Raw genomic sequence first — 72,089 nt, forward strand, 5'->3', positions numbered from 1 at the left:
TGTTGCCCAAATGCATCTTATTACCCAGGCTTGACTTTTCCTAATACACTGGTATAAAAATTAATGCAAGTCGGCAGCGTACTAATTAGTCTCATTTTCTAATATCAAAAGCAGAGCTTGAGCCTTCTAGGGCAATGATAGCGTTTTTGTGCGGAGACATTTAAAAAAAAGCTAGCGATATTTGTTTTTTTTTGTTTTATTGAGAAAATATTGTAAGCAAAGAAATATGTAACTAGGTGCTTGCTTTTAGCACTTGTAAGTGTACAGAACATTTCTCAGATGATAGAAAAATGTATTTTTACAGCTTAAATGAAATTGAGTGCACCAGAGGTTATATCATGCAGAGCAATTGGTGATGTAGGTCAGCACAGGCCAGTGATGCAAAATATCTGACTTTAAATTAAATTACAGAAACCTAGGTATAATCTGCCCCTTCTGGATAGATTCTCGCACAGTATTCCCTCCAGAGGCCAAAGCAGGACGACCAGAAATTAATTGAAATTTCTCGCCAGATCTGACATACAGAAGTGCAAAGTGGCCATCATCTGGGGCCAGATCCTGAAACGTATCAGCGATGGCTGTCATCTAATTATCTATTCCAGTCATTAACGATGATCGTGTTCCCTGCAGCCTTATTCTGACATCTCTCGCAACCTCATTCGGAATTCAACACCGTTCCTTTATTGGGTTGGCAGAGGTGAGACTCTGCGATACTTGGACTCTCAGGTTTGGGTTTCAGCTTCAGAGGGTCTGAAGTTCAGGTCCAGCCCTGAGCTGTATCTGAATGTTGAAAGTGTTCGAGTACAGGTCAAAAAGGGCAGAGTTTCTTTCACAGGCTGTTTGATGTAAGTGCAAATTCTTTGAAATCTTAAACATGACAAAACTATAAACACTGGCGAGTGTAAACTGATGAGAACAATTATGTTCTTATATTTGTTGCTTGACTTCATTTTTTTATATTTGTCCAAGAAAACAAGTCTCTGGTTTACTTTTTTTAGAAAGTCAAAATGATGAGAAGCAACTTTGGATGCTTTACGGCAAAGTAAAAATTTTAATGTCGAATTTTTCTTTTTACATTATTTGGGCTTTTCACTTTCCCATTTTTACACATGGAAAATTCATCTGGTTGTGTTTGTGATGTGACCGTGTGGTTCCTAACACTCAATTAGCTGGGGAGTTGCCTTTCGGATCCAGTTTGCAGGCAGACAAAGGGACTTCGTCTTTTTATTAACTTGTTCTATCTCCAAAATGAGTGGTGGAAGTAAGGAGGCAGAAGAGAAAAAAAAGTGCTGATGAAACGGTTTTAAACTTAAAACACAGACAATATCAAACAAAGGTAAACATAATATTAGAAGAATTTAAATGGAAGAAAGAGAATGATGAAGAGAGCGTCAGGGTAAAAATGGAAGAGAGGATGAGTAGATTTTTTTTTAAACACTTTTTCTTTAACATTATTTTTCTGGTGCACTGCCAGTCGTGGCTCAGTGGGTAGCACTCTTGCCTCTGATGGTAGAAGATTGTGGGTTCAAGTCCCACTCCAGAGACTTGAGCACAAAAATCTCGGCTGACACTCCAGTGGAGTGCTGCACTGTCCCTGTCCCACAGCAAAGCCTGGTCTCTAATTGTCTTGGATTTCCCTGCCATTGGGCCAGGACTTTGCTCCACTGGGACTGTGGTTGGTGTGCAATGACCACACACAGGCATCTTCTACCAAGTCATCCTTGACCCTGAGGGACAGAGAGAGAGAGGTTTTCTTTGCAGGTTAGGTTATCATTATAGTAGTAAAAACATTCCTGACATTTGAATAGCTTTATCACTTTGACATTAGAACGTGTTTCAGTGTCACATTGCAAAAGTTGATGGGTTAGCAATTGGACCTTGTTGGCGTAAAATGGGTGCAAAGAGGTCCAGTTTTTGGGACAAACATCGGGCATCATTTTAGCACCTGCTACCCGGTGCGTTCCTGGCGGGGGGGGTGGCTCTGAAAATCGGAGAATCCCGGAGCGGGTCGGGAACCCGGCTCCAACCCGCCCACTTCCGGGTTCACCACTGACGCGCCGGCGTGCGCGCGCAGCCCCCGCTGGTGGGAATCCCGCAGGCAATTAAAGCCAGCGGGCTTCCACTTGAAGGTGTTTATTTTGCTTGTTCAGATCATTAACTGACCTGATTAAGGGATTATGTGAGGAGGGGTGGGATTTTATAGCAAACTGGGACTGTTTCCCATACTGGGGGGGAACACTCCCAGTTGAAATGGACGTGTTGCAGCCATCAGCCTGTGGCAGCTGCAAAGGCCCATTTGACAGGTTGGGGGGGAGACCTCACCCATTGCAGGAGGCCACTCTGTCACTTGGGACAAAGTTTGGCCTCCACCACCCTCCTCCTCACCATCAAAGTCACCAACTTGCACACTTACCCCGGGGTCCAGAGACATGTACCTACCTTGCGGACCCCCTCAGATGTACATCTTGCGGATGGGGGCCGCCGTAGCTGCAGTCATGACCTCCTCGGAGGGCGAACAGCATCACCAGCATCACCAGCCTCACCAGCCTCGCCATCCACGCCGTCCACCTCTGACACGTGGAGCTCCACAACACAGTGCTGTGACACATCCACCTGTACAGCAGGAGGGAGGGCAACCGCAGAGAGAGATGAGTCGCAGAGGGCACTACCCTCGCCACAGGGTCCACAGACCGAGACTCATCTTCCTGGACCTCTCTGAGCAGCAGTGCACACGGAGGCTCAGAGTCACTCGACATGTAGTCGTGGACATCTGCAGCCTCCTTCATGCCGAGCTGCTCCCGGCTGGCCCGAGCACCATCTTCTTACCTGTCGCTGTCAAAGTCACCACTGCCCTCAACAACTTCTCCTCCGCATCCTTCCAGGGTGCAACCGGGGACATCGCCGACGTCTCTCAGCCGTCTGCACAAAAGAGCCCTGCAAATACACCTACACCCACTCTGCAGTGACACAATGGGTGGCATCAGGTGTGGGTCTTCATGGTGATCCTCAGGAAAGGGCATTATTGCACAAACCAGACAAGATTCGCAAAGACGTGGCAGTAGTGGTGCCAATATAATATGTAATGTGAGTTGGTCAGAAATTCAATATAAGTAACAACCATGACAAACCCTCAAACACCCTTGTGCATCCCCTTCATGCTCACGACACGTTTGCCTTACGCTGCCAACTGCAGATATGTGATGCATGCCCTGTGGCTGCAGCACAGGTAGTGGCAGGTTGAGTGAGGCTGACCGTGAAAGAGATGCACGAGAGGGTGAGTATGAGATAGAGCCATGAGATTGTATGAGGATTGGGTTGAGTGGTAGTGGTGGGATGAGTACTGGCAAGATGAGTAAGTGCAGGTAAGATGAGGATGAGCTTTGAGTGGGTATGAGGGGTGATGTGACAGAGTAGTGTTGGCAGTGCAGAAGGAGATGTGGGGTGGGGGCGGTGATGTGGCAGACGGAGTGTAGGAGAATGAGTAAGTGTACTCACTTTGGCTGACCTACTGAGGTTATTGAAGCGCCTCCTGCACTGTATGCAGGTGGGCGATATGTTGGTGGTGCAGGTGACCTCCTCTGCCACCTCGAGCCAGGCCTTCCTGGTGGCAGAGGCAGGCCGCTTCCTCCCGCCCACCGGGGAGAAGATCTCTGTCCTCCCCCTCCTCCTCACCCCGTGTATTGATACCCGGAGTGAGGCATCATTAAACTGGGAGCAGCCTTCCCCCTGGGCTGCTCCATGCTGTATTTTTTCCTATTTGTTGCCGCATCAGTCAGTGGAGGACTGCCCCTTTAAATAGAGCTCCTCCAGCTGACAGAGCTTACTGCGCATGCGCAGCCCGCCCGACGCGCAGATCAGCAGTGGGGAACCCGGAAGAACAGGTAAGTAGATCCAATTAGGCTGCGATCGCGCGGGGGGCAGACTGATTTCACCGGGCGCGTTACCCACGCGCCCGATAGCCTCCCCCGCCGCAAACCCGCAGCCCTGGTAACATCGGGCCCATCCTGTCCCTCAAAGACATCCGACCCGATATTGGCCACCTAAAACTGGTGCTCACTCTCTTACGTAAATGAGGGGTGTAACGCCTGTTTTTAGGCCACATTTCAGAAATTGGATTGCGATGAGCAGAGCAGACGCCAGGCCTGCTCCAATCAGGATTCTTCAGCGGCCGCTGCTGCTGAAGCAACAGCCAGCAACATAAGGTCATTTATTTTGGTAAACATTTTCAAAAAGCGGATTCAAAAGGTGGATCCAGGAGCAGCAGGAGTGTGGCCCCACCACCCACCACCCCCCTCCCCTCCTGACTCCACTGTACTTGCGATCGACCTCTCCCCTGTCGCTGCTCCATCCACCCTCCTCCGGACTTAACTTAGGGCCGTTGCCGGTGAGATAAACGGCCCGACATTCATCTGCTCAAAATAGCTCAGCTGCCAGTTTCCAGCAGCTCGTCCAAGTAATGTAAATGAGGCCCAAAGACCAATTTTGGGCCAGCCTCGGGCCACCTGGTTCGGGGGCGCCGCTGGTCATGCACTCGAAAATCAGGCCATAACTGATTTTTATCTCAATCACTTAAAGTCCGAGCAGCCCGGGGAGATAGTCATTTCTCAGTGTATCTGCTAAAGAGTATAGTTAATTAAAACTGCCACTTTGACTCTCATCGCGTGGATCAGACAAATACATCCAGGATCCCAAATGCCCTCCATTTCCACAAGACTATCATGAATCAGATACATCCATCGTTCAACATGAATTACAGGAATGAAAACTGTTCAATTCAATTAACCTTCCAGGATTTAGTGCCTATTATAGCTCACCAAAAACTTTAAAAGCAAATTATATATTTTATCTTGGATTCCTAAGAGTTGTACTTGTGTGACTGTGGGTATCTTCATTGATTAAGTACATTGTGTTCCATAACAGGAGATGGTAATATCCAATGAACAGGATGCTCTGGCATCACATATGTTTGAGTTTCTTAGTTCCCGCCTTGGTTCAGTGGTAGCCCTCTTATGATTATGATTTCCAGCCCTGCAGAAGGATTTGAGTATCTAATGTAGGCTGGCACTTCAGTTTAGTATTGAGCGATTGCTGCATTGCTGGAGGTGGCGTCCTTCGGAGGAGCTGTTACGTCGAGGCCCTGTCTGCCCTCTCAGGTAAATGTAAAAGATGCAATGGTACTTAGTGCAGGGTAGATGTCCTGGTCAACATTTATCACCTAACCAACGCCTCCAGATTAACTGGTCATTCATAGAATCATGGAATCATAGAAAGGTTACAGCACGGAAGGAGGCCATTCGGCCCATCGGGTCCGCGCCAGCTTTACGCAAGCGCAATCCAGCTAATGCCACTCCCTCCCCCGCCCATCCTGGTAGCCCAGCAAATGTTTTACTTTCAAGTACTTATCCAGTTCCCTTTTGAAGGCCATGATTGAATCTGCCTCCACCACCCCCTCGGGCAGTGCATTCCAGATCCTAACCACTCTCTGCATAAAAAAGATTTTCCTCATGTCACCTTTGGTTCTTTTGCCAATCACCTTAAATCTATGTCCTCTGGTCCTTGACCCTTCCACCAATGGGAACAGTTTCTCTCTATCTACTCTGTCTAGACCCTTCATGATTTTGAATACCTCTATCAAATCTCCTCGCAACCGTCTCTGCTCCAAGGAGAACAACCCCAGCTTCTCCAGTCTATCCACATAACTAAAGTCCCTCATCCCTGGAATCATTCTAGTAAATTCACCTCACTTGATTTTTAAAGACATTTTTATTAATATAGTTGAAGAAAAAAAGCATGATTTCTGTTGTCTGCTGCTGTAATGTTATTAACTTATATAAAAAGTCTGGTTCAGTTTGAAAACCTTCACAAGTGATGTATTTTCTTATTAACAGGCAGCTCTACATTCCAGTTTTACATAGATGCGTTTAAGGGGAAGCTAGCCAAGGACATGAGGGAACAAGGAATAGTAGGGTATGCTGATAGGGTGAGATGAAGAGGGGTGAGAGGGGGCTCGTGTGGACACCAGCATAGACCAGTTGGGCCGAATGGCCTGTTTCTGTGCTGTGCATTCTATGTAGACTGTAGTTGAATATATTAAGTCCAAAATAAAACATGATTCCACTGTTCTGATACTGGTGTGGCTGCATCAGATTTAAACTTTCAGGCAAGGTGAACAGCAATGTTGGGAACATTGTTGTCCAACTACAGCCTTTTTTTAAAAAACAATGAAAAACTAGAGTTACATTTTAAAATGTTAATGACTTGAGCCCTGTTTACAGGACCTTCCCAAACCTTCCCATCTTGAAACTCCTTTTGTCCAAACAGTCAGCATTGTCATCGAGTCTCGCTGCATTGGATCTGTTAGTCATTTTTTAAAATATCCGACAGCCTCTGCAAAATCGAATGCATTTCTTTACTCGGAAAGAATGTGGAACTCGCTAGCACATGGAGCAGTTGGAGCGAATGGCACAGATACATTTAATGGTGTAATGCCAGCATGGGCTCGATGGGCCAAATGACCTCCTTCCAAGCTGTAACCATTCTATGATTCCATGTTATTAACTTGTATAAAAAGTCTGGATCAGTTTGAAAACCTTCAAAAGTGATGTATTTTCTTATTAACAGGCAGATCTACATTCCAGTTTTATATTGATGCATTTAAAGGGGAAGCTCGATAGGTACATGACAGAGCAAGGAATAGGAGGGTATGCTGATAGGGTTAGATGAAGAGGGGTGGGAGGAGGCTCATGTGGAGCATAAACACCGGCATGGACCAGTAGGGCCGAATGGCCTGTTTCTGTGCTGTAAAATTCTATGTAATTGCTGTTTGTGGGATCTTGCTGTGTACAAATTGGCTACCTCATTTGACGAAAGAAAGAAAGAAAGAAAGAAAGATTTGCATTTATACAGTGCTTTTCACAACTTTAGGACGTTCCAAAGCGCTTTACAGCAGATGAAGTACTTTTTCTGAAGTGTAGTCAACGTTGTAATGTAGGAAATAATAACTACTCTTCAAAAGAATTCACAGGGAAGCACCTTGGAACATCCAGAGGATGTGAAAGGCGCTATATAAATGAAAGTTCTTTCCTCTTTACATATAATACTGAATGTGCTACCATAGCTCCTCCATTCTTTCTTTACTGGAGTGGGGAGATAGAGGAGAATGAGGGAGGGGAGTGGGAGGAGAGGGAGGGGAGAGGAGGAAGACGGTAAAAGGAGTAGGGAATTGGAGGATGTTTGGATGATTAGCGATGGGAGGAGGGAGTATCCCAGGGCCTATTTTGGTAGTCGGTTGAGGGGCAGGGCAATGGGTCATTAACAATTTTCCTGCTCAGTCGGGGGTCAGTTCCTCTGCTCAGTAGGGATGTAGCAAGGACAAAACTGCTAGTCATTAGAGAGAGCAGTGGGCCAACATAATTCGGACTGGGGGAGCAGCATGGTAAAAATACTGCAGTGTTGGGGGAGAGATACTGCAGAAATGCTGATTATTCTGGGGAGGGGGTGATATTTTCTCAGCGTACTGAGGGAGGCTGGGGCTGAAACCTTCCTTAATGGGTGGGGGGGCAAACACGTGCTCGGTGGGGGGGGCTTAATTGGTGGACAGGGAGAGTGTTGAGATGTTGGATCATTGGAAATGAGGGGTCACTAGCCAAAGAGAGGGCATTGCCAGAATTGTTGCTTCATGGGAAGAGGGGGCAAAATGATACTTAATAGAGGACTAAAATCCTGATCAGCGGTGTGGGGAACAGGGCGCTGTGGGAAGGAGATGTCGGCAGTGACCAAAGAGGAAAGTACGAGATGGGCAACAGCTTGTAAAAGTAGGCAAGCATCGCAGGAGGGAAGTGGGGTAATGAGCAGTCAAAAAGAGGGACAGGTGCAGCCGAATGGACAGTCGAACGCTCGAAAGGAGAGCCAAGCAGGTTAACAGATGGCCAAAAGGAGGGCCGAGCAATCATAGTATCATAGTAGGTACAGCACAGGAGGAGGCCATTCGGCCCATCGTGCCTGTGCCAGCTCTTTGAAAGAGCTATCCAGTTAGTCTCTTTCCCCATAGGCCTGTAAATTTTTCCACTTCAAGTATTTATCCAGTTCGCTTTTGTAAGTTACTATTGAATCTGCTTCCACCACCCTTTCAGGCAGTGCATTCCAGATCATTCCAACTCTCTGTGTAAAAAAATGTTTCCTCATGTCGCCTCTGGCTCTTTTGCCGATCAACTTAAATCTGTGTCCTCTGGTTACCGACCCTTCTGCCACTGGAAACGGTCTCTCCTTATTTATTCTTATCAAAACTGTTCATGATTTTGAACACCTCTATCAAATCTCCCCTTAACCTTCTCTGTTGTAAGGAGAACAACCCCAGCTTCTCCAGTCTCTCCACATAACTGAAGTCCTTCGTCCCTGGTACCATTCTAGGAAATCTTCTCTGCACCCTCTCTAAGGCCTTGAAATCCTTCCTAATGTGTGGTGTCCAGAATTGAATGCAATAGTCCAGCTGAGGCCTAACCAGTGTTTTATAAAGGTTTAGCATAACTCCCTTGCTTTTATACTCCTCGCCTCTATTAATAAAGCCCAGGATCCCATATGCTTTTTAACAGCCTTCTCAACTTATCCTGCCACCATCAAAGATTTATGTACATGCACCCCCAAGTCTCTCTGCTCCTGGGACAAGGTGGCTGAAAGGAGGGCCGAGCAAGATAACGGAGGTACTGAAAGGAGGGTCAAGCGAGGGAATGGGAAGCGGAAAACAGGGTGGCAGAGGCGAGTGGATGGCGGGTGCTTGGGCCAGCAGCTTAGTGGGCTGGCAAACAGGAGGGGGCATGGCAGCTCCTCAGAGTCATCAGCAACAGGAGCTAACAGTAGATGGTTATTGGGCTGCTGGATGCACAGTGTGAGCCATGGTATCGAGTACCAATTGGGGTGTTCACCAAGAAAAGGCAGGTGACAGGCCACTTGACTAATAATCCAGAGAGCATGAGTTCAGATCCCACGAGAGCAGTTTGAGAATTTGAATTCAGTTTTGAAAAGAAATCTGGAAATAAAAAGCTGGTATCAATAAAAGTGACCCTGAAGCTGTCGGATTGTCGTAAAAATGCGACTGGTTCACTAATGTCCTTGAGGGAAGGAAACCTACCGTCTTTACCTGGTCTGGCCTATATGTGACTCCAGTCACAGGAGTTCCTCAGGGCAGTGTCCTAGGCCCAACCATCTTCAGCTGCTTCATCAATGTCCTTCCCTCCATCAGAAGGTCAGAAATGGGGATGTTCACTGATGGATGCACAGTGTTCAGTTCCATTCGCAACCCCTCAGGTAATGAAGCAGTCCGTGCCCGCATGCAGCAAGACCTGGACAACATCCAGGTTTGGGCTGATAAGTGGCAAGTAACATGCATGCCAGACAAGTGCCAGGCAATGATTATCTCCGACAAGAGAGAGTCTAACCACCTCCCTTTAACATTCAACAGCGTTACCATCGCCGAATTCCCCACCATCAACATCCTGGGGGTCACCATTGACCAGAAACTTAACTGGACCAGCCATATAAATACTATGGCTACAAGAGCAGGTCAGAGGCTGGGTATTCTGCGGTGAGTGACTCACCTCCTGACTCCCCAAAGCCTTTCCACCATCTACAAGGCACAAGTCAGGAGTGTGATGGAATACTCTCCACTTGCCTGGATGAGTGCAGCTCCAACAACACTCAAGAAGCTCGACACCATCCAGGACAAAGCTGCCCGGTTGATTGGCACCCCATCCACCACCCTAAACATTCACTCCCTTCACCACTGGCGCACTGTGGCTGCAGTGCGTACCATCCACAGGATGCACTGCAGCAACTCGTCAAGGCTTCTTCGACAGCACCTCCCAAACCCGCGACCTCTACCACCTAGAAGGACGAGAGCAGCAGGCACATGGGAACACCACCACCTGCACGTTCCCCTCCAAGTCACACAACATCCCGACTTGGAAATATATCGCCGTTCCTTCATCGTCGTTGGGTCAAAATCCTGGAACTCCCTACCTAACAGCACTGTGTGAGAACCTTCACCACAGGGACTGCAGCGGTTCAAGAAGGCGGCTCACCACCACCTTCTCAAGGGCAATTAGGGATGGGCAATAAATTCTGGCCTCGCCAGCGACGCCCACATCCCATGAACGAATAAAAAAAAATCCAGTCCGACACCAATGTGACTGACTCTAAACTGAACCTCTGAAGTGGCCTAGCAAGCCACTTCGGAACATAGGAACTTAGGAACAGGAGTAGGCCACTTGGCCCCTCCAGCCTGTTCTGCCATTCAATGAGATCATGTCTGATCTGTGACCTAACTCCATATACCCGCCTTAGCCCCATATCCCTTAATACTTTTGGTTAATGAAAATTGATCAATCTCAGATTTAAGATTAACAATTGAGCTAGCATCAACTGCTGTTTGTGGAAGAGAGTTCCAAACTTCTACCACCCTTTGCGTGGAGAAGTGTTTCCTAATTTCACTCCTGAAAGTCCTGGCTCTAATTTTTAGGCTTTATCCCCTCGTCCTAGACTCCCCAACCAGCGGAAATAGTTTCTCTCTATCTACCCCATCAGTTCCCCTTAATAGCTTGAAAACTTCGATCAAATCACCCGTTAATCTTCTAAATTCCAGCGAATACAACCTTAGTTTTTATAATTGCTCCTCGAAATTTAACCCTTGGAGTCCAGGTATCATTCTAGTAAATCTACACTGCACTCCCTCCAAGGCCAATATATCCTTCCTAAGGTGCAGTGCCCAGAACTGAACACCGTACACCAGGTGTGGTCTAACCAGGGTTTTGTATAGCTGTAGCATGGCAAATCATGTTTAACTAAGCTGATAGAGTTTTTTGATGAGGTAAAAGGAAGGGTAGATGAGGGCAATGCAGTTGATGGGGTGTATATGGACTTTCAAAAGGCGTTTGATAAAGTGCCGCCTGGTAGGCTTATCATCAAGATTGTGGCCCATGGAATAATGGGGGCAATAGCAACATGGATACAGAATTGGCTAAGGGACAGGAAACAGAGAGTGGTGAATGGTTGTTTTTCAGACTGGAGGGAGGTGTACAGTGGTGTTCCCCAGGGGTCGGTGCTGGGACCACTGCTTTTCTTGATATATATTAATGACTTGGACTTGGGTGTACAGGGCACAATTTCAAAATTTGCAGATGACACGAAACTTGGAAGGGTAGTAAACAGTGAGGAGGATAGTGATAGAATTCAAGAGGATATAGACAGGCTGGTGGCATGGGCAGACACATGGCAGATGAAATTTAACGCAGAAAAATGCGAAGTGATACATTTCGATAGGAAGACGAGGAGAGGCAATTTAAACTAGAGGGCACAACTCTAAAAGGGGGACAGGAACAGAGAGATCTGGGGGTATTTGTACACAAATCGTTGAAATTGGCAGGGCAGGTTGAGAAAGTGATTAAAAAAACATACAGGATCCTGGGCTTTATGAATAAGGCATAGATTACAAAAGTAAGGAAGTCATGATGAACATTTATAAAACACTGGATCGGCCACAACTGGAGTATTGTGTCCAGTTCTGGGCACCGCACTTTAGGAAAGATGTGAAGGCCTTAGAGAGGGTGCAGAAGAGATTTACTTGAATGATTTCAGGAATGAGGGACTTTAGTTACATGGATAGACTGGAGAAGCTGAGGTTGTTCTCCTTGGTTCAGAGATGGTTGTGAGGAGATTTGATCGAGGTATTCAAAATCATGAAGGGTCTAAACAGAGTAGATAGAGAGAAACTGTTCCCATTGGCAGAAGGGTCAAGAACCAATGGGCATAGATTTAAGGTGATTGGTAAAAGAACCAAAGATGACATGAGGAAAAGCTTTTTTTACACAGTGAATGATTAGGATCTGGAATACACTGCCTGAGGGGGTGGTGGAAGCAGATTCAATCATGGCTTTCAAAAGGGAACTGGATAAATATTTGAAAGTAACAAATTTACAGGGCTATAGGGGTAGGGCGGGGAGTGGGACTAGATGGATTGCTTTTGCACAGAGCCAGCGCAGATTCGATGGGCAAAATGGCCTCCTTCGGTGCTATAACCTTTCTATGATTCTATTCTATGATTCTATCTTTGTGTCATCAGCAAACTTGGATATGTGGCTCTCTATCCCATCATCTAAGTCATTAATAAATACAGTGAATAGTTGAGGCCCCAACACAGATCCCTGTGGGACACCACTGGTCACATCCTGCCAATTTGAGTACCTGCCCATTATCCCTACTCTCAGTCTCCTGCTGCTCAGCCAATTTCCTAACAGGTCAATAATTTGCCCTCGATTCCATGAGCTTCAACTTTAGCTAACAGTCTCTTATGGGGATCTTTATCGAATGCCTTCTGGAAGTCTGTAAAAGCAACATCCATAGATATTCCCTTGTCCACTACTTTAGTCACTCTGCAAAAAATTCAATCAGGTTCGTCAGGCATGACCTACCTTTCACAAATCCATGCTGGCTCTCTCTCATCAGCTAAAAATTTTCATGGTGTTCAGGAACACTATCTTTAATTATAGACTCTAGTAATTTCCTGACAACAGATGTTAGACTAACTGGTTTATAATTCCCTTGTTTCCTTCTCTCACCTTTCTTAAATAGCGGCATGACGTGCGATTTTCCAATCTAGAGGAAGGGTTCCTGAATCGAGAGAACTTTGGAAGATTATAGTTAGGGCATCTGCAATGTTCTCACCTACTTCCTTTAAAACCCTGGGCTGGAAATCATCTGGTCCTGGGGATTTGTCGCTCTTATTTTCTTCATTACCATTAATTTGCTTACGTTAATTATGGTGAGTTCCCATCCCTGGTTCAAAATTAGTTTCCCTGGGGTATCCTCTTTCTCTACTGTAAATACTGACGCAAAGTAATTATTTAACATGTCCGCCATTTCCTTATTTTCATTTACAATCTCACCATTATCAGTTTTTAAGGAGCCCACATTGCTCTTGACCACCCTCTTTTTCCTAATATAATTGTAAAACAACTTTGTGTTGATTTTGATATCCCTTGCAAGTTTCTTTTCATGCTCCCTTTTTGTAGCTCTTACTATCTGTTTTGTCACCCTTTGCTGTTCTTTGGATCTTTCCCAGTCACCAGGATCTGTGCTATTTTTTGCATTTTTAGTATTCTTTTAGTTTTATGTTGTCCCTTACCTCATTTGTCGTCCATGCCTGTTTTTTTTTGGTAAGTAGAGCTCTTGCCCCTCGGGGGTATAAACTGGCTCTGAGTCACGTTAACTTATTTTTGAACACCTCCCACTGATCTTCTGTCGTTTCATCCATTAACAGATTTGTCCAGTTTACTGTGGACAGTCTCTCTCTCATCCAGTTGAAGACGGCCTTACCTAAATTTAGAATCTTTGTAGCTGTTACGGGTTTCTCCCTTTCAAACACAACATTGAACTTGATCATATTATGATCACTATTAGATAAACGTTCACACATCATTGGGTTGTTAACTAAATTTGGCTCATTACTCATTATTAAATCTAATATGGCCTGCCACCTTGTTGGTTCTAGGACATATTGTTGCAGAAAGCTGTGCTGAACACACTCAAGAAACTCGCTACCTTTCTGATATGAGCTTGTCAATTTATCCCAATCTATATGAAAGTTAAAATCCCCCATTAAAACCACTCTGCCTTTGCTACATGCTTGTCTAATCTCTGCATTTATATATTCTGCTACTCAGTCATATCAAACAGCTACAAAGAATTACAGTGGCTCAAGAAAAAAAAAGCCCCACGCTACCTTCTCAGGTTAACTGAAGATGGGCAATAAATGTTGGCCTTGCCAGCGACGCCCACATCACAAATGAATTAAATAAAAGGATCAGGTGGAAGTAAGTCCAGGAAAACTGATGTAAGGGGATTAAATATTTCCAAAATGTTTAACATTTGCTTTTAAACTTTAATACTTACCTCCTTTAAATACCTAGAATTTACTAGAATGATTCCAGGGATGAGGGACTTTAGTTACGTGGATAGACTGGAGAAGCTGGGGTTGTTCTCCTTGGAACAGAGATGGTTGTGAGGAGATTTGATAGAGATATTCAAAATCATGAAGGGTCTAGACAGAGTAGATAAAGAGAAACTGTTCCCATTGATGGAAGGGTCAAGAACCAACGGGTATACATTTAAGGTGACTGGCAAAAGAACCAAATGTGACATGAGGAAAAACTTTTTTACACAGCGAGTGGTTAGGATCTGGAATGCACTGCCCGAGGGGGTGGTGGAGGCAGATTCAATCATGGCCTTCAAAAGGGAACTGGATAAGTAGTTGAAAGTAAAAAAATTTGCAGAGCTACAGGGATAGGGCGGGAGAATGGGACTAGCTGCATTGCTCTTGCATAGAGCCAGTGCAGACTCGATGGGCCGAATGGCCTCCTTCTGTGCTGCAAACTTTCTATGATTCTATGGGCTCGATATTACCAGGGCTGCGGGCTCGCGGCGGGGGGGCGATTGGGCGTGTGGGTAACGCGCTCGGTAAAATCAGTCTGCCCCGCGCGCAATCGCAATCTAATTGCATCCACTTACCTGGTCTTCCGGGTTCCCCGCTGCTGAGCTGCGCATCGGGCGGACTGCGGATGCGCAGTAAGGTCTGTCAGCTGGAGGAGCTCTATTTAAAGGGGCAGTCCTCCACTGACTGATGCTGCAACAAATAGGAAAAAATACAGCATGGAGCAGCCCTGGGGGAAGGCTGCTCCCAGTTTAATGATGCCTCACTCCAGGTATCATTAGATGGGGTGAGGAGGAGGGGGAGGACAGAGATCTTCCCCCGGCGGGCGGGAGGAAGCGGCCTGCCTCTGCCACCAGGAAGGCCTGGCTCGAGGTGGCAGAGGAGGTCACCTGCACCACCAACATATCGCCCACCTGCATACAATGCAGGAGGTGCTGCAATGACCTAAGTAGGTCAGCCAAAGTGAGAACACTTACTCATTCCCCTGCACTCCGTCTGCCACATCACCGCCCCCACCCCACATCTCCTTCTGCACTGCCAACGCTACTCTGTCACATCACCCCTCACACCCACTCAAACCTCATCCTCATCTTACCTGCACTTACTCACCTCGCCAATACTCATCCCACCACTACCACTCAACCCAATCCTCATACAATCTCATGGCTCTATCTCATACTCACCCTCTCATGCATCTCTTTCACAGTCAGCCTCACTCAACCTGCCATTACCCGTGCTGCAGCCACAGGGCATGCATCACATATGTGCAGTAGGAAGCGTAAGGCAAACGTGTTGTGAGCATGAAGGGGATGCACAAGGGTGTTTGAGGGTTTGTCATGGTTTTTACTTGTATTTAATTTCTGATCAACTCACATCACATATTATATTGGCACCACTACTGCCACGTCTTTGCGAATCTTGTCTGGTTTGTGCAATAATGCCCTTTCCTGAGGATCACAATGAAGACCCACAACTGATGACACCCATTGTGTCACTGCAGAGTGGGTGTAGGTGTATTTGCAGGGCTCTTTTGTGCAGACGACTGAGAGACGTCGGCGATGTCCCCGGTGGCACCCTGGAAGGATGCGGAGGAGAAGTTGTTGAGGGCAGTGGTGACTTTGACAGCGACAGGTAAGAAGATGGTGCTCGGGCCAGCCGGGAGCAGCTCGGCATGAAGGAGGCTGCAGATGTCCACGGCTACATGTCGAGTGACTCTGAGCCTCCGTGTGCACTGCTGCTCAGAGAGGTCCAGGAAGCTGAGTCTCGGTCTGTGGACCCTGTGGCGAGGGTAGTGCCCTCTGCGACGCATCTCTCTCTGCGGTTGCCCTCCCTCCTGCTGTGCAGGTGGATGTGACACAGCACTGTGTTGTGGAGCTCCACGTGTCAGAGGTGGACGGCTTGGCCGGTGAGGCTGGTGATGCTGTTCGCCCTCTGAGGAGGTCATGACTGCAGCTACTGCGGCCCCCATACGGAAGATGTACATCTGAGGGGGTCCGCAAGGTAGTTACATGTCTCTGGACCCCGGGGTAAGTGTGCAAGTTGGTGAATTTTATTGTTAGGAGGAGGGTGGTGGAGGCCAAACTTTGTCCAAAGTGACAGAGTGGCCTCCTGCAATGAGTGAGGGTCTCCCCCCCCCCAACCTGTCAAATGGACCTTTGCAGCTGCCACAGGCTGACAGCTGCAACACGTCCATTTCAACTGGGAGTGTTTCCCCCAGTACTGGAAACAGTCCCAGTTGTTTGTAAATTCCCACCCCTCCTGAAATATTCCCTTAATCAGGTCTGTTAATGTCCTGAAATAGCAAGATAAATACTGTTAAGTGGCACCCCGCCGGCTTTAATTGCCTGCGGGAGTCCCACATGCGGGGGCTGCGCGCGCCGTCAGCGCGTCTGTGGGGAACCCGGAAATGGGCGGGTTGGAGCCGGGCTCCCGACCCGCTCCAGGATTCCCCGATTTTCGGAGCCCCCCCGCCAGGAACGCACCCGATAACGGGTGCTAATATCGGGCCCTATGATTCTGTACCTATACCAACATGACTACTTGCTAAGACAATGGAGGTTGAAAAAGTTAGGCTGCTCAACAGCATCACTCCATGTCCAGAGCCTGCAAGTGCACGTAGACTCAACCTGCAATTATTGGTATTAACTCTCAGTTCACTTTTCAGCAGCAGTTGGTTTAGCATCTAGCATTATGTGACATTTAACACTGAAAAAGTCCTATTGGTCTGCAGGTACTGCAGTTAAATAGTGACACTTGTATAATTTTCCCGTCGGGATAGTACGACAAAGGACTTTTCAATGCATCTGGTCACCACATTACAGGAAAGATGTGATTGCACTAGAGAGGGTACAGAGGAGATTTACGAGGATGTTGCTAGGGCTGGAGAATTTTCGCGATGAGAAAAGATTGGATAGGCTGGGGTTGTTTTCTTTGGAACGGAGGAGGCTGAGGGGAGATTTAATTCAGGTCTATAAAATTATGAGGGGCCTAGAGAGGATCTCTTTCCCTTAGCAGAGGGGTCAGTGACCAGGGGGCATAGATTTAAAGTAATTGGTAGAAGGATTAGAGGGGAGCTGAGGGGAAATTTTTTCACCCAGAGGGTGATGGGAGTCTGGAACTCACTGCCTGAAAGGGTGGTAGAGGCAGAGACCCTCAACTCATTTAAAAAGTACTTGGATGAGCACTTGAAATGCCATAACCTACAGGGCTACGGACCAAGTGCTGGAAAGTGGGATTAAGCTGGATAGCACTTTTTTGGCCGGCACGGACATGATGGGCCAAATGGCCTCCTTCTGTGCCGTAACTTTCTCTGATTCTATGAAATGTTGGCTTAAGAAATAACATGGCATCTGTTACCATATTGCAAATAGGTAATAATAATGGTATTTGTCGGCAATTTAGAGAGATTTTTAGTTCTAATCAGATTATAGTATCCAAAGGTAAACTGAGATAAAACAAACATTTGTGGCCAAAGTGGTTCTTATACAATCATAGAATCATTGAATGATACAGCACAGAAGGAGGCCATTTTGCCCATCGTGACGTGCTGGTTATCCAATTAGCCCCACTCCCCGCTCTTTCCCCATATCTCTGTAAATTTTTCCCTTCAAGTATTTATCCAATTCCTTTTTGAAAGTTACTGTTGAAACTGCTTCCACCACCCTTTCAGGCAGTGCATTCCAGATTACAACAACTCGCTGCGTAAAAAATGTTTCATGTCGCATCTGGTTGTTTTGCCAATCACCTTAAATCTGTGTCCTCTGGTTACCGACCCTTCAGCCACTGGAAACAGTTTCTCCTGATTTACTCAATCAAAACCATTCGTGATTTTGAACACCTCGAACAAATCTCCTCTTAACCTTCTCTGCTCTGAGGAAAACAACCCCAGCTTCTCCAGTGTCTCCACATAACTGAAGTCCCTCATCCCTGGTACCATTCTGGTAAATCTCTTCTGCACCCTCTCTAAGGCCTTGACATCCTTCCTGAAGTGTGGTGCCCAGAATTGGACACAATACTCCAGCTGAGGCCGGATGAGTGTTTTATAAAGGTTTAGCATAACTTCCTTGTTTTTGTTCTCTACGCCTCTATTTATAAAACCAAGGATCCCATATGCTTTTTTTCTCAACCTGTCCTGCCACCTTCAAAGATTTGTGCACATAAACCCCCAGGTCTCTCTATTCCTGCACCCCCTTTAAAATTGTACCATTTAGTTTATATTACCTCTCCTAACTCTTCCTACCAAAATGTATCACTTTTTTAAATCTTTTTTATTCGTTCACGGGATGTGGGCGTCACTGGCGAGGCTGGCATTTATTGCCCATCCCTAATTGCCCTTGAGAAGGTGGTGGTGAGCCGCCTTCTTGAACCGCTGCAGTCCGTGTGGTGACGGTTCTCCCACAGTGCTGTTAGGAAGGGAGTTCCAGGATTTTGACCCAGCGACAATGAAGGAACGGCGATATATTTCCAAGTCGGGATGGTGTGTGACTTGGAGGGGAACGTGCAGGTGGTGTTGTTCCCATGCGCCTGCTGCCCTTGTCCTTCTAGGTGGTAGAGGTCGCGGGTTTGGGAGGTGCTGTTGAAGAAGCCTTGGCGAGTTGCTGCAGTGCATCCTGTGGATGGTGCACACTGCAGCCACAGTGCGCCGGTGGTGAAGGGAGTGAATGTTTAGGGTGGTGGATGGGGTGCCAATCAAGCGGGCTGCTTTATCTTGGATGGTGTCGAGCTTCTTGAGTGTTGTTGGAGCTGCACTCATCCAGGCAAGTGGAGAGTATTCCATCACACTCCTGACTTGTGCCTTGTAGATGGTGGAAAGGCTTTGGGGAGTCAGGAGGTGAGTCACTCGCCACAGAATACCCAGCCTCTGACCTGCTCTTGTAGCCACAGTATTTATATGGCTGGTCCAGTTAAGTTTCTGGTCAATGGTGACCCCCAGGATGTTGATGGTGGGGGATTCGGCGATGGTAATGCCGTTGAATGTCAAGGGGAGGTGGTTAGACTCTCTCTTGTTGGAGATGGTCATTGCCTGGCACTTATCTGGCGCGAATGTTACTTGCCACTTATGAGCCCAAGCCTGGATGTTGTCCAGGTCTTGCTGCATGCGGGCTCGGACTGCTTCATTATCTGAGGGGTTGCGAATGGAACTGAACACTGTGCAGTCATCAGCGAACATCCCCATTTCTGACCTTATGATGGAGGGAAGGTCATTGATGAAGCAGCTGAAGATGGTTGGGCCTAGAACACTGTCCTGAGGAACTCCTGCAGCAATGCCCTGGGGCTGAGATGCTTGGCCTCCAACAACCACTACCATCTTCCTTTGCGCTAGGTATGACTCCAGCCACTGGAGAGTTTTCCCCCTGATTCCCATTGACTTCAATTTTACTAGGGCTCCTTGGTGCCACACTCGGTCAAATGCTGCCTTGATGTCAAGGGCAGTCACTCTCACCTCACCTTCACAGTTCTCTGCTTTAAATTTCATCTGCCATTATAATCCATCCGCCCTGCTTCCTTAATCAGTATGTTGCATAACCAAAAAAAGGAGAATTCAGTGTTTCTGTAGCAACCTGGAGGTAGGTGAATAATTAGTAAATAGTGATTCTAACCTATCACAGTTTACATTGAAAATAGATAAAGAAAAAGTTGGTGATGAGGATGTTAGAACTGCAAATATTCTGATTTCATTAAAGATGAAAGGAGACCGAGCTCAGGATAATTGGTTGGCAAAAATATACAGATCAAAGAGTGAGCCATCGTATTGCAAGGTCCCACAAACAGCAATAAGATAAATGAGCAGATCATGGGAGGAATGTTAACCCTCGAGAACAGGTGAGTTGGGATCAGGTGGGAAGTAAAAATTGCAGAAATTTAAAGTGCGACATCCCACTCACCCACTTCCGGATTTAACGGAGGCGGGTCGGCGGGGGGCGTGCCGGGGGGCCGGATCGAGGGACGGGTGACCAACCAGCTCTCAGGAGGCTGGTCAGTCAGTGAAATCTTGTAAAGAGACTGCATGCCTCCATTTTACCTCCATTTTTATTTCTAACCCATGGATGTCACAAATCTTGGAAGGGTAGTCAACAGTGAGGAGGATAGTGATAGACTTCAAGAGGATATAGACAGGCTGGTGGCATGGGCAGACATGGGGCAGGTGAAATTTAACGCAGAAAAATACGAAGTGATGCATTTCAGTATGAAGAACGAGGAGAGGCAATATAAACTAGAGCGCACAACTCTAAAAGGGGTGGAGGAACAGCAAGATGTAGGAGTATATGTGCACAAATCGTTGAAGGTGGCAGGGCAGGTTGAGAAAGTGGTTGAAAAAGCATACAGGGTCCTGGGCTTTATAAATAGAAGCATAGAGTACAAAAGTATGGAAGTCATGATGAACCTTTATAAAACACTGGTTCGACCACAACTGGAGTATTGTGTCCAATTCTGGGCACTGCACTTTAGGAAAGATGTGAAGGCCTTAGAGAGGGTGCAGAAGAGATTTACTGGAATGATTCCAGGGATGAGGGACTTTAGTTATGTGGATAGACTGGAGAAGCTGGGGTTGTTCTCCTTGGAACAGAGACGGTTGCAAGGAGATTTGACAGAGGTATTCAAAATCATGAAGGGTCTAGGAAGAGTAGATAGAGAGAAACTCTTCCCATTGGCGGAAGGGTCAAGGACCAGAGGAGATAGATTTAAGGTGATTGGCAAAAGAACCAAAGGTGACATGAGGAAAAACTTTTACACAGCGAGTGGTTAGGATCTGGAATGCACTGCCCGAGGGAGTGGTGGAGGCAGATTCAATCATGGCCTTCAAAAGGGAACTGGATAAATACTTGAAAGTAAAAAATTTGGAGGGCTACACAGGAAAAGGGTAGGAGAGTGGGACGAACAGGATTGCTCTTGCATAGAGATGGAGCAGACTCGATGGGCCGAATGGCCTCCTTCCATGCTGTAACCTTTCTATGATTCTATGATTCTATGGAGGCCGGCTTTCCTGCACCACAGGAACCCAGGCAGGGAAAAGGAGGCGAGACGGGCCGGATCCATTTACATCACTGCTTGTGGGCCAGGAGGACCAGGAGTGCTTTCCCCCGGCACCCCCAACTTAACCTCGTTACAAACCCTGCGATCGGACCCCACGAGGTCCGACTCCCCCCAACCCCCCCCGCGATCTCCGTCTGTTCACCCCCCCAACGAACTCCAACTGCTCACCCCCACCACGATGTCCCACTTCCCCCAACCTCGGCGATCGTCCCCCCCGATCCAAACCCCAATCTCTCCCTGACACCCCTCCGCCCACGAATCCAAACCCCGAAAAGGTCCTGCTCTCTCCCTGGCTGCTTTCCCGCCCGACAGGCAGACAGCCTTTCAATCTGACTGGCTGTCGGGTGAGAAACCTGTCGAAAAATTTTAAAAGACGTACTATCGTCAAAACCGTCACAACGTGCGAGAAACCTTTACTTTCAAGTTTCCCGGCCGAAAATTGTCTCCCCACCTCGCCCCCTGCTCTCTTCCCGGCTGTGAGTTACTTTCGGAGCCAATCTGTTATTGTGGGTTTTTTTTATTCGTTCATGGGATGTGGGCTTCGCTGGTGAGGCCAGCATTTATTGCCCATCCCTAATTGCCCTTGAGAAGGTGGTGGTGAGCCGCCTTCTTGAACTGCTGCAGTCCGTGTGGTGAAGGTTCTCCCACAGTGCTGTTTGGTAGAGAGTTCCAGGATTTTGACCCAGCGACGATGAAGGAATGGCGATATATTTCCAAGTCGGGATGTTGTGTGACTTGAAGGGGGACGTGCAGGTGGTGGTGTTCCCATGTGCCTGCTGCCCTTGTCCTTCTAGGTGGTAGAGGTCGTGGGTTTGGGAGGTGCTATCGAAGAAGCCTTGGCGAGTTGCTGCAGTGCATCCTGTGGATGGTACACACTGCAGCCACGGTGCGCCGGTGGTGAAGGGAGTGATTGTTTAGGGTGGTGGATGGGGTGCCAATCAAGTGGGCTGCTTTGTCCAGGATGGTGTCGAGCTTCTTGAGTGTTGTTGGAGCTGCACTCATCCAGGCAAGTGGAGAGTATTCCATCACACTCCTGACTTGTGCCTTGTAGATGGTGGAAAGGCTTTGGGGAGTCAGGAGGTGAGTCACTCGCCGCAGAATACCCAGCGTCTGACCTGCTCTTGTAGCCACAGTATTTATGTGGCTGGTCCAGTTAAGTTTCTGGTCAATGGTGACCCCCAGGATGTTGATGGTGGGGGATTCGGCGATGGTAATGACGTTGAACGTCAAGGGGAGGTGGTTAGACACTCTCTTGTTGGAGATGTCATTGCCTGGCACTTGCCTGGCGCGAATATTACTTGCCGCTTATCAGCCCAAGCCTGGATGTTGTATTAGTTAAGGAAGGTCCCCTACTCTTCTTTGAATAGTACTAGGAGATGTTTTATATTCACCTGAGCTGGCAGACGGGGCCTTCGATTTGCAACTAGTCCGAAAGACAGCACCACGCACCGTGCAGCAGTTACTCATTGCTGCACTGAGGTAGCTGTCTAGATTATGTGTTCACATCTCCTGAGTGGGGATTGAATCCGCAACCTTCTGATCCAGGGGTAAGAATGCAATGAATGGGATTTAACGAGTCTGGGTTGAGTCAATTGACTCTTACTGTCTCAGTTTGAAGTCATCTGTCAGCAGCAGTATACCACAAACTGGTCCATGTAGCATTAATATGCATCTTGAACGCCTGGTTCATTAAACCCCTCTTTGGCTAGAGGTGAAGAGAACGTAAAATCTGTGTGAACAACACTTTGACTTACAACACACCACTAAAATGGAACTCATTTCCAAACCTTTGCTGTGGAAAAGTGGTAGAAAAAAAAATCCCGAAACATAACAGACCAGATAAAGGAACTGCAAATGAATGTGCTAAGCATTTCTACACTAATACTGGGTCAGAGCAGGGTCGAGGCTGTAGATGTGTTACATATCTAACACTGGAAAAAAAATGTTTTACAAGCAGCAATATTAGATATCATTAAGTACTATCAGTTTGCATCTATCTTTGTGCCTTATTTGAATTGTAGTGTTATCAGGGGCCAAGTGTAATAAGCAATGACAATGTTTGCATGGGGATTTCTAAACTAATCTTTGACATCCTTTACTTGTATTGTTCCAATATTATGAATTTTTAGAGATTTCTGACACCAGCTGTTATGAATGTGTTAAAGCGGGCTGAAGCACAGAGTGGGCATTGTGGACACAGTGGATCATGAACCAAGTAGGAACTTGAGAATTTGGTGAGAGTGGGACTCTGGTAAAGTAGTGGGTGAATTGAAGTTAAATTTAGTTTAAAATTTAACTTAGAACTTTAAAACTTTAAAAGAAACTGCAAGTTAGGTAACGGTTAACAGAAACAGCAAGTCAGTGGCAATTAACGGTTAACAGTCAATCCGCTGTCAGTGATTGCCTGAATCGAGGGTAATTACAGTGAGCTGGAAGCTGATTGAACAGTTGTAACTGCTGTTCTCAAAGGGTGAATAAAGTAGAAGGTTATCTGCTGAAGCACAGAGTGGATCGCAAAGAGGGTGGATCGTGAACTGAGTGGGAACTTGAGAATTTAGTGAGAGTGGGAATTAGGTGTAGAGTGGGAAGGAGGTGCTAAATTTTATTTTAAAAAATGAAAAAAAAAACAACTAAAAAGTAATTATCTATGAATAAACTGCAAGATATGAATCGGCTGCGAGGTATGAAACAGTTAACCCCAGGTTCCAGTCAAAGACACTCCAGCCCAGGATCAGTTTTGGAGACTCATTTACACCAAACAATGATCCCCTGGCGAAGACACATTAACATCGAGACAATGTATAAACAAACTGAGCCTCTGAGCCGTGCTCCGTCTCGGACAAGAACGGAAGGCCTTTCGCACCTAAACAATGCTGTGAGCCAAGGGCCCATCACAGTGAGGAATACCACATTGTCCTGATGCTGTGCAGGGAGCGGGAAGGAGATAAGGAGTTGTCTCTCGACCTCACAGCTCTGCACAACTAAAGAGTTTTGAATCACCAAGATGCCCGGATGAAGAGGCGTGAATGTCAAGCAATCCAACAGATTGATGGCTGAAACCACGGATGAGGCCCAGGTCAGGGTTTGCATGACAGGAACACCATAAAAAGGTACAACAGCAGCACGTGGAGGCTGCAGTCAGGTGAAGACGGATGGAGACCAGTCACCTCCAGATCCAGGCCTACAATCGACATCGGTAATGACCAGCTACATGGCTGATTTTAAGTTCCAGGCAAACCACTAAGAGCTTTGCACTGCGCAGGCTGCAGTCAAGGGAAGAAGGACGGAAACCGGTCATTTCCAGGTCCAGGCCTACGATCAGCATCGGTAACGACGAGCCGCATGGGTGATTGTAAGTTTCAGTCAAATCATTGAAGGGTTTGTACTGGGGTTTTGTTGGTCTAATAAGTTAACGAGTTTGGATTGAGCCAAAGCCTGCTTGTTGCGTGCAATTTTGTTCTTGTAATTCTGAGGGCCAAGAGCCAGTGTAAGGTGGAAGGGAACGGAACACCTTACAGATCTTGGTGACCACGAAGGGACCTCAAGGTCGAGAACAAAATGATGAATAAGGTCAGAGGCAAGAAATCCTCAACGGAGGATAGGATATCCTGATATATGTGTAAAAAAGTAAACATTTCTGAGCCATGGGCACAAGAAATGATGCACTCTGAGAATCTACAGGAAAAAGCAGCAGAGTGGACAATGGGTGGTAGCCATAGAAAGTCGAGGGAAAAGGCGATTTGGCTGCGGTGTCTGCAAAAGCAAACTGAAATTCTCATGGAGAGTGTAAGACGGTTCGAAGAAGGGAAAAGGGAACTGGAGAGTAAGGCAAGTGACAGAGAAGCAGTGGTAGATCGGTTGACGAGAGATTTAGGGGAAGGAAAGAGAGAAAAAGAAAATGAAGGAAGAAACGGCCCGTAATATGATGGAGTACTTGTAATGTCAGGTTACGGAGTGTAAGAGGCAGTGCCAGACTCATTGTGAGGAGAGTGCAAAGAACCTAAAAAGAGCCGACGAGGTAGAGGAGCAGTTGGAGGATATTAAGGTGGCCTATAGGGTAGCCCCTAGACAGGGATATGAAGGGGTGGATCACGGGCCCTGTAAGGAAAACATTCGGAAACTGACGCTAGCACTATCTAGGGCCAGAGGTATGGTTTGTCTCATGGCGCCTGGAGATGTTGGGGAAGACTGGGATGAGAGGGAAAAAGAACCGGATGATGGGCCCCAGGAAAGCAAGTGTCAGTCGGCTCGGGAAGCACCGGGACCACCGAGACCAATGTGCCCCCTGCGACAGTAAAAGTACGGTCCACCACTAGCAGATGATGGCCCAGCGCGGTTGCAGAGTGATTATGTACTTCCACATACACCCCTCCAGTTACAAGAAATGCTAACTAGTGTAGCCAAGTTAAAACATGATGTGGAGATGCCGGTGATGGACTGGGGTTAACAATTGTAAACAATTTTACAACACCAAGTTATAGTCCAACGATTTTATTTTTAATCCCACAAGCTTTCGGGGGCTTTCCCCTTCCTCAGGCGGTGTGGAAGTGACAATTTCGAATCCTTCGCATTTTAAGATCACATAATAAAGCCTGGTGATTACTGCCCGTTGCCAAGGCAATCACAGTGAGCAGACAGAAAGGTGTCATCTAAAAGGCCACTGAATATACAACCCCCCAAAAAAAAAGGAAAAAAAAGAAAAAAAAAGGAAAAAAAAGAAAACAAAAAGAGAGAGAGACAGAACGAAGACAGTCAATGACCCGTTATATTAAAAACAGATAACATTTGTTCGCTGGTGGGGTTACGTGTAGCGTGACATGAACCCAAGATCCCGGTTGAGGCCGTCCTCATGGGTGCGGAACTTGGCTATTAATTTCTGCTCGACGATTTTGCGTTGTCGTGTGTCTCGAAGGCCGCCTTGGAGTATGTTTACCCGAAGGTCGGTGGCTGAATGTCCATGACTGCTGAAGTGTTCCCCGACAGGGAGAGAACCCTCCTGTTTGGCGATTGTTGCGCGGTGTCCGTTCATCCGTTGTCGCAGCGTCTGCATGGTCTCGCCAATGTACCATGCTCTGGGGCATCCTTTCCTGCAACGTATGAGGTAGACAACGTTGGCCGAGTCACAGGAGTATGAACCGTGCACCTGGTGGGTGGTGTCCTCTCGTGTGATGGTGGTATCTGTGTCGATGATCTGGCATGTCTTGCAGAGGTTACCGTGGCAGGGTTGTGTGGTGTCGTGGACGCTGTTCTCCTGAAGGCTGGGTAATTTGCTGCGAACGATGGTCTGTTTGAGGTTGGGTGGCTGTTTAAAGGCGAGTAGTGGAGGTGTGGGGATGGCCATAGCGAGGTGTTCGTCATCATTGATGACATGTTGAAGGCTGCGGAGAACATGACGTAGTTTCTCCGCTCCAGGGAAGTACTGGACGACGAAGGGTACTCTGTTGGTTGCGTCCCGTGTTAGTCTTCTGAGGAGGTCTACGCGATTTTTCACTGTGGCCCGTCGGAACTGTCGATCGATGAGTCGAGCATCATATCCCGTTCTTACTAGGGCGTCTTTCAGCGTCTGTAGGTGTCCATCGCGTTCCTCCTCGTCTGAGCAGACCCTGTGTATTCGCAGGGCCTGTCCATAGGGGATGGCCTCTTTGACGTGGTTAGGGTGGAAGCTGGAAAAGTGGAGCATCGTGAGGTTGTCCGTGGGCTTGCGGTAGAGTGAGGTGCTGAGGTGCCCGTCTTTGATGGAGATTCGTGTGTCCAAGAAAGAAACTGATTCTGAGGAGTAGTCCATGGTGAGCTTGATGGTGGGATGGAACTTGTTGATGTTATCGTGTAGTCTCTTTAGTGATTCCTCACCGTGGGTCCATAACAGGAGGGTTCTCTCCCTGTCGGGGAACACTTCAGCAGTCATGGACATTCATCCACCGACCTTCGGGTAAGCGTACTCCAAGGCGGCCTTCGAGACACACGACAACGCAAAATCGTCGAGCAGAAATTAATAGCCAAGTTCCGCACCCATGAGGACGGCCTCAACCGGGATCTTGGGTTCATGTCACACTACACGTAACCCCACCAGCGAACAAATGTTATCTGTTTTTAATATAACGGGTCATTGACTGTCTTCGTTCTGTCTCTCTTTTTTTTTTCTTTTTTTTTTCTTTTTTTTCCTTTTTTTTTCTTTTTTTTCCTTTTTTTTGGGGGGTTGTATATTCAGTGGCCTTTTAGATGACACCTTTCTGTCTGCTCACTGTGATTGCCTTGGCAACGGGCAGTAATCACCAGGCTTTATTATGTGATCTTAAAATGCGAAGGATTCGAAATTGTCACTTCCACACCGCCTGCGGAAGGGGAAAGCCCCCGAAAGCTTGTGGGATTAAAAATAAAATCGTTGGACTATAACTTGGTGTTGTAAAATTGTTTACAATTGTTAACCCCAGTCCATCACCGGCATCTCCACATCATGACTACCATCAACACCACACACTGCCGGCTCACAGTGGAAAGGATATCCAAGAAGATCGCGCATTTAGACACAGACATCAAGTTTTGACAGAGCTGCAAGAAAGCAGACAAGATCCCGAAAGGACTCCAGATCACAAACCCACTCAGGTCCACATACAACTCGGATTACGCTGAGAGACTCTGCCGCCGTACCTCTCGCACACTCCGCAACCATCTCATACACCAACTCTACAGCAGACGCCACAACCTCGAAACTAAGATAGAGTCCATACTCTCAACCTGTACTCAGGACACAGCAGACCAGCTACGTTATACCGCCAAACAGACGAGGCAACGGAACTACGCTGCCTACATGAAAACCAAGAGCAGGAAGCTTGAGAAACTCGGCATCACCACCAGCATCGACCAAGCTTCCCCCGGTACCACGGTTGCAACCACAGGGAAGTCTATCGTCAATTTGTCCGACCACACCCTTCAACCAGACGAAATCGAAGTTCTCAGCCGAGGGTTCAATTTCTGCCCCACTACCAAAATGGACCCCACTAGTCTCGCGGCAGACACAGAGGAATTCATCAGGAGAATGAGGCTCCGGGAATTCTACCACAAACCACAAAATTTCAGCAGCGAACCCAATGAGACAATCAACGATCCGGAACAGCAGACAGAGGGATCCACGGTACAGCAACCGAAGAGGAAAGAGTCAAACTGGACTCCTCCAGAGGGTCGCTGCCCTCAGCTTGACATGTATGCTCAAGCTGTCAGGAAATGCGTCTATGCCAGATTCATCAGCCGCACTTGGAAGACAGTCCAGAATGTCACCCGAGCACAACGCAACGCCATCAAAGCTCTCAAGACCAACCGCAACATCGTCATCAAACCAGCGGACAAAGGAGGAGCCATCGTCATACAGAACAGAACGGACTATTGCAAAGAAGCATACCGACAACTGGACAACCAGGAACACTACAGACGGTTACCCGCAGACCCGACCAAAGAACACACCCACCAGCTCAACAAACTGATCAAGACCTTCGATCCAGACCTTCAAAACATCCTACGCACTCTCATCCCACGTACTCCCCGCGTGGGAGACTTCTACTGCCTCCCAAAGATACACAAAGCCAACACACCCGGATGTCCTATCGTATCAGGCAATGGAACCCTGTGTGAGAACCTCTCTGGATACATCGAGGGCATCCTGAAACCCATCGTACAGGGAACCCCCAGCTTCTGTCGCGACACTACAGACTTTCTACAAAAACTCAGTACCCACGGACCAGTTGAACCAGGAACACTTCTCACCACGATGGACGTATCGGCACTATACACCAGTATCCCCCACGATGACGGCATCGCTGCGAAAGCATCAATACTCAACACCAACAACAGCCAATCTCCAGACGCCATCCTACAACTCATCCGCTTCATCCTGGATCACAATGTCTTCACCTTCGATAACCAGTTCTTTACCCAAACACACGGAACAGCCATGGGGACCAAATTCGCACCCCAATACGCCAACATTTTCATGCACAAGTTCGAGCAGGACTTCTTCACTGCACAGGACCTCCAACCAACACTATACACCAGATACATCGACGACATTTTCTTTCTATGGACCCACGGTGAGGAATCACTAAAGAGACTACACGATAACATCAACAAGTTTCATCCCACCATCAAGCTCACCATGGACTACTCCTCAGAATCAGTTTCTTTCTTGGACACACGAATCTCCATCAAAGACGGGCACCTCAGCACCTCACTCTACCGCAAGCCCACGGACAATCCAATTTTCCAGCTTTCACCCTAACCACGTCAAAGAGGCCATCCCCTATGGACAGGCCCTGCGAATACACAGGGTCTGCTCAGACGAGGAGGAACGCAATGGACACCTACAGACGCTGAAAGACGCCCTAGTAAGAACGGGATATGATGCTCGACTCATCGATCGACAGTTCCGACGGGCCACAGCGAAAAATCGCGTAGACCTCCTCAGAAGACTAACACGGGACGCAACCAACAGAGTACCCTTCGTCGTCCAGTACTTCCCCGGAGCGGAGAAACTACGTCATGTTCTCCGCAGCCTTCAACATGTCATCAATGATGACGAACACCTCGCTATGGCCATCCCCACACCTCCACTACTCGCCTTTAAACAGCCACCCAACCTCAAACAGACCATCGTTCGCAGCAAATTACCCAGCTTTCAGGAGAACAGCGTCCACGACACCACACAACCCTGCCACGGTAACCTCTGCAAGACATGCCAGATCATCGACACAGATACCACCATCACACGAGAGGACACCACCCACCAGGTGCACGGTTCATACTCCTGTGACTCGGCCAACGTTGTCTACCTCATACGTTGCAGGAAAGGATGCCCCAGAGCATGGTACATTGGCGAGACCATGCAGACGCTGCGACAACGGATGAACGGACACCGCGCAACAATCGCCAAACAAGAGGGTTCTCTCCCTGTCGGGGAACACTTCAGCAGTCAAGGACATTCAGCCACCGACCTTCGGGTAAGCGTTCTCCAAGGCGGCCTTCGAGACACACGACAACGCAAAATCGTCGAGCAGAAATTAATAGCCAAGTTCCGCACCCATGAGGACGGCCTCAACCGGGATCTTGGGTTCATGTCACACTACACGTAACCCCACCAGCGAACAAATGTTATCTGTTTTTAATATAACGGGTCATTGACTGTCTTCGTTCTGTCTCTCTTTTTTTTTTCTTTTTTTTTTCTTTTTTTTCCTTTTTTTTTCTTTTTTTTTCTTTTTTTTCCTTTTTTTTGGGGGGTTGTATATTCAGTGGCCTTTTAGATGACACCTTTCTGTCTGCTCACTGTGATTGCCTTGGCAACGGGCAGTAATCACCAGGCTTTATTATGTGATCTTAAAATGCGAAGGATTCGAAATTGTCACTTCCACACCGCCTGAGGAAGGGGAAAGCCCCCGAAAGCTTGTGGGATTAAAAGTTAAAACATGGGGGAGATGCTTCAGTCCATTTCGTCAATGTAGAGCAGATAGACGGTATCAATCATTATAATGAGGACAAAATGAAAAAGCTGATACTGTTCTCCCTGGATGGGAAGCTGTATCAGTTTGTCGACAGCCACTAAATTGGGGAGAGGTTCCATGAACGGTTTGAAAGATGGAATCTTAATGGCGCTGGGATATAGCCAAGGTAGTCCTTTCTTACAGGTCAAGCAAACTAGGCAGCAGGCAGGCGAGTCTGTGGACACATTTGCGGAAAGGTTGTGGCCGGTATACGTGAAAGAGACTGGAGGGAATCTAGTACCCGCGCAGTTAATAGGGGCTCCCAGGAATCATTGGCTGAGGACCGTAGTGTCCAACAGTTTGCTGCGGATCAGGGCAAAAGCCGAATCATGGCTTGACCCTAAGGAAGATGATAATACAGAGGCGGGCGTGCTAAGAAAGATTACATTAGCTTTTAAGTCAGCCAAAGAGGAAGAGAATAAAGAAAAAGGGAAGGTGCACAAAGTCAGAGGGAAAGTGGGAGGTAAAAAGGAATGGAGACAAGAGGGGGGTAATGCAGGCAGATCCCACCCGTGTTTTAACTATGGGAAAATGGGACATTGGAATAAGGAACGTAGGTTCCCGAAAGGAGGGAAACCAGGATACGAGGGTCTTGGAGGGTCAAAACCACGGGTGGTAGAGACAAAGCAAGAGAAGGCAGAAGACCCAGTAAAACTCTTAGTAGCCGCATTACAGCAGGTTATGTGCAGGGATCAAGGAAAACTGGACACTGCAGTAAGCAAGGAGGGATCTGGTGTGTCCACTCCCCCACAGTGACTAAGCCGCGCACAGCCAGAATATCTGTGCCCACTGACCTACGATGAGTGGGGCAGACCGTGTGTCAATATTAAAGTAGGGAGCACTTGGGGAAGTTATCTAGTGGAGCCTCGAGCGCAGTGGTTCACTCACCCAACCCGACCACTTCTCCTTGGTCCTGTGTAAAACCATAAAGACCACATTAATGTAGAAATACGTGAACAGTTACTTGACCATAAAAAAAGAGAAAAGCATGATGGGTATTTGACCAATGTTAACTCCTTGACTCCCATACATAGGGTAGTTACAATTTCACACACACACACACAGAAAGACACAATTGTCCTTGGTACGTTGATAATTAAGTTGGCTGTCCAGGTGCTTGGTACTGTCTGGCCTCCCCCCCCTCCCCCCGTTCAGATAAGGGTATTGCTGGCTTATAATATAATGAGAATACAGTTTCTTGAGAGGCCATGTAGCCTTGATTCTGACTTCAGCCCTGTGATTAACCAGCTTTGGAATTTAGGGAGGTGTTGTTCTCGAGCTTGCGAAGCCTGCTACGTGCCAAAGCAGGAATGAGCTATGGAGTCCAGAGGAGGCAGGCTCCCTGCTTGATTGACTAACCACTTGAACCAATAAGAATGTACATGTATGCCCATATTCTATGATAGACAGATATTGCTGATTGAACTGTATAAATGTGGGGGACGTCCTTTGTCCGGCGAAGTGGTAGTTCTGACTATGGTCAGAACAGGACTTCCCTTGAGCTCAAGTTTCTTTTAATTAAAATTCTTTCTTGTCTGAAAATAAGTGTTTGGAGTTAATGCATTGTATATAAGGGGTAATTCAGTTTTTGACAGTCCAACGGGGTCCCGTTTAAACTGACAGGTTTTACAGGTGATGAACAGGCTGGGACGGTATCGATACCCTTGACTATAGAATTAGGAGCCGCTGTCACCAAATGGGAATGTGTGCTTATGAAGTGGGAACAACCCGGCTCGGGAGTTCTTGGAGCCGATCACATGTTGGCCCATCACATGATTGTAGATATGAAAAATAATTGCCAATGGGGGGGCAGCTGATTCGGACAAGCTAGAGGAGATTTTAGTCATTCCCAAAGATGAAAAGGTTAAAGGCAGTGCCTGCACGATGAAACCGAAGGGGAACTATGACCTGGAACTATTGGTCGATGGTATCCTGGCGAGGTATCGAATGAATGTACAGGATAACATCGCCATGTTCGCCAATCACAGACATGATTGTGGAAGGGTGACAGGGGTAGAGGTGAGGGTAGATGAGGATCCAATGTCACGGCCTCAGAAACAGTACAATTTTCCCCGAGAAGCAGAAAAGGATTTGGGAGCTGCGATAAACTCCTTGGTAGACCAAGGTATACTGAGAATAATAGCAACCCAGGTAAATTCACCCCTTTGGCCGGTTAAGAAACCCGATCAGTCGTGGAGAGCCACAGTGGGTACTCAATAAAAACATGCCAGCCTGTACGCCCACTGTAACAGCAGTAGCAGATCTGATGGGAAGCATCCCCGCAACAGCAATGACATTTACCGTACTTGACATAGCAAACGGGTTTTGGTCAATCTCCATGAGACGAGAGGATCAGTATAAATTGGCCTTTATATTCAAGGGGCAACAGTACACCTGGACGGGTCTCCCACAATGGTTTCACAACAGTCCTTCAATTTTTCACCAGCGTATGGCCGATGCGTTAAAGGGTTTCAGTCAGCCCAACCAGCTAATCCAGTATGTGGACGACTTGTTGTTATCCTCCGAAGTTACGGAGGATGACGGGCTATTACTGAGTGAACTATGGTAAGCTGTTACAGGAGACAGGTTTTAAGGTGAATCCCTTGAAAGCACAAATTGGACAAGAGGAGGTGCAATTTCTAGGACTGACAATTAGAGCAGGAGAAAGGGCTATAGACGGGGCAAAAAGAAAGGCAGTTCAGGAACTAATAGCCCCGCAGGATGTATCTGGAGTAAGGTCCTTTCTGGGAGTAACGGGATTCTGCAGGGAATTCATTGAAGACTATGCAACCATGGCAGCCCCTTTACTTAGGCTCCTTAGGAAAGGGGTACATCGGATCATAGGAACAGGAGTAGGCCATTCAGCCCCTCGTACCCGCTCCACCATTTGATAAGATCATGGCTGATCTGTGATCTAACTCCATATACCTGCCTTAGGCCCATATCTCTTAATACCTTTGGTTGCCAAAAAGCTATCTATCTCCGATTTAAATTTAGCATTTAGGGTAGAATGGGAATGGGACGAAAGTTGCCAGGAAGCATTCACTCGCCTAAAAGAAGCCCTACAAACTGCACCCGCATTAGGAGCGATAAATGGGAAGCAGGACTTTCACCTGGAGGTAGCGGCTACTGGGGACAGTTTGAGCACAGTCTTACTCCAAGAGCACCACAGCAGGTTGAGACCGATGGCCTATGCCTCCCGAGTCCTGACAGACATAGAAAGGGGCTTCTCGAATTGTGAACGACATCTCTTGGTGACCTTTTGGGCCGTCAAACACTTCCAGTTATTCACGGGGTCATCCTTGGTGACCCTGTTGACCTGCCTTACCCCGACACAAATGTTACTGGATGGTAGAATGAAAGATGGGGACAGTGAGCAGCAGTCGAATAGCCCGTTGGACGCTGTTGCTCTCTCAGACGAACTTGAAAGTGGAGAGATTAGGGGAACCAAAGCTAGTCCCGAACATGGTCTATCCAGGGATGGATCACGTGTGTTCAGTAGAGGGAGTGTGGGATGTAGATGTGGGATTCCAAGCAGGGGAATACCTGACAGGTAGGGATATTTATGTGGATGGGTGAAGTTCAGTAACGAATGGAGAACGTAGGATAGGGTGTGGGATTTATGACCCAGAGACAGGAACAGAAAAGGCCATCAAACTTCCCGACACACTGAGTGTGCAGCAGGCCGAGCTGGCGGCCGTGACCTACATAGTAACGCACCCCAACGAATTTCCACCCCCCTATACCATATGTTCGGACTCGAAGTTCACCTGCAACTCCTGCACCAATTATTTGACGATATGGGCTAGACGAGGTTTTAAGTCTTCAGACGGGAAATCGTTGGTAACGGCCCCTCTTTGGAAACTATCTTAAACATCACGGATAATAACCAGAAGAATTATTACATTCAGAAGGTTATGGCACATTCAAAAACAGAGCCTAAGTGGGAAGGTAGCCAGAAGATCGATGAACTGGCCAAAAAGAGGGCCATGGAAGGAGTGCCTTGGGACCCGTACCAATCTGGACAAGTTACGGCCATAAGGAAAAGAGAGGGACACACGGAGGTGAAATTGCCCCCAGACTTGACACAGGTCCAAACACAAGATGTGGTACTAAATTAGGGAAAAGGAAGGAGGGGAACCGATTGAGAGACCCTTTGGAGCAGCAGACGTGTTAGTTAACAAAGGAATGTTGTTTAAGGGAGATAAGTGGATTATGCCCACGCAGTACAGGGAAGAATTCATGGAGGTCTGGGAGCCAGACACCCAGGACCAGAAATGATGTGGAGGAAAGTAAAGGAATTGGGATGGTGGCCCCACCTCAGGGAGGATGTAAAGGAGTATTGTAATAACTGTTAGTGTGTGCTGCAAATAATCCAGACCCCCACCGAAGAAAGGTCCTGTTGGGACACACTAGGAGGGCAGAGAGACTGTGGCAGTCTATATAAATAGACTTCACTGGGCCACTGCCCAACACAAAAATGGGCTATAAGAATTGTCTGGTGTTGGTAGACACATTCTCTAAGTGGGTGGAGGCTTTCTCTTGTAGGGCGGCCGCGGCATTAAACACAGCTGGGATTCTGGTGAGGGAAGTGTCCTCCCAATGGAGACTGCCCCAGATTGTAGACTCAGATCAGGGAAGTCATTTCACTGGATGGGTTATGCAGGCCACCCTGAAGCTCCTAGGAATACAGGGAAAATGACAGGGGGCCCATAACCCCCAATCATTGGGTATAGTAGAGAGAATGAACCGCACTATAAAAGGGAGGCTTAGGAAAGAGATGGGAGAAGTCCCGAAGAAGTGGGATGAGGTCCTGCCCCTAGTCCTAATGAAGATCAGGGCCAGTCTCTCTAAAAGTACGGGACATTCCCCGCACGAGCTGATGACGGGGAGGTCAATGAGGACTCCAACTCATGTGCTGGTGCCGATCCTCACACAAACGCAGACTAAGGAGGTCACCCAAGACAGGTTTGTGAGGGATCTGTATGATACTTTAAGGAAGCTGCACTGGGAGGCAGCTAATAACATGGGAAAACAGCACCAAAAGAATAAAATGCTCTTGGAACCGCAGAAAGCACAGGATAGAAAGTAGGCGACCAGATCATGATCAGAAATTACGCGAGAATAAGAGCACTCGAACCATTGTATAAAGGGCGGTACAGTATTATGGATAAGGCAAGTCCCATGGTATATATGGTACAATTGTCGAAACGGGTAAAATGGTTCCACATTAACCAGTGTAAGCTCTATAACCCCAAAGAGAGGAGAACAAAACAAACTAAAGCCCAAGGAACGATCATGAGTTTGATGAGTGCAAGCCTTCCTCCCAAGTTGTGGGACGATGAGGATAACTCAGGGGGAGGGACGGTGAGAAGGAGTAGTCAGATACCTCGGCCCAGGGTGCCCTGGATGTCTCCTCCCAAGCCACCCCCGGGCCCCAAGCAGCCCAAACCTCGAGGGAAAGGAAAAGGAAAGCGGTGATTAACCCGTATGATGTAAATATGTGAATAACTTTAGTCGAACCTGTGAAGGGAAGACCCCTCACAGAGCAGTGCTTTGTATTTTAGTTTTCTTTTGTAGAAGCGAGTCGAACCAAGGACGCGAGATGAAGTGGACACTGTGGCTGAACGTGTTGGTGATCCAAATTGGAGCAGGGCAGGGGAGCCAGGGGACATCGAGATGTCTCTCATTTACGGGTGTATGGGAGGAATCCGTCCCAATGTAACTAAGAGGGGGATGACACGAGATAACAATGATATGGATACATACTCCCACGATGGGAATTGGCCAGGCTGGCTAGGGTCAAATTCCACCAAGTGCTCAGGTCAAACCGGGTACAAAATTAGGGACGTATCGGTGTCCTGTCCAAAAGTAAATATCACAGCCAGCAAGGTACAGGTGAAGGAGGGTAGATGGGTTTGCCTAGAGAGCACCTAGGGAGCACCTCCATGGGATGGTGGTGGTGGTTACGAAAGACAGACGAAAAGAAAGGTGACGCATACACGGATTGGGAAAAACTGGGTAATAACTCGAACAGGCGGACTGTGGGAACTAAGGAAGGGGTAAAATTGTATTGAGACAAATGGTGGAAGAGGGAGCAAGGAGTTTATGTGTGTGTGGTCGGGTCGAGGCATAAATGTCAAGAAGGGTTCACCATTGCTTTTAAACGACAATGGCAAGACTCCGGGTCAGGAATGAATTGGACCCAGAGTTTCGTCTCTTGCGTGGTCTCTGATCCTCCAGGGATGGTCAATGCTACCGAACTGGTCACGCACAAAATAAAATCCCCACCAAAAACCCCAAAGACTCGGGACATAGAGGTTAAGTGTCCCATAACGACACCCGGACCAAGAAATGGGATGGTGTTGATTCCAACAGGGAAAGTGATGTATCACGATGTGCATTATGAGGTAGCCTCGGTTATTCTCAACTTAACAGAGTTACAGTTGCCCAGGTGGTGCCCACCAGAGACGGAGAGGTTGTATGAGAAACTGCTAAAGGAGATGTTCCAGCAATTCAATGAGAACAACTACGGGGACGAGAGCTGGGAAGATTTATATAAACCGGTAAAAATCAATGACCCAGGTATGGGGAGACGAAAAAGGGGATTGAGCAATGAAGTGGCCGTGGTATTTAATACAGTGACGTCAATGGCCAACGGTATGGATAATGCTCAGCTGCAAATGCAGGTGAATACCCTAAAGGACCAGCTGAAGGAAATACTGGTGGAGGGTAATAATATTATTACCCTCCACCAGTATTTCCTTTAGCTGTTATTTGTTATTTATATTAATGATTTGGATGAGAATTTAGGAGGCATGGTTAGTAAGTTTGCAGATGACACCAAGATTGGTGGCATTGTGGACAGTGAAGAAGGTTATCTAGGATTCCAACGGGATCTTGATAAATTGGGCCAGTGGGCCGATGAATGGCAGATGGAGTTTAATTTAGATAAATGTGAGGTGATGCATTTTGGTAGATCGAATTGGGCCAGGACCTACTCCGTTAATGGTAGGGCGTTGGGGAGAGTTATAGAACAGAGAGATCTAGGAGTACAGGTTCATAGCTCCTTGAACGTGGAGTCACAGGTGGATAGGGTGGTGAAGAAGGCATTCAGCATGCTTGGTTTCATTGGTCAGAACATTGAATACAGGAGTTGGGATGTTTTGTTGAAGTTGTACAAGACATTAGTAAGGCCACACTTGGAATACTGTGTACAGTTCTGGTCACCCTATTATAGAAAGGATATTATTAAACTAGAAAGAGTGCAGAAAAGATTTACTAGGATGCTACCGGGACTTGATGGTTTGACTTTTTTTTTATTCGTTCACGGGATGTGGGCGTCGCTGGCAAGGCCGGCATTTATTGCCCATCCCTAATTGCCCTCGAGGGAGAGGTTGGATAGACTGAGACTTTTTTCCCTGGAGAGTAGGAGGTTTAGGGGTGATCTTATAGAAGTCTATAAAATAATGAGGGGCATAGATAAGGTAGATAGTCATAATCTTTTCCCAAAGGTAGGGGAGTCTATAACGAGGGGGCATAGATTTAAGGTGAGAGGGGAGAGATAAAAAAGGGTCCAGAGGGGCAATTTTTTCACTCAAAGGGTGGTGAGTGTCTGGAATGAGCTGCCAGAGGCAGTAGTAGAGGCGGGTACAATTTTGTCTTTTAAAAAGCATTTGGACAGTTACATGGGTAAGATGGGTATAGAGGGATATGGGCCAAGTGCAGGAAATTGGGACTAGCTTAGTGGTATAAACTGGGCGACATGGACATGTTGGGCCGAAGGGCCTGTTTCCATGTTGTAAACTTCTATGATTCTATGATTCTATGATTCTATGATGGATCAGTCACAACGACCCGCACCGGTATACCAGGTAGAGAATGTCGGTGTTATTCGGAATGGGGTACATGTAAGGCATCATAAGACCCCTCCGTATGTGGTTAAAATGGGACACTCTATAACCGGCACCAATCTGGAGGGATGTCAGGGAGGAGATACACATGTGGTGTTGTGCCCATACCACCTGAATCTTTTTGATCGGCCAATATGTGGGTTCGAATTTGGGGGCAGACAGCCTATCAACTGTACTATGGAAGTAATGGCTCAGGGCCATGTCCCGCCCCAGGTTGCGGATAAGGGTAATGGAACGTATTGTGTCACCGCTAGTGAAAGCCGATAGAGGGTACACAATGATACCTGGTGCCCAGTTCAAGATTCTACCTTTTGCTTCAGACCCCAGGTGGCGGTCCGGGTAGCACAGGAAAGGATAATCCCAATCACAGATCACACCCCAATCAATATCACAATTAATGGTACTTTGCCGAACCTCCAGGAATACATTATGGGCCCGATGTTACCAGGGCTGCGGGTTCTTGGCGGGGGGGCTATCAGGCGCGTGGGTAACGCGCCCGGCGAAATCAGTCAGCCACCCGCGCGATCGTAGCCTAATTGGATCCACTTACCTGGTCCACCGGGTTCCCCACTGCTGATCTGCGCGTCGGGCGGACTGCGGATGCGCAGTAAGTTCTGTCAGCTGGAGGAGCTCTATTTAAAGGGGCAGTCCTCCACTGACAGATGCTGCAACGAATAGAAAGAATTACAGCATGGAGCAGCCCAGGGGGAAGGCTGCTCCCAGTTTAATGATGCCTCACTCCAGGTATCAATACACGGGGTGAGGAGGAGGGGGAGGACAGAGATCTTCCCCCCGGCGGGCGGGAGGAAGCGGCCTGCCTCTGCCACCAGGAAGGCCTGGCTCGAGGTGGCAGAGGAGGTCACCTGCACCACCAACATATCGCCCACCTGCATACAGTGCAGGAGGCGCTCCAATGACCTCAGTAGGTCAGCCAAAGTGAGTACACGTAGTCTTTCCCCTACACTCCGTCTGCCACATCACCGCCCCCACCCCACATCTCCTTCTGCACTGCCAACACTACTCTGTCACATCACCCCTCATACCCACTCAAACCTCATCCTCATCTTACCTGCACCTACTCACCTCGCCAGTACTCATCCCGCCACTACCACTCAACCCAATCCTCATAAAATCTCATGGCTCTATCTCATACTCACCCTCTCGTGCATCTCTTTCACAGTCAGCCTCACTCAACCTGCCACTACCTGTGCTGCAGCCACAGGGCATGCATCACATATGTGCAGTAGGCAGCGTAAGGCAAACGTGTTGTGAGCATGAAGGGGATGCACAAGGGTGTTTGAGGGTTTGTCATGGTTGTTACTTATATTTAATTTCTGAGCAACTCACATCACGTATTATATTGGCACCACTACTGCCATGTCTTTGCGAATCTTGTCTGGTTTGTGCAATAATGCCCTTTCCTGAGGATCACAATGATGACCCACAACTGATGACACCCATTGTGTCACTGCAGAGTGGGTGTAGGTGTATTTGCAGGGCTCTTTTGTGCAGACGACTGAGAGACGTCGGCGATGTCCCCGGTGGCACCCTGGAAGGATGCGGAGGAGAAGTTGTTGAGGGCAGTGGTGACTTTGACAGCGACAGGTAAGAAGATGGTGCTCGGGCCAGCCGGGAGCAGCTTGGCATGAGGAGGCTGCAGATGTCCACGGCTGCATGTCGAGTGACTCTGAGCCTCGGTGTGCCCTCCTGCTCAGAGAGGTCCAGGAGGCTGAGCCTCGGTCTGTGGAACCTGTGGCGAGGGTAGTGCCCTCTGCAACACATCTCTCTCTGGGGTAGCCCTCCCTCCTGCTGTACAGGTGGATGTGTCCCAGCACTCTGTTGTGGAGCGCCATGTGTCAGAGGTGGACGGCGTGGATGGCGAGGCTGGTGAGGCTGGTGATGCTGTTCGCCCTCCAAGGAGGTCATGACTGCAGCTATGGCGGCCCCCATCCGGAAGATGTACATCTGAGGGGGTCCGCAAGGTAGGTACATGTCTCTGGACCCCGGGGTAAGTGTGCAAGTTGGTGACTTTGATTGTCAGGAGGAGGGTGGTGGAGGCCAAACTTTGTCCCAAGTGACAGAGTGGCCTCCTGCAATGAGTGAGGGTCCTCCCCCCCACCTGTCAAATGGACCTTTGCAGCTGCCACAGGCTGACAGCTGCAACAGGTCCATTTGAACTGGGAGTGTTTCCCCCAGTGTGGGAAACAGTCCCAGTTTGCTTTAAAATCCCACCCCTCCTCACATAATCCCATAATCAGGTCAGTTGATGACCTGAACAAGCAAAATAAATACTTTCAAGTGGCATCCCGCTGGCTTTAATTGCCTGCGGGAGTCCCACATGCGGGGGCTGCGTGCGCATGCCGGCGCGTCAGTGGGGAACCCGGAAGTGCACGGGTTCGAGGCGGGCTCCGGTCCCGCTCCGGGATTTCCCAATTTTCGGGCCCCCCCCGCCAGGAACGCACATGATAGCGGGTGCTAAAATGATGCCCATTGCGTTTTGAATATGATATCCCGCCATTACCAGAACACTTGACTAAACTGGTAAAGGACGTAGAACTTTCACAAAAACATTACTATACGCTACAGCAACAGAATAATAGTGAGGGATGAAATTGAAGAAATAGTTACCCCTCCTTGGTGGGATATTGGGTTCAATATTGAGGTCCCATCTTGGACTCGAATTGCGTCGCATGTATTAGTGATTGTGCAATTGATTCTTGTGTTGTATTTATTGACACTGCTCTGTAAACTAAAAGGAAAGGCTAAGAAGGAAAAACGTGTAAGATTGTTAAAAGGGGATTTGAGATGATTAGACCAAATGTATCGGTGTGATTAAAAAATTTTGAGTGAAACGAGCAATGCATCTGAGAGTGGAGAAGAAGCATCAAAAGTAATATCTCTAGTGTATACGAGGGGGTGTATAGTTAAAGGGGGGACTGTAAGACTACAAATATGGAAAATACTGTGAAAACACTGTAAAACTGCAAGACATGAAACAGGCTGCGAGATATGAAACAGTTAACCCCAGGTGCCAGTCAAAGAGACTCCAGCCCATGATCAGTTTCGGAGACTCATTTACTTCAAACAATGATCCCCTGGCAAAGACACATTAACATTAAATCCGTTTTAAAATTCATTCTGCAGCCTCTGCTGAGCTGATTTCTATTTCATTGAGTGCCAACCCCGACATCGAGATAAAACTTCTGGATTAGGAGAATTTTTCATTCAGTTTTCATGAGGAGACTCTTACATTAATTTTTATGCTGACCAGATTTTCCAGACAACAGACAGTGGAAACAAAGAGGGGCGTTCATTCAAGACAGGGCATGTGTGAAGCTGTTCAACTGATCAATGCTTCGGCCAAACAATTGTCCATCCCATAATAGTACAAACTCTGCAGACAAGCGCCAGGCAATGACCATCTCCAACAAGAGAGAGTCTAGACACTTGCCCTTGACATTCAATGGCATTACCATCGCTGAATCCCCCACCATCAACAACCTGGGGGTCACCATTAACCAGAAACTTAACTGGACCAGCCATATAAATACTGTGGCTACAAGAACAGGTCAGAGGCTGGGTGTTCTGCAGTGAGTGACTCACTTCCTGACTCTCCAAAGCCTTTCCACCATCTACAAGGCACAAGTCAGGAGTGTGATGGCATACTCTCCACTTGCCTGGATGACTGCAGCTCCAACAACACTCAAGAAGCTCGACATTATCCAGGACAAAGCAGCCCGCTTGATTGGCACCCCATCCACCACCCTAAACATTCAATCCCTTCACCACCAGCGCACTGTGGCTGCAGTGTGTACCATCCACAGGATGCACTGCAGCAACTCGCCAAGGCTTCTTCGACAGCATCTCCCAAACCTGCGACCTCTACCACCTAGAAGGACAAGGCCAGCAGGCACATGGGAACAACACCACCTGCACGAATGGTAGGGGGTTGGGACCTGAGCAGGGAGACAGAAGAGGGGGAAACAAGGATAGAAACAAAAGACAGAAAGGGAAGAAGCAATAGTGGAAGGCAGAGAAAACAAGGGCGAAAAACAAATAGGGCCATAGTGCAAAATAAAACTAAGATGACTAGCAATCTTAAAAAGACACGTCAAAAGGCATTGTGTCTTAATGCGCAGAGCATTCGCAATAAGGTAGATGAATTAATAGTGCAGATAGATATTAACGGTTATGATATAGTTGCAATTACGGAGACATGGCTGCAGGGTGAACAAGGATGGGAACTGAACATCCAGGGGTATTCAATATTTAGGAAGGACAGACAAAAAGGGAAAGGAGGTGGGGTAATGTTGTTAGTAAAGGAGGAAGTCAATGCAACAGTGAGGAAGCATATTGGCTCGGAAAATCACGATGTGGAATCTGTGCGGGTGGAGCTAAGAAACACCAAGGGGCAGAAAATGTTGGTGGGGGTTGTCTATAGGCCCCCAAAAAGTAGTGGAGATGTAGGGGAGGGCATTAAACAGGAAATTAGAGACACATGCAAGAAGGGTACAACTATAATCATGGGTGATTTTAATCTACATATAGATTGGTCAAACCAAATTAGCAATAATACAGTGGGGGAGGAATTCCTGGAGTGTGTACGTGATGGTTTTCTAGACCAATACGTTGAGGAACCAACAGAGAACAGGCGATCCTAGACTGGGTATTGTGCAATGAGAAAGGATTAATTAACAATCTTGTTGTGCAGGGTCCCTTAGGGAAGAGCGACCATAACATGATTGAATTCCTCATTAAGATGGAGAGTGAAGTAGTTTAGTCCGAAACTAGGGTCCTGAATCTAAATAATGGAAATTACGAAAGTATGAGGTGTGAGTTGGCAATGATAGATTGGGGAACTTTACTAAAAGGGATGACGGTGGATAGCCAATGGCTAATATTTAAAGATCATGTGCAGGAATTATAACAATTATTCATTCCTGTCTGGCGCAAAAATAAAACAGGAAAGGTGGCTCAACCGTGGCTTACAAAATAAATTAGGGATAGTATTAGAACCAAAGAGGAGACATATAAAATTGCCAGAAAAAGCGGCAAGCCTGAGGATTGGGAGCAGTTCAGAATTCAGCAAAGGAGGACAAAGAGATTGATTAAGAGGGGAAAATAGAGTATGAGAGTAAACTAGCAGGGAACTTAAAAACTGACTGTAAAAGCTCCTATAAATATGTCAAGAGAAAAAGTTTAGTGAAGACATATGTAGGTCCCTTACAGTCAGAAACGGGGGAAATTGTAATGAGGAACAAAGAAGTGGCAGAACAATTAAACACATACTTTGGTTCTGCCTTCACAAAGCAGGACACAAATAACCTGCCAGAAATGTTAGGGAACCAAGTGTCTAGTGAGAGGGAGGAACTGAAGGAAACCAGTATTGGTAAAAAAAATAGTGCTAGGGAAATTAATGGGGCTAAAGGCTGACAAATCCCCAGGGCCTGATAATCTACATCCCAGAGTACTAAAGGAAGTGGCCCTGGAAATAGTGGATGCATTGGTAATCATCTTCCAAAATTCTATAGACTCTGGAACAGTTCCTACAGATTGGAGGGTGGCAAATGTAACCCCACTATTTAAAAAAGGAGGGAGAGAAAAAACAGGGAATTACAGACCAGTTAGCCTAACATCAGTAGTGGGGAAAATGCTAGAGTCTATTATAAAAGATGTGATAACAGAACACTTGGAAGGCATTAACGGGATTGGACAAAGTCAGCATGGGATATGAAAGGGAAATCATGCTTAACAAATCTACTGGAGTTTTTTGAGGATGTAACTAGGAGAATAGATCGGGGAGAACCAGTGGATGTTGTGTATTTGGATTTTCAGAAGGTTTTTGATAAGGTCCCACACAAGATGTTAGTGGAGGGATTATATTGGCATGGATTGAGAATTGGTTGACAGACAGGAAACAGAGAGCAGGAATAAAGGGGTCTTTTTCCGGGTGGCAGGCAGTGACTAGTGGGGTACTGCAGGGACCAGTGCTTGGGCCCCAGCTATTCACAATATATATCAATGATTTGGATGAGGGAACGGAATGTAACATTTCCAAGTTTGCAGATGACACAAAGCTGGGGTGGAATGTGAGCTGTGAGGAGGATGCAAAGAGGAGCCAATGTGATTTAGACAAGTTGGGTGAGTGGGCAAGAACATGGCAGATGCAGTATAACGTAGATAAATGTGAGGTTATCCACTTTGGTTGTAAAAGCAGAAAGGCAGATTATTATCTGAACGGTGATAGATTGGGAAAAGGGGAGGTGCAACGAGACCTGGGTGTCCTTGTACACCAGTCGCTGAAAGTGAGCATTCAGGTGCAGCAAGCAGTTAGGAAGGCGAATGGTATGTTGGCCTTCATTGCAAGAAGATTTGAGTACAGGAGCAGGGATGTCTTACTGCAGTTATACAGGGCCTTGGTGAGACCACATCTGGAGGTCTCCTTATCTGAGGAAGGATGTCCTTGCTATGGAGGGAGTGCAACGAAGGCTTACCAGACTGATTCCTGGGATGGCAGGGCTGACATATGAGGAGAGATTGGGTCAACTAGGCCTATATTCACTAGAGTTTAGAAGAATGAGAGGTGATCTCATCGAAACATATAAAATTCTAACAGGATTAGACAGACAAGATGCAGGGAGGATGTTCCCGATGGCTGGGGAGTCCAGAACCAGGGGTCACAGTCTCAGGATACGGGGTATACCATTTAGAACCGAGATGAGGAGAAATTTCTTCACTCCGAGGGTGGTGAACCTGTGGAATTCTCTACCACAGAAGGCAGTGGAGGCCAAGTCATTAGATGTATTCAAGAAGGAGATAGATATATTTCTTAATGCTAAAGGGATCAAGGGATATGGGGAAAAAGCGGGAACAGGGTCCTGAGTTAGACGATCAGCCATGATCATTTTGAATGGCGGAGCAGGCCCGAAGGGCCGAATGGCCTACTCTTGCTCCTATTTTCTATGTCCATGTTTCTATGTCCCCCTCCAAGTCACACAACATCCTGACTTGGAAATATATCGCCGTTCCTTCATCATCGTTGGGCCAAAATCCTGGAACTCCCTACCTAACAGCACTATCAGAGAACCTTCTCCACACGAACTGCAGCGGTTCAAGAAGGTGGCTCACCACCACCTTCTCAAGGGAAATTAGGAATGGGTAATAAATGCTGGCCTTGCCAGCGAAGCCCACATCCCATGAACGAATAAAAAAAAAATCAATTATAGAATTACATAGAATGTACCACACAGAAACAGGGCATTCGGCCCAACAGGTCTGTGCCGGTGTTTATGCTCCATTCGAACCACCTTTTACCCTTCTTCATCTAAAAGCTTTCAGCATATCCTTCTATTCCTTTCTCCCTCATGTGTTTACCCAGCTTCCCCTTAAATGCATCTATGATGTTGGTTTGGTTCTTAATGAATACTTTGCGTCTGTCTTCACAAAAGAAGGGGACGATGCAGAGATTATAGTTAAGGAGGAATGTGAAATACTGGATGGGATAAACATAGTGAGAGAGGAAGTATTAAGGGGATTAGCATCTTTGAAAGTAGATAAATCACCAGGCCCGGATGAAATGCTTCCCAGGCTGTTAAGAGAAGCAAGGGAGGAAATAACAGAGGCTCTGACCATCATTTTCCAATCCTCACTGGATACAGGCGTGGTGCCGGAGGATTGGAGGTTTGCTAATGTTGTACCATTGTTTAAAAAGGGAGCGAGGGATAGACCGTGTAAATTACAGGCCAGTCAGTCTAACCTCGATGGTGGGCAAATTATTGGAATCAATTCTGAGAGACAGGATAAACCGTCACTTAGAAAGGCACGGAGCAATCAAGGACAGTCAACATGGATTTGTCAAAGGAAGGTAGTGTCTGGCTAACTTGATTGAAGTTTTTGAGGAGGTAACAAGGAGGGCCGATAAGGGTAGTGCATTTGATGTAGTCTACATGGATTTTAGCAAGGCTTTTGACAAGGTCCCACATGGCAGACTGAGCAAAAAAATACAAGCCCATGGGATCCAAGGGAGAGTGGCAAGTTGGATCCAAAATTGCCCCAGCGCGGACACGATGGACTGAATGGCCTCCTTCTGTGCCATAAATTTTCTATGATTCATTGGCCCCTATTTCTGGTCTCCCCTGCAAATGGAAACAGTTCTTTTTCATCTTACCCTATCAAACCCTTTCATAATCGTAAAGACCTCTATCAGGTCACCCCTCAGTCTTCTCTTTTGTAGAGAAAAGAGCCCCAGCCTGTTCAATCTTTCCTGATATGTATGACCTCTTAGTCCTGGTATCATCCTAGTAAATCTGTTTTGCACCTTCTCCAGTGCCTCTATATCCTTTTTATAACATGAAGACCAGAACTGTACACCGTACTCCAAGTGTGGTCTAACCAAGGTTCTATACAAGTTTAACATAACTTCCCTGCTTTTCAATTCTATCCTCTAGAAATGAAACCCAGTGCTGGGTTTGCTTTTTTTATGGCCTTATTGACCTGCGTTGCTACTTTTAGCGATTTGTGAATCTGTCTCCCCAGATCCCTCTGCTCCTCTATCCCGTTTAGACTCTCATTTTCCAAGCAGTATGTGGCCTCCTTATTCTTCCTACCAAAATGCACCACCTCACACTTATCTATATAGAAATTCATTTGCCAATTACACGCCCATTCTGCAAGTTTATTAATGTCTTCCTGTATTTTGTCACAGTCCTCTTCAGTATTAACCATACCCCCCAATTTGGTGTTGTCCGCAAATTTTGAAAGAGTACTTCCAATTCCCAAGTCCAAAACGTTTATGTAAATGGTGAACAACAATGGTCCCTGCACCGATCCTTGTGGAACACCACTTCCCACCTTTAACCCTACCCTCTGTTTTCTGTTTTGTAGCCAGCTTGCTACCCATTCTGCTACTTGTCCCCTGACTCCACATGCTCTGTCCTTAATCATGAGTCTACTAAGTGGTACCTTATCGAAGAACATAAGAAATAGGAGCAGGCCTTTTGAAAATCCAAATATATTACATCTACTACATTACCCTTGCCTATCCTTTCTGTTACTTCTTCAAAGAATTCAATAAGTTTGGTCAAGCATGACCTTCCCTTTATTATATTTTTGGTTTCTCAATGTCTTTCTATAATCATAATGTTCCAATCATCCTTCGTTACGGGGGTGGTGCCAGAAGACTTGAGAATTGCAGATGTTACACCCTTGTTCAAAAAAGGGTGGAAGGATAAACCCAGCAACTACAGGCCAGTCAGTTTAACCTCGGTGGTGGGGAAGTTTTTAGAAACAATAATCCAGGACAAAATTAACAGTCACTTGGACAAGTATAGATTAATTAAGGAAAGCCAGCACAGATTTGTTAAAGGCAAATTGTGTTTAACTAACTTGATTGAGTTTTTTGATGAGGGAAAAGAGATGGTAGATGAGGGCAATGCAGTTGATGTGTGTATATGGACTTCCAAAAGGTGTTTGATAAAGTGCCACATAATAGGCTTGTCAGCAAAGTTGAAGCCCATGGAATAAAAGGGGCAGTGGCAGCATGGATACGAAATTGGCTAAGTGACAGGAAACAGAGAGTAGTGGTGAACGGTTGTTTTTCGGACTGGAGCAAGGTAAACAGTGGTGTTCCCCAGGGGTCGGTGCTGGGACCACTGCTTTTCTTGATATATATTAATGACTTGGACTTGGGTGTACAGGGCACAATTTCAAAATCTGCAGATGACACAAAACTTGGAAGTGTAGTGAACAGTGAGGAGGATAGTGATAGATTTCAAGAGGACATAGACAGGTTGGTTGAATGGGCGGACACATAGCAGATGAAATTTAACCCAGAGAAGTGCGAAGTGATACATTTTGGTAGGAAGAACGAGGAGAGGCAATATAAACTAAAGGATACAATTCGAAAAGGAGTGCAGGAACAGAGAGACCTGGGGATATATGTGCACAAATCTTTGAAGGTGGCAGGGCAGGTTGAGAAAGCAGTTTAAAAAAAGTATATGGGTTCCTGGGCTTTATAAATAGAGGCAAGGAGGTAATGTGAACCTTTATAAAACACTGGTTCGGCCACAACTGGAGTATTGTGTCCAATTCTGGGCATCGTACTTTAGGAAGGATGTGAAGGCCTTGGAGAGGGTGCAGAAAAGATTTACTAGAACGGTTCCAGGGATGAGGGACTTTAGTTACGTGGATAGACTGGAGAAGCTGGGGCTGTTCTCCTTAGAGCCGAGAAGATTAAGAGGAGATTTGATCGAGGTATTCAAAATCATGAGGGGTCTAGACAGAGTCAATAGAGAGAAACTGTTCCCATTGGCAGAAGGGTCAAGAACCAGAGGACACAGATTCAAGGTGATTGACAAAAGAGCCAAAGGTGACATGAGGAAAAACTTTTTTACGCAGTGAGCGGTTAGGATCTGGAATGCGTTGCCTGGAGGTGGAGGCAGATTCAATCATGACTTTCAAAAGGGAATTGTATAAGTACTTGAAAGAAAAAAACTTTCAGGGCTACGGGGAAAGGGCGGAGAAGTGGGAATAGCTGGATTGCTCTTTGAGAGAACTGGCACGGACTCGACGGGCCGAATGGCCTCCTTCTGTGCTGTAACCATTCTATGATTCTACTACATCCTTGAGTAAGGATTCTTTCCTATCACCAACATTAAGCTAATTGGTCTATAGTTCCCTGGACTGGTTCTATCTCCCTTTCTAAATATAGGAATCACATTAACTGTCCGCCAGTCCTCTGACACTATTCCCTTTTCTAATTAATTTTTATATATATGTATTAGTGCCTCTGCTACCTCTTCCCTAACTTCTTTTAATATGCACGGATGCAATCCATCCGGACCAGGGGTTTTATCCTCTCTAACTTTGATTAGTTTATCAATTCTCTCCCCCCTTTCTATCTTAAATGTCTTTATATCTTTTTTGATCTTTTCTTCTAATGTCAGGCCCACCATGTTAATCTCCATGGTAAATAATGAGGCAAAGTAACTATTCAATATTTCTGCCATTTTGCTGTCATTACCTGTGAGTTTATCATGTGTGGCCCTATCTCTATCCTGATTTTTCTTTTGATATTTATGTGTCTGTAGAATTATAGAATCATAGAAAGTAATGGTGCAGAAGGAGGCCATTCGGCCCATCGTGTCCGTGCCGGCCGAAAAAGAGCTATCCAACTTAATCCCACTTTCCAGCACTTGGTCCGTAGCCCTGTAGGTTACGGCACTTCAAGTGCACATCCAAGTACTTTTTAAATGAGTTGAGGGTTTCTGCCTCTACCATCCTTTCAGGCAGTGAGTTCCAGACCCCCACCACCCTCTGGGTGAAAAAAATTCCCCTCAGCTCCCCTCTAATCCTTCTACCAATTACTTTCAATCTATGTCCCCTGGTCACTGACCCCTCTGCTAAGGGAAATAGGTCCTCCCTATCCACTCTATCCAGTCAGGTCATCATTTTATATACCTCAATTAAATCTCCCCTCAGCCTCCTTTGTTCCAAAGAAAACAACTCCAGCCTATCCAATCTTGTCTCATAGCTAAAATTCTCCAGTCTTGGCAACATCCTCGTAAATCTCCTCTGTACCCTCTCTAGTGCAATCACATCTTTCCTGTAATGTGGTGACCAGAACTGTACGTAGTATTCAAGCTGTGACCTAACCAATGTTTTATACAGTTCTAGCATAACCTCCCTGCTCTTATATTCTGTGCCTTGGCTAATAAAGGAAAGTATTCCATATGCCTTTTTAACCACCTTATCTACCTGTCCTGCTACCTTCAGGGATCTGTGGACATGCACTTTAAGGTCCCTTTATTCCTCTATACATCTCAGTATCCTGCCATTTATTGTGTATTCCCTTGCCTCCCCCAAATGCATTACCTCACACTTCTCTGGATTGAATTCCATTTGCAACTTTTCTGCCCACCTGACCAGTCCATTGATATCTTCCTGCAGTCTACAGCTTTCCTCCTCACTGTCAACTACGTGGCCAATTTTTGTATCATCTGCAAACTTCTTGATCAAGTCCCCCACATTCAAGTCCAAATTATTAATATGTTGCTGTCACAAAAAGCAAGGGACCCAGTACTGAGCCTTCCGGGACCCCACTGGAAACAGCCTTCCAGTCACAAAAACACCTGTCAACCATTACCCTTTGCTTCCTGCCACTGAGCCAATTTTGGATCCAACTAACCACTTTCCCATTGATCCCAAGGGCTTTTACTTTTTTGACCAGTCTGCCATGTGGGACCTTGTCAAAAGCCTTGCTAAAATCCATGTAGACTACATCAAACGCGTTACCCTCAGCGACCCTCCTTGTTGCCTGCTCAAAAAATTCAATCAAGTTAGTCAGACACAACCTTCCCTTAATAAATCCATGCTGACTGTCCTTGATTAACCCGTGCCTTTCTGAATGACGATTTATCCTGTCCCTCAGAATCGATTCCAATAATTTGCCCACCACCGAGGTTAGACTGACTGGCCTATAATTACTCGGTCTTTTTAAACAACGATACAAAGTTAGCAATCCTCCAATCCTCTGGCACCATGCCTGTAGCCAGGGAGGATCGGAAAATGATGGTCAGAGCCTCTGTTATTTCCTTCTTTGCTTCTCTTAGCAGCCTGGGATACATTTCATCCGGGCCTGGCAATTTATCGACTTTCAAAGATGCTAATCCCCTTAATACTTCCTCTCTCACTATGTTTATCTCAACCAATATTTCACACTCCTCCTCCTTAACTACAATCTCTGCATCGTCCCCCTCTTTTGTGAAGACAGATGCAAAATATTCATTAAGAACCATACCCACATCTTCCACCTCCACACATAGATCATCTTTTTGGTCTCCAATAGGCCCTACTCTTTCCTTAGTTATCATCTTGCTCTTTATATATTTATAAAACATAAATACATTTTGGGTTTTCCTTAATTTTACTTGCCAGTATTTTTTTACCTCTTTGCTTTCCTAATTTCCTTTTTAATTTCACCCCTGCACTTTCTATACTCTTCTAGGCTTTCTGCAGTATCGAGCTCTAGGTGTCTGAGATAAGCTTCCCTTTTTTGCCTTATCTTAACTTGTATGCTCCTTGTCATCCAGGTTAATATCTCAATTCACCAGTCAGGCGTTGAAGGTGGCCTATTACAAAGGCCTCAGATGCTGTCGCCATGTCGATCACAGGAGATGATGGTGGCAAGAAATCACAGGAGCAATAAGGGCAATCATCTAGATTATCAGAATAATGATATGGATCTAAAAGGAACCTTTAAAAAAAAAAGCTAGAACTGGGAAGAAAACAGGAAAAGCAGGTGGGCCGAACACCTGCGGGCTACAAATCCGTCACTTCCATGAGGGTCGCATCCGCCGGTTGTATCCAGCCGGAGTATCGGGGTTAGCCGGAGAGGGGCGCGGGGGCACCTTATCTGAATGGGGCCAATTGGCATCTGCATCACAACAGGAAAATCCAGAGCACCCACCAGCCCCAGAAACTCCAGCAGGTTATCAAGGGATAGGGAACAAAGGAAGGTAAATGGAGTTGAGCTACAGTGCCAGAGACACCGGCGCTTGCCAGATATCTTGGGGATGTTGCCCAGGCCAAACCCCCGGAGACCCCATTTAGTACCCCTTGTGTAAGGGAGGACTGTGTTAAAATTGTTCTCCTGGTATAGGCCAATTCAGGTGGAGGGCCCAATTCAGCCCCCCCTGGCGACCAGTACCTCTCATCTGGTTCAGCATATCAGCCTCCAGTCTTACATTGGATCACTTACTGGCTGGGGAATGGGAACTCCTAGCTTAGGGAGTCCCCGTTCCCTCTGACATGGCTTGCCTGATAGAATCACAGAATCATACAGCACAGAAAGAGGCCATTCGGCCCATTGTGCCTGTGTTGGCTCTTTGAAAGAGCTATCCAATTAGTCCCACTCCCTTGCTCTTTCCCCATAGCCCTGCAAATGTCTCCTTTTCAAGTACATATCAATTTCCCTTTTGAAAGTTACTATTGAATCTGAAGTTACTATTGAATCAAGCTGTGCATTCCAGATCACAACAACTATATAAATGCCAATTCTTTCTTTTCTTTCTTTTGTACTGTACTGAAGTGTCAGATAGGATTGTGTGCTCATGCCTACGAGGAGAGATTACACGAACTAGGGTTGTTTTCCCTGGAATTTAGAAGATTAAGGGGTGATTTGATCGAAGTTTTCAAAATATTAAGGGGAACTGGTAGGGTAGATAGAGAGAAACTATTTCCGCTGGTTGGGGAGTCTAGGACTAGGGGACATAGCCTAAAAATTAGAGCCAGGACTTTCAGGAGTGAAGTTAGGAAACACTTCTACACGCAAAGGGTGGTAGAAGTTTGGAACTCTCTTCCACAAACAGCAGATGATGCTAGCTCAATTGTTAATTTTAAATCTGAGATTGATAGATTTTTGTTAACCAAAGGTATCAAGGGGCATGGGGCTAAGGCGGGTATATGGAGTTAGGTCACAGATCAGCCATGATCTCATTAAATGGCGGAACAGGCTCGAGGAGCTAAATGGCCTACTCTTGTTCCTATGTTCCTATATTCCTATGTGGAGGCAGAGGGCATGGCTGAGGTACTAAATGAATACTTTGCACCCATCTTCACTAGAGAAGAGGATGCTGCCATTGGAGCAGCAAAGAGGAGGTAGTAGTGATATTGGATAGGATAAACATAAATGAAGAGGAGGTACTTAAAAGAGTGGCAGTACTCAAAGTAGAAATGTCACCCAGTCCTGGTGAAATGCTTCCTAGGTTACTGAGGGAAGTAAGGGGGGACATTGCGGAGGCTCTGGCCACAATCTTCCAACCTCCTTAGAAAGGGGGACAACGCCAGAGGACTGGAGGATTGCAAATGTCACATCCCTATTCAAAAAAGGGGAGAGGGATAAACCTAGCAATTACAGGCCAGTCAGCCTAACGTTGGTGGTGAGGCAACTTTTAGAGACTAAGGGCACTAAATTGGGCCGTGTAGTGCCTGTTGTTTCGGCATTACACGGCCTCTCGAACATCCAAGATGGCATCTTGGCTGCACATGCACGTTTCCAGCGTGACGTGCAACGGACACCATCTTGGTATAGGAGCTAGCGCATGCGCAAACGCCGAACGCTGGAAACATGTAACGTAAGGAGAAAATGCATGCAATCAGTGTGCAACGCTGATTTAAAGTAATAGACACCATTTTGGACCTTAACTACGCACAACATGTCTTCGAGTGCCAAGGGGACCCCCCCACCAGCACTATTTAAAGGGACCATGCAGGATTTACAGGTTAGTTGCTGCATTATTGCTTCTGGTTGCTGGTGGAGTAGGAAGTGTTTCTTGAAGCTCCCTGTACTTACTGAGAGTTCCTGGACTACATTTGAGAGTGGGTTTGGCAGGTACTGCCTTACAGTTCGGAAAGTTACAACCGTGGTTGAACAACATTCCTGCCAACCATGGGCGGTCTGCTGGGGCTCCCGCTGGGCATTGGGCATGACCGGGAGCATGCAGAGAGGTCACGCACAGCAGGTCAAGCTGCAAGAAGAGGGAGGACAAGGAGACGCAGGGCACTGAGCAGGAGGCCCTACCCAATGAGGGCCTTCCGGGACCAATTCTCTTACCTCAACATGACTGAGGAGGATTGCATCCGACGCCTGAGCTTCACCAAGGAAGCCGTGACCGAGATCTATCAACTGGTGTGGCCAGAACGGCAGCCTCAGAGCAGGGCAAGGACAGCATTTCCTGTGGCTGTGAAGGTCACCGTGATGCTGAATTTCTACAGCTCAGGAGCATTTCAGACCTCTGCTGGCGACGTGTGCAACATTTTTTTTTTTCTTTTATTCGTTCACGGGATGTGGGCGTCGCTGGCAAGGCCGGCATTTATTGCCCATCCCTAATTGCCCTCGAGAAGGTGGTGGTGAGCCGCCTTCTTGAACCGCTGCAGTCCATGTGGTGAAGGTTCTCCCACAGTGCTGTTAGGAAGGGAGTTCCAGGATTTTGACCCAGCGACAATGAAGGAACGGCGATATATTTCCAAGTCGGGATGGTGAGTGACTTGGAGGGGAACGTGCAGGTGGTGTTGTTCCCATGCGCCTGCTGCCCTTGTCCTTCCAGGTGGTAGAGGTCGCGGGTTTGGGAGGTGCTGTCGAAGAAGCCTTGGCGAGTTGCTGCAGTGCATCCTGTGGATGGTACACACCGCAGCCACAGTGCGCCGGTGGTGAAGGGAGTGAATGTTTAGGGTGGTGGATGGGGTGCCAATCAAGCGGGCTGCTTTATCTTGGATGGTGTCGAGCTTCTTGAGTGTTGTTGGAGCTGCACTCATCCAGGCAAGTGGAGAGTATTCCATCACAGTCCTGACTTGTGCCTTGTAGATGGTGGAAAGGCTTTGGGGAGTCAGGAGGTGAGTCACTCGCCACAGAATACCCAGCCTCTGACCTGCTCTCGTAGCCACAGTATTTATATGGCTGGTCCAGTTAAGTTTCTGGTCAATGGTGACCCCCAGGATGTTGATGATGGGGGATTCGGCGATGGTAATGCCGTTGAATGTCAAGGGGAGGTGGTTAGACTCTCTCTTGTTGGAGATGGTCATTGCCTGGCACTTATCTGGCGCGAATGTTACTTGCCACTTATCAGCCCAAGCCTGGATGTTGTCCAGGTCTTGCTGCATGCAGGCTCGGACTGCTTCATTATCTGAGGGGTTGCGAATGGAACTGAACACTGTGCAGTCATCAGCGAACATCCCCATTTCTGACCTTATGATGGAGGGAAGGTCATTGATGAAGCAGCTGAAGATGGTTGGGCCTAGGACACTGCCCTGAGGAACTCCTGCAGCAATGCCCTGGGGCTGAGATGATTGGCCTCCAACAACCACTACCATCTTCCTTTGTGCTCGGTATGACTCCAGCCACTGGAGAGTTTTCCCCCTGATTCCAATTGACTTCAATTTTACGAGGGCTCCTTCGTGCCACACTCGGTCAAATGCTGCCTTGATGTCAAGGGCAGTCACTCTCACCTCACCTCTGGAATTCAGCTCTTTTGTCCATGTTTGGACCAAGGCTGTAATGAGGTCTGGAGCCGAGTGGTCCTGGCGGAACCCAAACTGAGCATCGGTGAGCAGGTTATTGGTGAGTAAGTGCCGCTTGATAGCACTGTCGACGACACCTTCCATCACTTTGCTGATGATTGAGAGTAGACTGATGGGGCGGTAATTGGCCGGATTGGATTTGTCCTGCTTTTTGTGGACAGGACATAACATACCTGGGCAATTTTCCACATTGTCGGGTGGATGCCAGTGTTGTAGCTGTACTGGAACAGCTTGGCTAGAGGCGCAGCTAGTTCTGGAGCACAAGTCTTCAGCACTACAGCTGGGATGTTGTCAGGGCCCATAGCCTTTGCTGTATCCAGTGCACTCAGCCGTTTCTTGATATCACGTGGAGTGAATCGAATTGGCCGAAGACTGGCTTCCGTGATGGTGGGGATATCGGGAGGAGGCTGAGATGGATCATCCACTCGGCACTTCTGGCTGAAGATGGTTGCAAACGCTTCAGCCTTGTCTTTTGCACTCACGTGCTGGACTCCGCCATCATTGAGAATGGGGATGTTTGCAGAGCCTCCTCCTCCCGTTAGTTGTTTAATTGTCCACCACCATTCATGACTGGATGTGGCAGGACTGCAGAGCTTTGATCTGATCCGTTGGTTGTGGAATCGCTTAGCTCTGTCTATAACATGTTGCTTCCGCTGTTTAGCATGCATGTAGTCCTGAGTTGTAGCTTCACCAGGTTGGCACCTCGTTTTTAGGTACGCCTGGTGCTGCTCCTGGCATGCTCTTCTACACTCCTCATTGAACCAGGGTTGATCCCCTGGCTTGTTGGTAATGGTAGAGTGAGGAATATGGCGGGCCATGAGGTTACAGATTGTGCTGGAATACAATTCTGCTGCTGCTGATGGCCCACAGCGCCTCATGGATGCCCAGTTTTGAGCTGCTAGATCTGTTCTGAATCTATCCCATTTAGCACGGTGGTAGTGCCACACAACACGTTGGATGGTGTCCTCAGTGCGAAGACGGGATTTCATCTCCACGAGGACTGTGCGGTGGTCACTCCTACCAATACTGTCATGGACAGATGCATTTGCGACAGGTAGATTGGTGAGGACGAGGTCAAGTAAGTTTTTCCCTCGTGTTGGTTCGCTCACCACCTGCCGCAGGCCCAGTCTGGCAGCTATGTCCTTCAGGACTCGGCCAGCTCGGTCAGTAGTGGTGCTACCGAGCCACTCTTGGTGATGGACATTGAAGTCCCCCACCCAGAGTACATTTTGTGCCCTTGCTACCCTTAGTGCTTCCTCCAAGTGGTGCTCAACATGGAGGAGGACTGATTCATCAGCTGAGGGAAGACGGTAGGTGGTAATCAGCAGGAGGTTTCCTTGCCCATGCTTGACCTGATGCCATGAGATTTCATGGGGTCCAGAGTCAATGTTGAGGACTCCCAGGGCCACTCCCTCCTGACTGTATATCACTGTACCGCCACCTCTGGTGGGTCTGTCCTGCCGGTGGGACAGGACATACCCAGGGGTGGTGATGGAAGAGTCTGGGACGTTGGCTGAAAGGTATGATTCTGTGAGTATGGCTTTTGCTTGACTAGTCTGTGGGACAGCTCTCCCAATTTTGGCACAAGTCCCCAGATGTTAGTAAGGAGGACCTTGTAGGGTCGTCTGGGCTTGGTGTTTTGCCGTTGTCGTGTCCGGTGCCTAGTGGTCCGATGCCGGGTGGTCCGTCCGGTTTTATTCTTATTATGACTTTTCGTAGCGAGATTTTCCAACTGAGTGGCTTGCTAGGCCATTTCAGAGGGCAATTAAGAATCAACCACATTGCTGTGGGTCTGGGAGTCACATATCGGCCAGACCGGATAAGGGCGGCAGGCTTCCTTCCCTAAAGGACATTAGTGAACCAGATGGGTTTTTACAACAATCCGGTAGTTTCATGGCCATCATTACTGATACTAGTATTTTAATTCCAGATTTTTTTATTTAATTAATTGAATTTAATTAATTAATTGAATTTGAATTCGCCAGCTGCCGTGGCGGGATTTGAACTCATGACTCTGGATTTTAGTCCAGGCCTCTGGATTACTAGCCCAGTAACATAACCACTATGCTACCGTACCCATAGTCTCACAGTATGCAGTGCACTGCTGCATAAGGGAGGTCACAGACGCACTGTATCAGATGAGGAACAGGTTCATCACCTTCCCTCTCAACAGAGACAAGCAGAACGATTGAGCACTGGGGTTTGCCCGCGTTGCTGGCTTCCCCATGGTGCAGGGTGCCATTGACTGCACGCATATTGCCCTGCGTGACCCGCACATCAACTCAGCCGTCTTTGTCAATCAAAAGGGCTTCCACTCCCTCAACATGCAGCTGGTGTGCGACCACACGCATCGAATCATGGAGGTCGATGCCCGCTACCCTGGGAGCAGTCACGATGCCTTCGTCATGCGGCAGTCCAATGTGCCAGCTATCTTTCACCCGACTCGGCAAGTCAAAGGCTGGCTACTGGGCGACAAGGGCTAACCCCCCATGCCGTGGCTCATGACACCGGCCAGGAACCCATGCACACGTGCACAGCAGGCCTATAATGAGAGCCATGCTGCCACACGTAACGTCATGGAGCACACCGTAGGCCTCCTCAAACATTGCTTCCGCTGCCTGGACTGGTCTGGAGGAGCCCTGCAGTACTCCCCTGAGCGGGTGGGCAGATTCGTGGTGGTCTGCTGCATGCTGCACAACCTCGCCATCATGAGGGACCAGCCTTTACCACTAATGATCGGAGAAGACCCTGAGCCAGAGGTGGAAGAGGAGGAGGCTGAGGAGAAAGAGGCTGAGGAGGAGGGGGAGGAGCCGGAAGAGGGAGTGGAGGAAGGTGCAAGGGTGCAACAAGAACCACACACCTTGTCTGCAAGGGCTCTGTGTGCTCGCCTGATCCGTGCCCACTATCAATAATTTGAACTACATCCCTGAACTCACCAACAGTCCTACACTCCCCACCTTTCCGTTCCCACAAGACAATCAAATTGCCCTCCATCTGATTGCTCGTTGGTGTCCCCCTCAGCTCATCGCACAAGTAAAAACCACCACCAAATGCAAATTCAAAGTCACATTTATCAGTGAATAAATGAAATTATGGAAACAGAACAGAACTATTCACCCTTGTGCATTCCCTTAGTGCCTGTTGTTCGTGTGCCTTTACCTATCCCAGTGCTCCTACGAGGTGCTTCCCCAGTGGCTGGAGCTTGGGTGGTGGGAGGCTGCTGGCCTTCAATGGACGAGCGCGCAGATGGCCTTGGAGGATGACCTCGAGCAGCTCTGGACCAGGAGGGCCCGGCTAGAGACTGCACCATCTCAGCATGGGCTGCAGCAGTCTGGCCTGGCTGGCCGATAGACAACAACAGGGGCACTGGCGGAGTGGCAGGGGTGGGAGCAGGAATGCTGTCGTCCTGAGAGAGGACAGTAAGTCCGACTGCCATGGCGCCACTGTCACTCTCCTGGGGCGGCGCCTCAGCAATCCTGGTGATCGGCTGGAGAACGGATTGCTGGAGTGCTGAGACACCCTGGAAGCCCCGTTCCACAGTGGTCCCCAGAGGCATGATAGCAGCATTCTGAGCTTCCATTGCAGCAGTCTGAGCAGCAACCATGGCTTGCAGACCTTTGATGACATCGGTTTGTGCTGCAATGGAAGCTGAGACATTGATCATCAGACGCTGCATCATGGTGGGTTCCACAGGTGCGCTGATGGAGGTGACCACCCGTTCCATGTTGGAAAGGATGGGCTCCAAGCTCTGCGCAAAGCCCTGTGCCAAGTTGGAGCTGGACTCCTCCATGCCCCTTGTCTTTGTGCGCAGGCTTTCTGGCAGGCTTTCCAGTGCCCCAAGCATTTGTTGGTGTACGCCCATCAGCCTTCTTCTGTAGCCTGGCTCATCGAAGTCCTCATCTGACATCTTTGCAGCAGGACTAATGAGAGACCTCGCCCTCTGGCGAGCTGACACCTGTGGTATCCGTCCTCTCCGCCCCAGCTCCTGCGCACTTGTGCTCGGTGTCTCACGTGCAGATCCCTCCTCTAACCTAACCTCTAAAGGACGCGCAGAGTCAGTCTCTGAGCTGGTGGAAGCAAGTGTCAGATCGAGTGACGGTGTGGCTTCAGTGTCCCCCTCCTCCTCCTCCTCCTCCTCCTCGGGTGCCACCACGTGTTCTTGGGCATCTGCAATGACAAAGGGAAACAGGTTGAGTTGTGGAGTGGGGAGAGGAGCAAGTAAGAGGTGCGTGCTGACAGCGTGTGCAGCCCGTGAGTCAGAAAGATTAGGGGAGGAGGGAGATGTGGAAAAGGAGAAGGAGTATTAGATATGCAGAGACCCCTTCATCGGGACCTCCAGCGCGGCACGTTGTGATGGCTGCAGCGACGGCCCGCCCAATGATCCTCAGCACTGTCTCCTCTGGGGGGGGTGAGTACGTCCCCGTCCACTCTCAGGTCTCTCCTGTTGCTGGCTGTTATGCACCACCTTTTCCTGCAAGACAGAGGACAGCGTGTCAGTGAGTATCCTGCAAGGTGTGTGGGTGATGTGCCTGTCGTGGTCGAATAGCTGCCAGTGTGTGTGGCCTGTGAGTGGTGGTTGTGTAGCCTGCAAGTGTGGTACTATGTGCAGATGATTTGCAGCATGCCGAGTGCAGCATTGCATACGGATGGACAGTGTTTGTTGGTGGGTGGGTGGCAGGGGGTGTGATGCGTGGAGCAGTGGTGCAGTTGGCAGGATGTGCCACTTGACACTTGCATTCACTCACCTTGACCACTCGTGTCAAATCATTGAACTTCTTTCAGCACTGCACCCACGTACATGGTGCCATGCTCCTGGCGTTCACTTCCTGGGCCACAGCCTGCCAATGCCTGTGGAACTGCATTCTGGAGGGTCTCCTGCCACCCTACGGGTACATGTTGGCCGTCCTTTCATCCACCCCTTCCACCAGGTCCTCCAGTGCATCATCCGAGCACCGCGAGGACCTCCCTCTCGCTGGTCCTGCCTTCCTTGCTGCCATCTTTCCCTCCTCCTAGTGGACTGTGCATATCCCATTTAAAATGTGCACCTGCACCTTTCAGAGGTGCAGGCTGCTGATGACGTGCGCTGAGCACGACCCATTTCCAACTTCCTCATTCTCCGTGCAGCCTCTCAGCAGCACAGGTAGCACTGATTGCACGGAGATATCATGATAATTAGCAGGCAGCTCGAAATTCATGTGCTGCCTGCATAGGGACCATTGGATGCAGGGTAATAGCGGATCACACTACTCGCGCCCAAAAATGGGCCCTATCGAATTTTTTTTCCCCTCAATAATCCGGGACAAAATTAATTGCCACTTGGAAAAGTATGGGCTAATAAATGAAAGTCAGCACGGATTTGTTAAAGGAAAATCATATTCGACTAACTTGATTGAGTTCTTTGATGAAATATCGGAGAGGGTTGATGAGGGTAGTGCAGTTGATGTTGTGTATATGGACTTTCAAAAGACATTTGATAAAGTACCATATAATAGACTTGTTCACAAAATTAAAGCCAAGAGGATTAAAGGGACAGTGGCAGCGTGGATACAAAATTGGCTAAGGGACAGAAAGTAGAGAGTAGTGGTGAACGGTTGTTTTTCAGACTGGAAGGAAGTATACAGTGTTGGTCCCCAGGGGTCAGTATTAGGACCACTGCTCTTTTTGATATGTATTAATTACCTGGACTTGGGTATAAAGTTTGCAGATGATACAAAACTTGGAAATGTAGTAAACAGTGTGGAGAATGGTAACAGACTTCAAGAGGACATAGACAGACTGGTGAAATGGGCAGGCACATGGCAGATGAAATTTAACACAGAGAAGTGTGAAGTGATGCATTTTGGTAGAAAGAATGAGGAGAGGCGACATAAAGTAAATGGCTCAATTTTAAAGGGAGTGCAGGAACAGAGAGACCTGGGGGTGCTCATACACAAATCTTTGAAAGTGGCAGAACAAGTTGAGAAGACTGTTAAAAAAGCATATGGGATCCTGGGCTTTATTAATAGAGGCATAGAGTACAAAAGCAAGGAAGTTATGCTAAACCTTTATAAAACACTGGTTAGTCCTCCAGCTGGAGTATTGTGTTCAATTCTGGACATCACATTTTAGCAAGGATGTCAAGGCCTCAGAGAGGCAGAAGAGATTTACTAGAATGGTTCCAGGGATGAGGGACTTCAGTTATGTGGGGAGACTGGAGAAGCTGGGGTTGTTCTCCTTAGATCAGAGAAGGTTAAGGGGAGATTTGATAGAGGTATTCAAAATCATGAACGGTTTTGATAGAGTAAATAAGGAGAAACTGTTTCCAGTGGCAGAAGGGTCAGTAACCAAAGGACACAGATTTAAGGTGATCGGCAAAAGAGCCAGAGGTGACATGAGGAAACATTTTTTTACGCAGAGAGTTGTAATGATCTGGAATGCACTGGCTGAAAGGGTGGTGGAAGCAGATTCAATCGTAACTTTCAAAAGGGAATTGGATAACTAGTTGAAGGGTGAAAATTTACAGGGATATGGGGAAAGAGCAAGGGAGTGGGACTAATTGGATAGCTCTTTCAAAAAGCTGGCACAGGCACAATGGGCCAAATGGCCTTCTTCTGTGCTGTAGCTACTATGATTGGAGCTTTAACGTACAACCATCAGCTAATCACTGTTTCCCTGATTTACCTCTTTTCAACTGTGGTGATATTGTGCACTGTGCGGCTTTTTCATTCACCCTGATTCATCAACTTCAAGATAAAGAGATTTAGGCCCACATTCAGACCGTTTACATGTTATACAAACTGTGGCAAACACGTAGTTTGATGTGTATTAGGCTGTTGATTTGCGTTCCTTATTACTAGTAAATGTACATACGAGGTTAATTAAGGTTTTTGTGGGATGTTTCTGCAGGTTATAGAAAATGCTAAATTCTGTTCAGGCAGAGAAAGGTCAATTGAAATGTGTTTGGGTCTTTTAATATGCTAATATGATTGAAGCCAGAGGCGTTGGGTTGTACCTGTTTTATAGTATTTGAGCTGACAGGTTGGACAAAGAAAAATAGCTATTTCAAACTTGGGACACATATCCTGCATGATTGACAAAGGATGCTATGTAGTTAAGGGAAATGTATTTTTTTCATTATTCATGGGCTTTTTTTTCAATACTCCTTCAAAGATATTTTGAATGATATTCCTACAGCTGAGTTCACAGCAGAATCAAAATCTGCACTCATTAGCCAGCAAAGAAACTGGGCTAGCATTGACTACAGGGTAGTAGTTTATCAGATAAGAAGTGAGCATCTGTTTTCAAGATTCAATGTGTGTTGAGAGATTGCTCAGGGGGAGTATCTTTATTGTTTTGATATATATTAAGGTGAATAGTAAAGTTTATGATTAATGTAACATAAGCTATTATTCATTTACCTGTTCTGTGTTAAAAAAATTACCTGTTGGTTTTTCGCCTTTCTCCAGTCTAATACACGATGTACACTATATTTATATATGGCTCAGTGGGTAGCACTCTTGCCTCTGAGTCAGAAGGTTGTCAGTTCAGAGTCCCACTCCAGAGAGTTGAGTGCCAAATCTAAGCTGACACTTCAGTGAAGTACTGAGGGAGGGCTGCACTGTCGGTCAGTGCCGTCTTTCGGATGAGACATTAAACCGAGGCCCTGTCTGCCCTCCCAGGTGGACAATCCCAGGGCACTATTTCAAAGAAGGGCAGGGGAGTTCTTCCCGATGTCCTCGCCAATATTTATCCCTCAACCAACATCTCTAAAACAGATGATCTGGACATTGTCACGTTGCTGTTTGTGCGCAAATTGGCTGTCATGTTTCCTACATTTCAACAGTGACTACACTTTAGAAGTACTTTATTGGCTGAAAAGCGCTTTGGGACATCCTGATTTTTTTTTTATTCGTTCATGGGATGTGGGCGTCGCTGGTGAGGCCAGCATTTATTGCCCATCCCTAACTGCCCTCGAGAAGGTGGTGGTGAGCCGCCTTCTTGAACCGCTGCAGTCCGTGTTGTGAAGGTTTGCCCACAGTGCTGTTAGGAAGGGAGTTCCAGGATTTTGACCTAGCGATGATGAAGGAACGGCGATATATTTCCAAGTCGGGATGGTGTGTGACTTGGAGGGGAGCGTGCAGGTGGTGTTGTTCCCATGTGCCTGCTGCTCTTGTCCTTATAGGTGGTAGAGGTCGCAGGTTTGGGAGGTGCTGTGGAAGAAGCCTTGGCGAGTTGCTGCAGTGCATCCTGTGGATGGTACACACTGCAGCCACAGTGGGCCGGTGGTGAAGGGAGTGAATGTTTAGGGTGGTGGATTGGGTGCCAATCAAGCGGGCAGCTTTGTCTTGGATGGTGTTGAGCTTCTTGAGTATTGTTGGAGTATTCCATCACATTCCTGACTTGTGCCTTGCAGATGGTGGAAAGGCTTTGGGGAGTCAGGAGGTGAGTCACTCACCACAGAATACCCAGCCTCTGACCTGCTCTTGTAGCCACGGTATTTATGTGGCTGGTCCAGTTAAGTTTCTGGTCAATGGTGACCCCCAGGATGTTGATGGCGGGGGATTCGGTTATGGTAATGCCGTTGAATATCAGGGGGAGGTGGTTAGACTCTCTCTTGTTGGAGATGGTCATTGCCTGGCACTTGTCTGGCGCGAATGTTACTTGCCACTTATCAGCCCAACCCTGGATGTTGTCCAGGTCTTGCTGCATGCGGGCACGGACTGCTTCATAATTTGAGGGGTTGCGAATGGAACTGAACATTGTGCAATCATCAGCGAACATCCCCATTTCTGGCCTTATGATGGAGGGAAGGTCATTGATGAAGCAGCTGAAGATGGTTGGGCCTAGGACACTGCCCTGAGGAACTCCTGCAGCAATGTCCTGGGGCTGAGATGCTTGTCCTCCAACAACTGCTACCATCTTCCTTTGTGCTAGGTATGACTCCAGCCACTGGAGAGTTTTCCCCCTGATTCCAATTGACTTCAATTTTACCAGGGCTCCTTGATGCCACACTCCGTCAAATGCTGCCTTGATGTCAAGGGCACTCACTCTCACCTCACCTCTGGAATTCAGCTCTTTTGTCCATGTTTGGACCAAGGCTGTAATGAGGTCTGGAGCCGAGTGGTCCTGGCGGAACCCAAACTGAGCATCCGTAAGCAGGTCGTTGGTGAGTAAGTGCCGCTTGAAAGCACTGTCGACGACACCTTCCATCGCTTTGCTGATGATTGAGAGTCGGCTGATGGGGCGGTAATATCATGAAAGGCATTATATAAATGCAAGTCTTTCTTTCTATTCAATCCGCCTGTCAAAGAGAGGAGAATCACATGACGGCACATGGTACATGGAGTACGGTGGCATAGGTTCTCTGTTCAATCTTTGGGTCTTCCTCTCATTTACCTAGATACTGGGAAGCTAAGGGCACACTTCAGTTCATACAGAATGGAAGGTCCACTTACAGGAGTGGTTGATGAAACTGCACCCAAATATATTACCTAATATTATACCCAAAAACATAGCCCGCACCTCCAGTTGTTATTTGGATTGGTTGCCCTCAACACTTCTCACCTCAATTGCCAAACAAGATAGAGCAATGTTGATGGTAACTGTGGAGAAATCAGGGTCTCGAACCATCGTAGTCTTCTGGCAGAAAGATGTGGTATTGTGGCAATGAAATGGGTGTTGGGAATTTCCTTAGGGTCCTCTCAATCGTCCACAGTAATTTCAACAATAACAACTTGCATTTATATAGCGTCTTTAACGTAGTAAAGCATCCCATGGCGCATCATAGGAGCGTTATCAAACAAAATTTGACACCGAGCCACACAAGGAGATATTAGAACAGGTGACCAAAAGCTTGGCCAAAGAGGTAGGTTTTAAGGAGCGCCTTAAAGGAGGAGAGGGAGGTAGCGAGGAGGAGAGGTTTAAGGAGGGAAATCCAGAGCTTAGGGCCGAGATGGATGAAGGCAGAGAGGCGCCCAACACAAAACATTCTACTCACCTACTGAAGAAGAAAGCAGCTTGGCAGGAAACAGCAGTATAGGGCATATGTCATTGGCATTAGGGATTGAAACATACTTAAGGAAGAAATTTTGCCCTGAAGATACAGTTGTGCAATATGCTGTGCATTTGTTTTCGATTTTTGCATGCCTCTGATGGGACCAGTGGTCTGAAAGCTCATATCATTTACCTTTAATGTGACTGGCTGATTAGGGCAGTCGAACAACAGATTGTTTTTGTTACTAAAGAGGCCTTCCACTACAGGCAAGAGTCAAAAGAGAAAGTCCTAGGGGATAATGAAGCGTGTGATAGAAAATAAAGTTACCTCAGAACAAATTACTTTAAATAATCACAATAACCACTTACAAGACACAGCGGGGATATGTCTTTGCTCATTGTTGCTTTGAATATTTATGTTCAAGTGTTTCAAACTGCAGACAGCCCTCAGGAAGCAGATCCAATTTAACAATATGCAGACAGCAATGCAGTGTGTCAAAACCAGATCTGCCTTAGTTTCGCCTAGTTTGTAATGATTTCTGCTAAAGTCTTGAAAATCAGAATTCATAAGGAATAAAAAAAGAAAGACTTGCATTTATATAGTGCCTTTCACCACCTCAAGACGTCCCAAAGCTCCTTGCAGCCAATGAAGTACGTTTGAAGTGTAGTCACTGTTTTAATGTAGGAAACATAATAAACATTTAATGCAATAAAGATATATAGTACACGTAATAAATTAGACTGAGCGGTAAAATATCTAGTATGACCGTGAAACAAGAATTTTAGCACCATTGGTAACTTTTAAGTAAAAAGCTCAATTTTCCAACTCTCTGAAACAGAACATAACCTCAGCCAAAAAATAGGGGAGGAGGTAAGAAAAGGATTCTCTAGCTCCAGATATAGTCTTAAAAGGCAGCACAGCAGAAGCAGATTTAAAGGGAGAGCATTTGAGACGTTACAGTTGAAGGGGTGCAGGGGAGAAGGCCTTGCAAGGAACATTGAGGCAGCAATGGAAAAACATTTAAACTAGACAGGTGGGGGGGAAGGGGCAGGGAGGAAACGGCATCCCAAACAAGTCAGATCGTGGGGTACAAGGTAGTCAACAACCAGGTACAGACTCAGATACTCAGAGAGAGACACGTGAACTGGAGACCGGGTAAAAGCAGATGCTGGGGAACATGAGAGGAGGGAAATCTGTAATAAGTTGTATGTCCATGAATGGTGGAAGCATTAGAAATAACAACAACCTGCATTTATATAGCACCTTTGCATAGTAAAACATCCCAAGGCTCTTCACAGGAATGTAATCAGACAAAAATAAATTGACACCGAGCCAAAGAAGGAGACATTAGGACAGGTGACCAAAAGCTTGGTCAAAGATGTAGGTTTTAAGGAGCGTCTTAAAGGAGGTGAGAGAGATGGAGAGGCAGGGAATTTTAGAGAGGGAATTCCTGAGCTTAGGGTCTGGAGAGCTGAAGGCATGGCCGCCTATGGTGGAACGAAGGAAGTTGTAGATGCGCAAGAATGCATCGGTTCAAGAAGGCGGCTCACCACCGACCTTCTCAAGGGCAATTAGAGATGGGCAATAAATGCCGGCCTCGCCAGCGACGCCCACATCCCGTGAACGAATAAAAAAAAAAGAGGCCGGAATTAGACAAGGTGCCAGAATTGTTGTGGCAGCAGGGAACGATGATGTAGTGGGAATATCAAAACCATAGTGAAATCCTGAGGATGGGAGTAATATAACATTCAGGGGTATAGAGTGTTTAGAAAAGATAAAGTGGACAGGAAAGGAAATGGTGTAGCTCTATATGTCAGGGTAAAAGAAGTTGATCCTGTGGGAGGTAGAAAGCTTCAAAATAAGCTATTCTGGTTAGAAATCTGTAATGCCATTGGAAAATCCAAGCTAACGTTTGGGGTACGCTTTGGACAACCCAGTCAGCATAAGGAGAACAATTTGCTCTTTGAAGAGATAGGAAAAGATATGTGGAAACTGAAAGTTATTTTAATGGGAGACTTCAATCTACCTAACGTCAACTGGGAAAACCCACATGGTTTCGAGTCAGAGTTGAGAGATGTCGTGTATGACTGCTCCTTGGCCCAGTGGGTCAAGGAAGCCACAAGCCCAAATGTTCACCTTGATCTGGTATTCATTAATGACCCAGAAAATGTGCAGGAAATGGAAGTCTCAGCACCCCTGGGGGTGATCGACCACAAAATGATCACGTTTAACATGATCTGGGAGTCGGAAATACCCAACATTAGGAGTCAGGTACACAACTTTAAATGGGCCAAATTTGATGACTAAAGAAAGAAATTACATGCGAACATATGAAAATGACGGTTGTGAAAAGACCAGCTTCTCAATCAAGCCTAACCCACACTCATGATGCTTAAGCAGTCCTATCGTGTGCTCTATACATAGAGTACATAGAATTAATTATAATTACGTGGCATTTACAGCACAGAAACAGACCATTCGATCCAACTGGTCCATGCCCGTGTTTATGCTCCACACAAGCCTCCCCTCATCCTACTTCATCTAACCCACTCAGCATATCATATAAGGATCCCTGGCTTTGATTGTATGTGATTGCAAATGTTTTCAACAGAATTGAAAGGATATACTTATCAGGAAAGGCTGAACAGGTTGGGGCTCTTTTCTCTAGCAAAGGGAAGACTAAGATTTAACCTAATAGAGGTCTTTAAAATTATGAAGGGGCTTGATAAGGTAGACATAGAGAAGAAGTTTCCACGTGTGGAGGAGATAAAAACTAAGGGCCATAAATATAAGATAGTCACCAATGAATCCAATAGGGAATCCAGGAGAAATTTCTTAACCCAGAGAGTGGTTAGAATGTGGAACTCACTACCAGAAGGAGTAGTTGAGGCGACTAGCATAGATGCATTTAAGGGGAAGCTGGATGAACACATGAGGGAGAAAGGAATAGAAGGATATGCTGATAGGGTTTAGATGATGAGGGGTGGAAGGAGGCTCATGTGGAGCATAAACACCGGCATAGATCAGTTGGGCCGAATGGCCTTTTTCTGTGCTGTGGACTCCATGTAAAGTAATTTTATTTAGAATTACTGAAGTACATGTTTTAGTAATGAAGCTGCCTCTCATAGCTCAGGAGCACAATTATATTAGTACTGGATGAATTTTTAGCGTCACAGTTGCATGAGCTAAAATCAAAATGGCCGTCCGACTGAGTGGTAAACTCTCTGGAGATGCCAATTATCCATGAATTAATACAATTGGCCAATTCCTTGCTAATGACAACATAGCAGCAGGGAACTATTTGCATATTCTTCAAAACTTGATTAAACAGTGCCTCACTTATACCCGATACTGATTGGTATTTATCCCTTTTACTGCAGTAAGCTTTTAGATATGCTCATTAAATGTGGGTAATTTGCTGAGCTCAACTTGTGCTGACAGGTTGTACATGATATATTGTTTTTTAGGAAACAAAATGAATAAATATTTATTCCCTGCCAAGACAAAAACAAATAACATCAATTTACCATTCGGAAACTATAGCAAATGAAATGCGCAGAAATTAAATTGTCAACTGAGTATAATGTTAGATGTATTTCGTTGTATGACCTACAAATCAAATAGAAACTCAACTTTGCCCAACGTTACCTGGTTACAGAGAACGACAACAAAATCAATACAAAATCATTTGCAGTAAATACGCAATTTCAACAGCACGCTGAACATTAATATTCTGTAATAACATTTCATAAACCAGGCATCCAGTGAGTCATTTCAGTTTTACAGAGCAAATTGCTATTGCAAATTGTTAGTGAGGACTAATAAAGATACACCATTAAGCTAGACGTGTCTTTCTGTTTCTCATCCATGAGTCTTCTATCTAATAACCTGTTTAGTGAGTGAAAAATGAACTTCTAATCTGAACTTTGTATTAGTAATGGAACATACAGTTTGACAATATTGATTTTCAAATTCCTCAGTCCTTTCTCATACTGTTAAAACAAAAAGGGAAAGTTTAAAAACTGTATGAAATAGTTCACATTGGAGACTGGAGAAGCAGCTGTGATTTTTTTTTCTTTCTGCAATTTTACAAGAATGTGTTTTGGGAACTGACCAGAGGCCTATCCATCCCGAGGACAGGGCCCAGAGAGAGGAGAATTGAGACCATCTCACCCGATGAGTTCAAAGTTAGACACATTGCTCGTTGCAGTCCTGAGCCAAGCAGACTAGGAAACTCCTTGGTTTGATTCCCAGGCTGTGTTGAATTACCTGGGGTGGAAATTGGGTTGCTACAATAGACACCAGTGCTGTTGGTGTCAGGAAAGGAAAAGATCATCTGGGGTTCCTGCTCCTGATCAGTATCCAGATATTCTTGTCGTAAAGTACGTGTGTAAAGTTCCTTAGCTGAGGACAAGGTTAGGATTAACCGTGACGTCCCTCGGGATTAAAAAACTGCCGACACGCCCTGTCTAGGCTCATGCATGAAGAATGGCCCTGGTCAATGTTTGCAGGAACTGTGCCCCAGGGAGAGTCACTGCCTTCATCAGAGCATCAAATCAGGGTGAGAATATTTAAATGAGGCCCCCAGACACAGGTCTCACTATGAACTGATGAATGCCAAGCAAATTTTAATGTACAAAACAGGATCATAGTATCATAGTAGGTACAGCACAGATGGAGGCCATTCGGCCCTCTGTGCCCGTGCCGGCTCTTTGAAAGAGCTATCCAATTAGTCCCATTCTCCTGCTCTTTCCCCGTAGCCCTGTAAATTTTTTCCCTCCAAGAAATTATCCAATTCCTTTTTGAAAGTTACTATTGAATCCGCTTCCACCACCCTTTCAGGCAGCGCATTCCAGATCATTAAAACTCGCTGCGTAAAAGAATGTTTCCTCATGTCGCCTCTGGCTCTTTTGCTGATCACCTTAAATTTAGGACCTCTGGTTACAGACCCTTCTGCCACTGGAAACAGTTTCTCCTTAATTACTCTGTCATAACCGTTCATAATTTTGAACACCTCTATCAAATCTCCTCTTAACCTTTACTGCTCTAAGGAGAGCAATCCCAGCTTCTCCAGTATCTCCACATAACTGAAGTCTCTCGTCTCTGGTACTGAGAAGCTTAAGGGTTGACCAGTAGGAAAGACACAACAACAGGTAGTCTTAGTTCAACTATTTCACTTGATTAGTCAACAGTAAGCAAACAATTCGTACACTTCCTTGGTACACTTCCTTGGTACACTTCCTTGGTACAAGTCCATTGATTAGTTCAGCTGAGCTCTTGTAGATCTTTGTGTGGGGAATCAACCCACCCGACTGCAGTGCAGTTGCTTAGTCTCACAGTCCTCTATATCCCCCTGGCTCAGTCATGTGACTGGGCTGATAACCATCTGTCCTTTACGTGATGTCTTCCTGTTCGTCCACCTTTGGTGCATCATACCATCCCAGACGTCTCGACCCCCCTGGGTTGGTTGTAAGTACAGTTTTGACCAAGTCACAATGTGATGTTTCGCTCGTGTCTCAAGGCCCAGCACATACCCACAGGATTCAGTGTTAGCAAACTCAATCAACAGCAGTGATTAAATGTAAGAGACATAATCAAGGACACTTTGTAGTTCCATAGCTTTCCTATCGAAGAGTCTATGAATCGAATAGGTCCTTGTGGTTCCTCGGCACTTATCACAAAGAGGAGTATGAGATACCATCATCTACTAAAGCCTTCAAGAACAAGCTTTTCTCTTTGTTAGCTGCAATAGTTCCACTGCCTATCCACAAGGTTTACTGGGTAGTTTTTGGTCAGGTAAACCATACAATTAAATGGAGTTCACATCCTTATTACAAATACATGATTTTATACAGTTTTTTCACTCACTGCACCTCCAGAGAATGGTGCAAGTTATACATACAATTCTTCAGTACTATTCCAGTAAATCTCTTCTGCACCCTCTCCAAGGCCTTGACATCCTTCCTAAAGTGTGGTGCCCAGAATTGGGCACAATACTCCAGCTGGGGCCTAACCAGTGTTTTATAAAGGTTTAGCATAACTTTCTTGCTTTTCTACTCTATGCCTCTATTAATAAAGTCCAGGACCCCATATGCTTTTTTAACAGCCTTCTCAACTTGTCCTTCACCTTCAAAGATTTGTGTATGTGAACCCCCAGGTCTCTCTGTTCCTGCACCCCCTTTAAAATTATACCATTTAGTTTATATTGCCTCTCCTCATTCTTCCTACCAAAAGACTTGGAAATATATCGCCGTTCCTTCAACGTCACTGGGTCAAAATCCTGGAACTCCCTTCCTAACAGCACTGTGGGAGAACCTTCACCACACGGACTGCAGCGGTTCAAGAAGGCGGCTCACCACCACCTTCTCAAGGGCAATTCGGGATGGGCAATAAATGCCGGCCTCGCCAGCGATGCTCACATCCCATTAAAAAAATGCATCACTTCTCATTTCTCTGCGTAAAATTTCATCTGCCATGTGTCTGCCCATTTCACCAGTCTGTCTTTGTTCTCCTGAAGTCTGTTACTATCCTCCACATTGTTTACTACATTTCTGAGTTTCATGCCATCTGCAAACTTTGAAATTATACCCTCT

Source organism: Heptranchias perlo, chromosome 2 (genome assembly GCF_035084215.1).
Source record: "Heptranchias perlo isolate sHepPer1 chromosome 2, sHepPer1.hap1, whole genome shotgun sequence".
Lineage (NCBI taxonomy): Eukaryota > Metazoa > Chordata > Chondrichthyes > Hexanchiformes > Hexanchidae > Heptranchias > Heptranchias perlo.